Here is a 60948-nt window from a genome sequence, read left to right on the forward strand (position 1 = left end):
AGCGAGCATTTAGGTTGTGAAAAACTTGCCACTATCACTAACAGGCTGTTCTACGCACCCGGAGTCTACCAGGAAGCAAAAAGGCTTTTAGAACACTGCAGTATATGTAAAAGTTTAATATCAAAGGAGAAAAATCAGGACCCCCTGGAGCCCGCCCCTGGGCTTATACTCCCTTTGAAAGACTACAAATAGATTTTGCTGATATGCCTAAAGACAATGGGTACAAAAACCTCCTAGTAATTGTTGACCAACTCACGGGGTGGGTAGAAGCTTTCCCCACCAGAAGAGCTACAGCACAACAAGTAGTAAAAATACTCCTTAATGAAATTATACCCAGGTTTGGTCCTCCACGTATCATTGAAAGCGATCAAGGATCGCATTTTACTGCTGACATAAACAAAACACTGGCCAGCTGCCTAGGAATAGAATGGAAATTCCATACCCCTTGGCACCCAGAAAGCTCAGGACAAGTAGAGAGAATAAATCAGACCCTGAAACAAAAAATTGGAAAGCTATGTGCTGAGAGCGGGTTAAAATGGACTAAGATTCTCCCACTGGCCCTTATGTCCATCAGAACCACCCCCAGGAGAAAACTAAAGCTCAGCCCTTACGAGCTGCTGTTTGGACACCCAGTTCCTCAACATTTCCCCTTGCTACCGGCTCACACTTCTTCTCTTTTAGGCGATGAAGGACTCACCTCTTATATTTTATCTCTACAGTCTCAGTTAAAATCTCTCCATAGGTATGCTGCTTTAAGCCAACCCCTCCCTGCCGATGTCCCAGCACATCGCATCCAGCCTGGAGACTGGATGTATGTAAAAACTTAGAAACAGTCTCCCCTTAAACCTAAGTGGCAAGGACCGTATCAAGTCCTCCTCACCTCCCACACCGCCGTAAAAATAGCAGAGAAGGACAACCGGATTCATTATACTCATACAAAAAAGACAGAAGTTTCACCAGAGCTCAGGATCGGCTCCAACGCGAGCTTCCCTGACCTGGAAAAGGGGAAGCCAGAAGAAGACGACTGCGGACTTTGTGGGAGCACTGCACGCCCACCTGACCGCGACAAGGGTGAGCCAGAAGCAGACGAAAAAATAAAAACAAACACCTCCTGGACCTACAGCCCATTAGATAATATAAAACTCAAACTAACCAAGGTCCACTAATAAACTGTCAACCTTTTGGGGTCCTGCCCAGCCCAGAGAGCACCGAACTCCAAGTACTGCATCCTCTAGACACTTTTGGATCAGCTGAAACCGAGCACTTTGAGACTGTAACATGTCCCAGAAGATCAGTTATTGGAGCTGCAGGGTTGTGCATACTGTTTGTGCTGATTTTTGTTATAATATGGTTTTTATAACTATGTTATTTTTAATCTTTCTCTTTGCTGGAAAAATAAGTCTCTCACAGGGGTCGGCTATAGCTGCCAGTTGCTGCAGATGTGCTAATCCTGGCGCCCGAGGTTTTCCTGTCTGGATAAGCGATTCAATCGAACTCTCTGATATAGACGGGAAGGTCAACATTGCCCGTTGGTATCCTCCCTCACATTGCTGTAGTTCAGCAGAAGTTTGGGTATTTACTTATGGAATAGAATATTGTGTAAAGCCTAGCCACCCAGTTTTCAGACAATTTGCAGAGTCTCCTCAGGCTAAGACTACTCTTAAACCTACTGTTGCCCATATCTCTGATAATAATATGTACCTCCAATACGTTGAGAGAGCCGCTAAAGCAGAAAACCAAAGTGATTGTTGGGTGTGCAGTCATTTTCCTCTCCACACTCAAGGAGGCATTCCCAAGACTCCCATCCCCTTGGGCCACATCAAGTCACTTTTAAACCCCTCTAATACCCAAGCTTGGGACCAAAGTCAGCAGGAGTTCCTTTTAGTAAAGCCTGTTGTTGGAGATTGGTGTTTCTATATAAACTGCTCAGTATCAGACTGCATTAATTTAGGCACAAGCATATGTCACCACTATTTTACTAGTTCAAGTGGAGGAGACTGGCATAATAATAACACAGCAACTCCTACCTATTGCAGCTCTTACAATGATTTCTACAGCAGCAAAAATTTAACCAAGGGCACTAATTCTATCTGCACCCCCATCTCCTCTTTAAATAATACCTTGTGGTATTGTTTGTACACTGATACCTCCCGGGGACAATGCTTCTTCAATGGAACTGGAAATCCTTCCTTTAAATCAAAGGGTGAATGCGGGGTGCTAGGATTAGGAAACGGGGGCCGAATACCTCCTAAATATTCAAACCTCGCTGCTTTAAAAGGACAATACTGGGTCTGTGGCTCCCACGCCTACCATAAAATCCCTGCCAAAGGAAAAGGTATCTGCTATCTGGCAGTGCTAAAACCCTCTACGTCCTTCTCCACGCACCTTTCACGGGGCAGGTGGCGAAACGAGGTATTTGCAAGAAAGCTGTGATATAGTAGACAAATATCAAAAAACTCCACTTACCAAAGGAGTGTTAGTCGGGTGTTCTTTAGCAGGTATACTCCCCGGAGTTGGCACTGCTTGTCTTGAAAGATTTACACTACGCCTGCAAGCTGTGATAAAAATCATGGCTTATAAATTCAGTGAAGGTCACAAGGAACTCTCGAAGGCCGTTGCTGCCTTGGCTAACACCCAAAAAGAACTCCGACAAATGGTAATTCAAAACCATATAGCCCTTGATTTTCTCCTTGCTGCTCAAGGAGGAGCTTGTGCCGTTATCGGACCAGAATGTTGCGTTTGGGTTAACAGTTCTTTTACAATAATACAAACCCACCTCAATGATGCAGCTGTCCATATCCAAAAAGCCGAAGATATAGCTAAAATCCCCAAAGATACATCTCTTAGTTGGCTCACTAATTGGGTGCCTTCCCTTACAGGATGGCTTAGACCTTTTGTATTAAGCTTAATTGGAATTGTTATAACTATAATCTGCCTGTTGTGCTGTTTTCAGTGTTTACGCTCTCTAGGACAACAGTTTATACAAAGGCAAGTAAAAATGTATGGTCAGTTTGTACAAATATCCAGCATCAATCATCAAAACCTAACCCCACAAAAAGTTGAATACCTAAAAGTGTGTTCCAAAATTTCCTCTGGAAAATTGGAACAAAGGGAGGATATGTAGTGCGCAGGTTTGTTATTACCCTGAAATAAAATAGTTTTCTGATAGCATACTGTTAGGTTTACAATAATTTGGATTATTAAGAAGTATTAGCTTTACAGCTGAATACAAGGCATGACCTGTGGCCTAGCAATGCAGCTGACCACAAGGCAGAATGATAGCTAGGCCTTTGCTTGTGTCATGTAATCATTTTAACTGTACCAAGCATTTTCTGAGTTAAAAAGTGGATCTGTGTGTCTGTGCTAAAAAAATCAGCTACAGCAAGAAGTAAGATAAGACAGAGAAACCATTGTTCTGGGTATACTAGTTGCGTCTTTAAAAAGTATCTACTACTGTGTAAGGTTTTGCTAACATATTATAATGTTACTGTTACTTAACTTTTAGCTTTTAATAAGTGCTAGTTCAGCTTAATAAAAATATGCTGTTACAAAGATTGTAAAGCACCGCCCAAGTATTGCTTTTTGTTAACCATATAAGTCTTGCTTTGTTATAAGAAATATAGAAGATCACCTCACCCTTGAGGGGGGGCCATTTTGCCTTTTGCTGGCTTTATGGTCTTTGCTCGAGCAAATAAACAGCTGTCTTTCTTTACCCGCATTGTCTGTCTATCAAATTACAGCTAGACAACAGACCTTAGGGAGGTTTCTCCCACCACAATAGAGACCCTGATAATTGGAATCTGTATTTTAAGGGGTTGGGGGGAGGTAATGAAGAGAGCAGAACAACAAGGTCAATTAGTTATGGTGACTTTCCTCAAATAAGTGGTCTGGTGCATGAGAGATTTTTGTCAGGGTGTGCAGATTCATTCACTCCTAGATATGACTTGTGGTATTCTGACCTAAAGGTTAGAAACATGGATTATACTGGCCAGGTCTAGTCAAGGTCACCCAGAATAATTCAGGCCTACTGAAATGCAACCCAGTTCTCTCTCTGATTACTAGTTGTTCACACATTCTTCAAATCCCTTCCCTTTTTATACCATAATCTTTGAGTCAGTTTTAGACAGGTGCTCTTCTCAGTTAAGCATTGGGAATGGGAGGTGATGCTACTCAGTTATATGCAGTTAACCAGTAGCATACTATTTACAATACTGCCATCTGGTGACCATAATATTTGCAAGGGAAGAAGCTGATATCCAGTTTAGATCAATATGTAACTCCAAAATGAGGAAGTAATGTGGTCAGCCATAAGTTTAATAACATTGTTTAACATTAGAACTGTTGGAAAGTTCTTAACCTGAAGTATTTTTCAGAGGTTTCATTCTTGGTATCAGTAAGTGACAACAGGTTTTCTTATGGGTAATACAACATTTTCAAAGATGATGTAGGACTAATTTCAAAACCTGTAGTGGCAATTTTAATTTTTCCTTTTTATTGGACTTAATACAATGTAGTTATTAATGCCTGCTTTTTGTTACCCAACTCCTTCTACACTGTCGCATACCATTGCTATCTCAAGATGAGAGAGATTTGCATTTACATTTTATATGCTGTAAGTGTTTTCCACATGTACATCATACAAACCAATCTGCCTGATTTTAAGCTCGTTGTCCCCAAACCTTGTCCCCATTTTGAAGATCAGAGTTAAGATGTAAAGTATTGTACTTTCATTATGCTATTAACATCTGTTCACTTGAAGTACAAGTTTGTGAAAATGGTCTTTTAATGAAAGAATCTCTTAATTGTTCAGACGGAATCCCACAACTATTATAGATTATTACCAATCTTTTTAGAGCCCTATAGAATAAAGAGCTGTAAAAAATTAAGATATGCTGCAAGGTATTTATTTCTTATCACCCCTATTTAGTGCCTCTCTTAATCCGAGAATAACACTCATGCAATTGCAACACAAACTTAAACTGAAGAGCTCAGGGACTTGGGGCTGGGCTTGAATTTTCTTCTTTAGTTCACCAGTTAAAATTCAAGTCAGTGTCCAAAGGTGGTCATTTTATGGTAGCTTAAGGGGCATGAATGTGAGCAGGTTTCAGCCAGACTGCTGAGGACAGCCAGCCAAACTATCCATCTTATAACAAGCAAAACCTCCAAAAAGATAATTAAATGGTATCACTACTCTTCCTCATTTGTGATTGAGAAACCAGTGTACAAACTGTCACTAACCATATTCATTTTTGCAGTCTTCACCATGCATTCACCTTTGTCACATTACCTAGCTGTAGCCTCTTTTCAATTTCATGTTGCTATACCCAATGTATGTTTTCCTTTCCCTCCCCATGTACTCTATCCTGTCAAAGTTACTTCTCTGAAATCACATTGTTAATAAACCACAGAGATATAAAACCAGTACTATGCACAAGTCTTAGGCTTCCTTTACATCAGTGAATCTTAAGCAAAGTGTCTTGAGGGTCACAAAGGCTGTGTTTATCAAAGAAAAGGAAAGTGAATCAACTTTAGATGTTCACAACGGTTGTTTTTTGGGAAGAAGGGATTAGTCTAATGGAGGCCAGGAGTTTAAGTGTGATCAAAAGTCCCCACAAGAATGTACTTGTCAGAATTTAAACACAATGCAAACCCTAGCAACTAACCCTGTTAGTTTCTAAAGCCAACCGTACCATTATCTTGTCACATGGATCAGTTCCCTACAGTGCTGAACTGCTTTTAAGATGCATAGTACATACATTTTCTACTACAAAAATAAAGTTCAAACAACATTTAAGAATTTCCTTAAGCCAACAACAGCCAGTTGGCTTTAGTTACAGTTTAAACAATGTCCTAAAGCAGCTAGGGGTCAAACCTTTTTGCCAGGCATGCCACAAATTAGCACTGCACCTTCCTTAAATGCTTCTCTGATCACCTCCCCTGCCCAATCTGCAGCTCTGCTTTCTGCTTCCTGACTTGTGTATCTTCATATGCTGCTCTGCTTTCTGCTCCCTCCCCTATCTGCCACTTGTGCTGCCTGGCCTTTCCCTGATGTGTCATGTGCCCCACACAGCCTGTGTCCTGCAGGTTGAGGGGCCCTGTCTGAAACTTGCATGCTGGGCATCATAACTTTAGGACCTAGGTTCAGCACAGCACTTAAATCCATCCGTGCTGGTCTTACCTATGTGCTTATGTATTGTGGTCAACTGGATTCTTACTTGGTGGCAGTATAACATCTCAAGCCAGGGCTGGTTGGAAATGCTTGGGGTTTTTTGCTTAAATATTTCTCAAAGTCAGCATGTTTTGGCTAAAATGAAACATGTTGGTTTTGATTCAAGTTTTCTTAGGAAAACTCTCTCGGGTCCAGAATAGAATTGGGTTGGACAAAGAGACCGTCGCTCCTCAGCACGGCCGCTAGCCTGAGCGTGAAGAAATCTCTGGCACTTGGAACATCCTGACTCAGGGCCCCGCCGAGAGCAGGGCACTGCCCCAGGCTGCGACCGCCCGGCTGACCCGTGCGGAGCTTGACGGGGCGGGGTTGAGGGTGTCGACCCACCACAGCCCCGCACAGCGTGGGGGGAGGGTCGGAAAGCCAGGCGCCCACCTCGCCGCGGGGGCTCGCCCGAAGCCGGGCAATAAGGCGCACCAGGAGTCAGTGTAACTTGGTTTTCTCCTCTTAAAAGTTCAGCTGCCGTCTACCAGCTGCGGGCTCCTCTCCAGTCACCCTGGGCGCGAAGCCTCGCCCCCGCCTGCGAGCGGGAACAGCGGCCGCCCGGCCCCTCCCAGGCGAGGAGCTGCCCGGAGGGCGCCGCCTTCCCCGCGCTCCCGGGCCCGCGGGGGGGATGCCGGCGGTGCAGGTGTCGCGGGGCGCGCTGGCGCTGCAGCCGGCCGGGTGCCTTCCGCCGCGCCAGCGCCTGTGAGCCGGGGCTGGCCCGCGCCGCGGGTCCGCGGGGCTGGCTGCGCGGCGGGGACGCGGCGCTGCTGCCGCTGCTGCTGGGCGGCCGTCCGCCCACCGGCAACGCCTGCGGGATGCCTGGCAGCGCCGCGCCCGCCCCGCGCCTTCCCGCTCGGGGCACTAGGTGACTGCGCGCGCGCGGGGAAGGAGCAGCCGGGAAGTCCGCTGCGCGCCTGGGGGTAGGGAGCCTTTGCCGGTCGTGCCGGGCTCCACCAGGGCCACCGGCCTCGCTCCCAGTCCCGAGGGGGCCCAGGGCAGCAGGGACGTCCCCTGCGGTTTTTCCGCGCTCAACCCCCCCCGCAAACAAACCAACAAACAAACCAGGCGTGAAAGCGATGAGACCCGTTGCTGCCGCGACCCGCCGGCGCCCGGGCTCCACGGCGTGGCCAGCCCCGGTCCCCGCTCTGTAATGGGCTCAGAAGGGACGTGTGGTCCTGGTAATGGGTCCTCTGGCTTTCATTAAATAGTTGTGGTCGACGTAAAGCGGTACCGGATCCCAGAGAAGCAGGGCTGGAAGGGATGTCCAGAGTTCAGCGAGCGCAACCCCCGGCCTGAGGCAGGATCATCACCATACTGAAACTGCATGCAACTTCCCTCAACCCTGAGGAAACACACACTGAGTGTTCAGGCAGTCTTTAAATACCGCTAACAAGCTTCACCTTCCTGGGCAGTGTTGGGCTGGTAACTGCAGGAAAGCTGCTTCCTTCACTGGAATCGTGTTCACTTCATCCCTTAGTCCTGTTAACAGGCTCTTTGTGCAGGTCCTCAGAAGTAAAGTTATTCAAAGAACTTGTAGGACTGGGGCTTTACGTGGTTCTAGGATGGCTGTATGAAAAAAAGGGTGGGGAGGGGAGTCAGTAATATCCAGATACATGGATATCTGTACTTTAAAAGGGTTGTTTTTGGTTTTCCTTGCCACTGCTTTCTGAAACTTCTTTTTCATGTGGTACTTTTTGAGCTCTGCATGTAGCATGAATGAAGACAGTTAGGTTAAAAGTAAACTGTCACAGTGCTAAAGTTCTACCATTCCAATTTTAAATGGAAATACTGTCACCCAGATCCTGCGGTTGAATCTGTGCACTAGATTTCTTCACCTGCAGAGACACTGAAATAAACTACTTACGCGGTAGCGGAAGGGAAGTTCTTTGACAGTCTTTTAGCCAAAGAAAGAAAGAAAACCAACACAAACTACATTTTCTGAAAAAGGTCAAATCTTGCTAGTAAAATTATACTTAAAATATTAGTTTGAATGATTGAAAGTTACTTTTTTCCCCATTCTTTATAATCCTTTTAGTGTAAACTTTGAGATCAGAACTTCATAAAGTTGTAGATAATTTAATGTCAAATACTTTATTTATAAACAATTTATATTGTAAAACCAGTCCTGAGAACTGGTTTGCCCATTTAAGCCTTCACATAATTTAATTTCTGTATTTTGTTTGCTTCCGTTTTTATTCTATTACGTGCTTTTTGCTATATTTTCCCAGTATTACTATATTAATTAAAAGCAATATGTTCTATGTTTAATGCAGCCAACAGATTTTTCCAGTGAGGACAATGAAATAGTTGCTGTGAAAGGCATATGCAAGGTTTAAATAACAGATCCCTTCCCAGAGCACTTTTTAACATACACAAACCCTTTCAGACTTTCTGGTTAGAATTTTTATGGTTTGTAGGACTGACTAGTGGTGACACTGCTGAAGTGGGTATCAGTAAGCAAAGAAAGAATACAATGGAAATGTTTCCATTAACTTGTTTGGGCAGAGACTTCACCCTGTGCTTCTAAAGAGGGGAAACAATTATTAAGCAAGCTTTCGGGTTCAAAAACCCTTCGTCAGGCCAAGGAAGTTTCAGCAGTTGGTGTGTGCTCTTCCTGGATGGAATGAAAAGTAAAGAAGCCAGAGGCTGGTCTGGTATGCATACAAGACAGGTAGTCAGTGAAAACGTAGATTGAGAAGTCAATGAGAGAGAGGCTGGGGAGGTGGGGAAGAGAGAAGTGGGGATGAATAGTGGAGAGATACTTGGGGAGTCAGATGTCAGGCAGGTTATAATGTGTCATGAATCCAATGTCTACATTTAGTCCAGACAAGGTTCTTTGGGTGAATCTGATATCTTTTATTATACCAACTTAAATAGATGGAAAACAATTTTTAAGCAAGCTTTCGGGTTCAAAAACCCTTCAGCAGGCTAAGGAAGTTTCAGCAGTTGATGTGTGCTCTTCCTGCATGGAATGAAAAGTAAAGAAGCCAGAGGCTTCTCTTCTCCCCACCCCCATCTGTCTCTCACCCATTGACTCCTCAGTCTACATTTTCACTGACTGCCTGTCTTCTTGTCAGCCTCTGGCTTCTTTACTTTTCATTCCATCCAGGAAGAGCACACACCAACTGGTGAAACTTCCTTAGCCTGACGAAGGGTTTTTGAACCCGAAACCTTGCTTAATAATTGTTTTCCAACTATTTAAGTTGGTCTAATAAAAGATATCAGATTCGCCCGAAGAACCTCGTCTGCCTATGTCATTAGACCAACACGGCTACAACCTACACCCTTCTAAAGAGGGGAAGCTTTCCAGAGGCAGAACATTTATTGTATGTATGCAGGGTTGCTTCTGAAAAGCCTTGTGGGCCCTCTTTTAATTGAACCACTGTGGGCACTGTTATTTGTAACGTAAGTGAGGATACTTCAGACTTTGGAAAGATAAAATGCAGAAAACAGATAGAAGACTCCCCCCAGTGCCTTTTATTCAGATGAAAAACTATTATGCTGGAACTGACTGTTGGTTTGTGTGGAAAGAGTGATAGGCAGGTAGCAGGAAGAGGTTTTATTGGAGATGAAGCATTTTCATTACTTGATAAGTGACTTTTGTTCACACAAAGTATTCTGTAAAAGGAGAAGTTTAGGCTGGTGGTTATGAATAGGCTGCACTGGGAGCGTTCTGGGATATGAATATAGTCTCTTGAGAAGTGTTAGGGTAAGTGCCATCATCAAAGAATGTGAATACATGCTAAGTATCGTATGCTGGGATGTGTAGTACTTTGGAGTTAAACCTACTCTGAAAACAAAAGGATCTTGTTAATTGCCAGGGAATAGGGTAGGAAAATATGAACAAATTATGAACCTAATTCCTTTATTTCTCCTTTGAAAATGCAGAAAACTAGGAGAAGCATTGTCTTATAATAGTAAAATGTAAAACAGATGGAAATTCATAAATGTGTTATGTTTTGGTACTATTCATAGTTGCATCTACAATAGCTGGTTACCTGGCTAGGTAGCTTTTTAGAATATTAAATGGTGTCACAGGGATGTAGGGCTGACGAAGGGGGAAGCTTCGTCCAGAGGCAGACCCCAGTTGAAAGTAAAAGAAGAAAAAACCCTACCTGTTGCAGGGCAGGGGTCCAGAGAAACAAGGAAGCGCACCAGAGAAAACCACCCGAGCAGTTTGTCAGTCGCGCCTATCTCCAGCTGAAGCCGGGTGACGTCACAAAGAGGCGTCACCTGGCAAAGTTAAAAAACTGGTTAAAAAAGTTAAAAAACTGGCCCCAGGAGCACAGGTGGGGGCGCGCTGAGTGTAGGAGGAGCAGTGGGGAACCGCCGAGTGGAGTGCGTCTAGCTGCCTCGGCCAGCAGTAGCGGCAGCAGCGGGAACTGCGGAGGATCTCTGTGCCGGGAAGACTGGGAAAGATCAAAGGGGCCGGTAGGTAAGCCGGTGGCGGTGTCAGCTGCAGGTGCTGTCGGGGATCTCTGCACTGGGGAAGACCCGCGGGGATCAGACGAGCCGGAAGGGAGGCTGGCAGTGGCAGCAAGAAGAGCTGGCAAGGGAGCTCTGGTCAGAGGTGGCAGGTGCCGCGACCTTAAGGGAGAGGCGGATCCCAGAGGGGATAGGAGAGACCCCAGCCAGGGTGAAGGCATAGGCCCCAGCCCAGGGGATGCACCAGCTTAGGGGCATTAGGGGCGAAGGGGGCACATGACTCTCCCCATGGTTACCCCTCTTTACTTTGCTTTTCTTTCTTGTCTCTTCCTTCTCGCGTTTCTTGTTGTTATTCTTTTTTTTTTTTTTTTTTTTTTCCACATTGGGTTGTTCCCGTGACGTGGGGCTTCTCCGGTGGTGAGCGTTCAGTTCGTGCTTTTCTTTCTTAGTTAGATCTATTCTGTTCCCTGTCTAGAGCAGGGGAGCCTAGCACACTACACCAGGCTCAGGGAATTGGAGACCCTGTTCGGAGACGGAAGACCACGTGAGAACGCAGCGGGAATCAACAGCATCCATCATGGAACGCGCAGGGCATCAAGAGAGGTAGCCCTGAAGGCAGAGCATCACCAGACCCTCCAGCTCTGGCTAGAGCCCAAGGTGCTGGTCTGTGGAGGAGGACATGTGGGTACCGGGGAAGACATCAGAAGGGGCCAGTCGTAAAAGATCCTGAGGCTCGTCTCATAGGTTGGCATGTGGCTGACGTGTAGGAGAGGCTGGAGCCCCGTAGGCATCTGCCAAGACACGTGACAACTCTGGAGGCATCCTCCGAGGGGACCCCCTCCACTGGAGAACCATCTGAAGTCGTGGCAGGTGAGTTTGGGGGATACCCAGCAGGTCATCAAGAAGCCCTATGGGGTCCACACGAGAGTCCTAGGCTAGTAAGACCAGTTGCCCAGGCAAAGGCAGCGTGGGACCGGATCATTGAGTGGAGACGGGCACAATGGTTATATGTTATCACTAAAGTTACCGTTTTAGTGGGTATTTCCATTTGAATTAAAATTGTATGTTCTCTGTACATCACATCAATGTCTGGCCTACCAGTTAAAAGGGTGGAGTCTCCAACTTTAGGGGTTTTTAAGAGCCAGGTAGACAAAGCCTTGGCTGGGATGATATAGTTGGGAATGGTCCTGCTTCGAGCAAGGCGCTAGACTAGATCACTGGTACTCAACCTTTTTTGTACTAGGACCTATTTGTAAATATCAGTGGTTAGTCCCAACCCAGTGCCCCTCACTCCCGACCCTCTGCTCCCTGCCTCCAGGCCCCAGACCCCCAGTGTGGGGGAGGATATGAGGAGGTCCCAAGCAGCCCCTCACAGGCTGCAACTCTACCAGCCTCCAAGGGAAAAGCCACCAATTCCCGCAGTTTTTTCTCTTAAAGGAGAATCTATTTTTAAAGTTGTTGATCCATTTTTTTAAGTTTGTTCGCAACCGTTTCATATATTCTTGTGACCCATGCACTGAGAAACACTGGACTCGATGACCTCTTGAGGTCCCTTCCAGCCCTAATCTTCTATGATTCTGTGACAAAAATATTGTATTTAACCTGATTGCACTGTAAAAGGGACATGTAGACCTCAGCACTATTTGACTTCTGCAATTAGCTAACATTTGATTGTCAGCTTGCCAACATAAAAGATATTGCCATTACATTATTGGAGTGCTCTCTGTGCAAGACTGTCCTCAAAGACCATTTGGAAATGTTAGCTAATGTGGAATATGGCTGTGGTGGGAGAAAACTCCCTAAAGTTCGTTATCTAGCTGCAATAGGGACCAGACAACGCGGGTAAAGAACTGACAGTCATTTATTTGCTCGAGCAAAGACCATTAAGCCAGCAAAGAGGCAAAATGGCCCCCCTCTCAAGGGTGAGGCGATCTTTTATACTTTTTATAATAAGGCAAGACCACAAGGTTAACAAAAGCAGTACTTGGGCGGTGCTTTATAAATCTTTCTAACAGCATATTTTTATTAAGCTGAGCTAGCATTTTTTAAAAGCTAAAAGTGAAGTAACAGTAATATTATGATACATTAGCAAGAACTTGCAGTGGTAGATACTTCTTAAGGACATGATCACTGTACTTAGAACAATGGCTTCTTTGTCTTATCTTGTTCCTTGCTGTATCTGGTTTACAACACATAGACACAGATTCACTTGCTGCATTTTACTCAGAAAATGCTTAATACAGTTAAAATGATTATTTGACACAAGCAAAGGCTTAGCTATCATTCTGCCTTGTGGTCAGCGGCATTGCTAGGCCACAGGTCATGCCTTGTATTCAGCTGCAAAGCTAATACTTCTTAATAATCCAAATTATTGTTAACCTAACAGTATGCTATCAGAAAACTATTCTATTTCAGGGTAATAACAAACATGCTCACTACAATCCCCACTTTGTTCCAATTTTCCAGAGGAAATTTTGGAACACACTTTTAGGTATTCAACTTTTTGTGGGGTTAGGTTTTGATGATTGATGTTGGATATTTGTATAAACTGACCATACATTTTTACTTGCCTTTGTATAAACTGTTGTCCTAGAGAGCGTAAACACTGAAAACAGCACAACAGGCAGATTATAGTTATAACAATTTCGATTAAGCTTAATACAAAAGGTCTAGGCCATCTTGTAAGGGAAGGCAACTAATTAGTGAGCTAACTAAGAGATGTATCTTTGGGGATTTTAGCTATATATTTGGCTTTTTGGGTATGGACAGCTGTATCATTGAGGTAGGTTTGTACTATGGTAAAAGAGCTGTTAACCCATGCACAACATTCTGGTCCGATAACAGCACAAGCTTCCCCTTGAGCAGCGAGGAGAAAATCAAGGGCTATACAGTTTTGAATTATTATTTGTCGGAGTTCTTTTTGGGTGTTAGCCAAGGCAGCAACGGCCTTTGAGAGGTCTTTGTGACCTTTGCTGAATTTGTGAGCTATGATTTTTATCACAGCTTGGAGGCATAATGTAAATTTTCCAAGACACACAGTGTCTATTCCTGGGAGCATACTTGCAAGGGAACACCTGAGTAATACTCCCTTGGTAAGTTGAGCTTTTTGATATTTGTCTATTATATCACAGCTTTCTTGTAAATCCCTGTTGTTTCGCCACCTGCCCCGTGGAAGGTGCGTGGCGAAGGACGTTGAGGGTTTTAGCAGTGCCAGATAGCAGATACCTTTTTCTTTGGCAGGGATTTTATGATAGGCGTGGGAGCCACAGACCCAGTATTGTTCTTTGAAAGCAGCAAGGTTTGAATACTTAGGAGGTATTTGGCCACTATTTCCTAGTTCTAACACTCCGTGCTCACCCTTTGATTTAAAGGAAGGATTTGCAGTTTTATTGAAGAAGCATTGTCCCCGGGAGGTATCAGTGTATAAACAATACTATAAAGTATTATTTAAAGAGGAGATGGGGGTACAAATAGGATTAGTGCCCTTGGTTAAAATTTTGCTGCTGTATAAATTATTGTAAGAGCTGCAACAGGTAGGAGTTGTTGTATCATTATTACAATTGAACTAGTAAAATAGTGGTGACATATGCTGGTGCCTAAATTGATGCAGTTTGATACTGAGCAGTTTATATAGATACACTAATCTCTAACAACAGGCTTTACTAAAAGGAACTCCTGCTGACTTTGGTCCCAAGCTTGGTTATTAGAGGGGTTTAAAAGTGACTCGATGGGGCCCAAGGGGATGGGAGTCATGGGAATGCCTCCTTGGGTGTGGAGAGGAAAATGAGTGCACACCCAACAGTTACTTTGGTTTTCTGCTTTAGTGGCTCTCTCAACGTATTGGAGGTACATATTGTTATCAGAGATATGGGCAGCAGTAGGTTTAAGAGTAGCCTTAGTCTGAGGAGACTCTGCAAATTGTCTGAAAACTGGGTGGCTAGGCTTTACACAATATTCTGTTCTATAAGTAAATATTCGGACTTTTGCTGAACTACAGCAATGTGAGGGAGGATACTAACGGGCAATGTTGACCTTCCCATCTATTTCAGAGAGTTTGATTGAATTGCTTATTTAGACAGGAAAACCTCGGGCACCAGGATTAGCACATCGGCAGCAACTGGTAGCTATAGCTGACCCCTGTGAGAGACTTATTTTTCCAGCAAAGAGAAAGATTAGAAATAACATAGTTATAAAAGCCATATTATAACAAAATCAGCACAAACAGTATGAAAAACCCTGCAGCTCCAATAACTGATCTTCTGGGGCATGTTACAGTCTTCAAAGTGCTTGGTTTTGGCTGATCTAAAAGTGTCTAAAGGATGCAGTACTTGGAGTTTAGTGTTCTCTGGGCTGGTCAGGACTCCAAAAGGGTGACAGTTTATTAGTGGACTTTGATTAGTTTGAGTTTTATATTATCTAATGGGCTGTAGGTCCAGGAGGTGTTTGTTTTTATTTTTTCGTCTGCTTCTGGCTCACCCTTGTCGCAGTCAGGTGGGTGTGCAGTGCTCCCGCAAAGTCCGCAGTCGTCTTCTGGTTTCCCTTTTTTAGGTCAGGGAAGCTTGCATTGGAGCTACTTTTATGGCGGTGTGGGAGGTGAGGAGGACTTGATACGGTCCTTGCCACTTAGGTTTAAGGGGACACCATTTCTAAGTTTTCACATACACCCAGTCTCCAGGCTGGATGCAATGTGCTGGGACATTGGCAGGTAAAGGTTGGCTTAAAGCAGCATACCTATGGAGAGATTTTAACTGAGACTGTAGAGATAAAATATAAGAGGTGAGTCTTTCATCGCCTAAAAGAGAAGAAGTGTGAGCCGGTAGTAAGGGGAAATGTTGGGGAACAGGGTGTCCAAACAGCAGCTCGTAAGGGCTAAGCTTTAGTTTTTTCGTGGGGGTTGATCCTGATGGACATAAGAGCCAGTGGGAGAGTCTTAGCCCATTTTAACCCACTCTCAGCACATAGCTTTTTAATTTTTTGTTTCAGGGTCTGATTCATTCTTTCTACTTGTCCTGAGCTTTCTGGGTGCCAAGAGTTATGGAATTTCCATTCTATTCCTAGGCAGCTAGTCAGTGTTTTATTTAAGTCAGCAGTAAAATGTGATCCTTGATCGCTTTCAATGATACGTGGTGGACCAAACCTGGGTATAATTTCGTTAAGGAGTATTTTTACTACTTGTTGTGCTGTAGCTCTTCTGGTGGGGAAGGCTTCTACCCACCCCGTGAGTTGGTCAACAATTACTAGGAGATTTCTGTACCCATTGTCTTTAGGCATATCAGCAAAATCTATTTGTAGTCTTTCAAAGGGAGTATAAGCCCAGGGGCGGGCTCCAGGGGGTCCTGATTTTTCTCCTTTGATATTAAACTTTTACATATACTGCAGTGTTCTAAAAGCCTTTTTGCTTCCTGGTAGACTCCGGGTGCGTAGAACAGTCTATTAGTGATAGCAGCAAATTTTTTTGCAACTTAAAAGCTTGCTTTGGTGAAGTTGTTGTAGATAAGGTTTAAGGGCTGCTTTAGGTAGCGCTATTCTTCCGTCCGGCAATCACCATATTCTATCCTTTTTAACTACTTTATTTCACAAAAGATCAGGTACAGAAAGAACCCCCCCCCCCCCCCCCCCCCCAATCTCAGTAAAGAGAAACCATTCCAGGACATTCAGAACTTCACACCGTGACAAACACTTTCGCAGTAATATACATCATGCCTAACATTCCATATAGCTCTTGAGAAACGAGCAGTTCTACTCTTCCCTGTCTCATAGAACACATGTTCTACTCTTCCCTGTTTCATAGAACACATGCAAAAACTTTTGGCATTTCACTCTGAGAAAAAACAAAAGCAGCCTGGTGAGGGACCAGGGCACGGCACAAGTTGGAAGTCACAGTCTGCTACCGTGCCGAACTGCTCAGGCAGTGGTTTAGCTTTAAGTACTTCAAATGGAGTTATTACTGCATAACTCATTTTTCTAACTCCGTTGACTATTTTTGAAGAGCTATTTACATAAAAAATTAAGTCAGGGTTGTCTAAGGGTAAGTCACTGAGATCTGCCCTGGGTTTGTCTGAAAATGCTGCAACTTGAAGGCAATCGTGGGAGTCTGGTTCCCCATCGCTGGGTAGAGGTAATAAAGTAGCTGGATTCAGGGTATTGCATTTCTCTATGACCAGGTTTGTAGCCATTAAAAGTGTGGTTTTCTATTTGTTCATTTGTTCATTCTCTGATGAGAAAAATGTTGAGTATTTTTCTGGAGGAGGAGGGACTCTGTGTGGAGCCTTCAGGATAAGGGGTATCCAAGGATTAATTCCTGGGCTTTTTTTACTATTGTTGCAGCTGCTGCTACTGTGCAAAGGCAATCTACTTCCCCCTTTGCCACTGGATCTAATTGTGCAGAGAAGTAAGCTGCGGGCAGCTTTATGATCTTAAAAGACTGGTTCTTCTGCATCTTTTGTTTTTCTTTTTTCCTTTTTTTTTTCTCTTCCATTAAAAGTTTTAGTAGCAATGGCTAAGATTTTTTTGTCATGGATTTATTCTCAACACCTTCAGTGTCATGTTGGAGCTTCTTTTTAATATCTTCACTAGCCTGACTTACGAACACAAGTCTTAACACAGGCAAAGTGGCAGGTGTCTTGGGGTTCATGTTTTCATACTGGCGTATAGCTTTACAGAGTCTTTTAAAGTAGTCTGAAGGGTGTTCTTCAGGACCCTGAACAGTAGCTGTCACTTTGGATCAGTTTGTAGTTTTATCTTTGAGCCTGGGGGTGTTTTCTTGCCAGTTTTTAAGAGGTCGGTGGTGGAGAACGGAGTGTGTTTTCAGCAACTGATAACTTTTCCACCCGCGCCAGGCACAAGGTATGCTCTTAGGGGAGCCAGAAGGCTAGGGGCAGGTACTCGTTGTCAGGTATGATAAGCTATGGGAGTTGGATCAGTGTTCGGGGAAGTTGAGTCTCGACAGGGATGCTTTGATCTATCTACAGGCTCAGGACTTGGGTGGTCGCCGGGAGGATCCTGCCTTATTGGTCCTGAGGGGACCATCCACTTCCCGAGACTGACCCAAATAGGTGAGCTCACTTGGTGCGTGCTGGGGTGTCAGGGGGTAGAGGTCTCCAAAGGCTCCAAGCTAGACGGGTCCCATCTGGGGTGCCAAATTGTGGTGGGAGAAAACTCCCTAAAGTTCATTATCTAGCTGCAATAGGGACCAGACAACGCGGGTAAAGAACTGACAGTCATTTATTTGCTCGAGCAAAGACCATGAAGCCAGCAAAGAGGCAAAATGGCCCCCCCCCAAGGGTGAGGCGATCTTTTATACTTTTTATAATAAGGCAAGACTACAGGGTTAACAAAAGCAATACTTGGGCGGTGCTTTATAAATCTTTATAACAGCATATTTTTATTAAGCTGAACTAGCATTTTTTAAAAGCTAAAAGTTAATTAACAGTAATATTATGATATGTTAGTGTGGTGGGAGAAACCTCCCTAAGGTTCATTGTTTAGCTGTAATTTGATAGACAGACAACGCAGGTAAAGAAAGACAGCTGTTTATTTGCTCGAGCAAAGACCATAAAGCCAGCAAAAGGCAAAATGGCCCCCCCCCAAGGGTGAGGCGATCTTTTATATTTATTACAACAAGGCAAGACTACATGGTTAACAAAAAAGCAATACTTGGCGGTGCTTTATAAATCTTTGTAACAGCATATTTTTATTAAGCTGAACTAGCACTTATTAAAAGCTAAAAGTTAAGTAACAGTAACATTATAATATGTTAGCAAAACCTTACACAGTAGTAGATACTTCTCAAGGACACAACCACCGCACCCAGAACAATGGCTTCCCTGTCTTATCTTACTTCTTGCTGTAGCTGATTTTTCAGCACACAGACACAGATCCACTTTTTAACTCAGAAAATGCTTAATATAGTTAAAATGATTATTTGACACAAGCAAAGGCTTAGCTATCATTCTGCCTTGTGGTCAGCTGCATTGCTAGGCCACAGGTCATGCCTTGTATTCAGCTGCAAAGCTAATACTTCTTAATAATCCAAATTATTGTAAACCTAACAGTATGCTATCAGAAAACTATTCTATTTCAGGGTAATAACAAACCTGCGCACTACATTAGCAAGAACTTGCAGTGGTAGATGCTTCTTAAGGACATGATCACTGTACTTTGAACAATGGCTTCTTTGTCTTATCTTGTTCCTTGCTATATCTGGTTTACAACACACAGACAGATTCACTTGCTGCATTTTACTCAGAAAATGCTTAACACAGTTAAAATGATTATTTGACACAAGCAAAGGCTTAGCTATCATTCTACCTTGTGGTCAGCGGCATTGCTAGGCCACAGGTCATGCCTTATATTCAGCTGCAAAGCTAATACTTCTTAATAATCCAAATTATTGTTAACCTAACAGTATGCTATCAAAAAACTATTCTATTTCAGGGTAATAACAAGCATGCTCACTACATGGCTTCCTGCTCATTGAGGATTAAGAAAGACCATGCTCCACTTATGCACCAGAGACTGCTGGCTCAGTTTTTCAGGTTTCTTCTAGGTGTTGGTATTAATCAGTAAAGCCCTTTATGGCTTATACCTAGTGCCTTGCAGAGGCTTGCATGTCCTTTGTGCCTAATCTGACATTAGAGAGAATCTGGAAAACTGGAGCTACTAACCCCTACATTTGTATATCTATAGTCTGGAGACAGGACATTCTCAGGGGAGAGCCTTAGCTCCGGAATTTTCTTCACCCTTGGTCCAGTAAAACTAAAGTTTGCTTGACCTACAAAGCATATTACAAGGTCTGTTGCTTCCCTCTTTTCCTTTGTTGGAGGAGGGCATAGCAAAGCACTTTTGCAAGTTGATAAACAGTTTTAGCTGTTTTTGCATGGTAAATTAAGCTCATTTTTGGTTGTGTGCGCCTGTAGATTGTGCCAAATTAGAAAAAAATAATATATGCATTATGTTAGTAAATGCCAGGTAAAATACACTTAGTGTAGTTCTTGCTTTATGGTAATTTATATACTTGGTTAACCTTTTCATCTAATTCATTTGCATTTATTTAACTTATCACTGTGAGCATTCAGATGTTGATAGCATGCATTCAAGAAACTGTTAGTAGAAGAGGTCCTTGTGCCAAAGCAAAGAAGCAGAAGCTGCTAATTTTAATATCACTTGCACTTTAAAATGTTGTTGTTGGTGGTGTTTTTTGGGGTTTGTTTTTTTTTTTTCAAACAGCCTTGATAAACTGCCCTTCGTCCTACTTCCCTTAGTTATGCTATTATTCATTTTAAACATGGGTAAAAGTTGAGGTAGTAGAGAACAATTTCCTTAGATCTAAACTTATGAAGGGAACTAGGTTGACTTCTCTCACAAGGACTGTTTAAAGCAAAGCTGGCTGGAGAAGCATGAGCAACAAGTTCCTTATTAATAGAACTTCAGAAAAGGAAAAATGTAGCTTTGTTACAACTGATTGCAAAATGTTCTTTACTGATGTATGGATTTGAAGAAATCAGGTTCTTATTCTCTTCTTGAGGGCTCCTGTGATGAGGGTGAATTTTGCTTCAGCTTCATAAATTTGGCAGTCCTGATGAATTGTGACTAGGGTGAAAGTTAAAGGTAAAAGTATATAAAAGTGCTAAAAATGGAGAACCTTATTTGGTCTAATTAGCTTGTTTTCTTTTTGAAAACTGTTTTAGATGTCCCTACATACTTTCTTTAAGGTTTTGCAGCATAAAAATATCTAGTTGAGCTCATTCATGTTAAGAGTTCTATGGTCTTATTTCACATCTTATTCCACATATCCAGTATATATTTTGAGTTAAGGCATTTCCCTTAAAATCTTTTTTCCACCCCCCACATCTCTCTTGGGCAGTGACACTGCAAGAGTAAATATTGTTATATTCAAGTTCTTGTTTTGCTAAGCTGTAAAATGTGGGTTTGGTTTTTATATTATCTTTTGTTAAAGTATCCAAATGTGTTTTTCTTTAAGTGCAGCTCTATATAGGGTTTACATGATTACGATGCTGCTTGAGAATGTTTCATTTTCTTAATATGGAAATATGTCAGTTGATTTAAACCAAAAATGTGGAAAATGCTCTATTTCAATTAATATTTCTTTTCAAAAACCTTTTTCTGAAGGTTTGATTTCTTAATATTCTCTTTTGATATAGTCTAAATCCATTTCTAATTTAAAACAATTCTTTAATTTTAAAGCGTAAACTGTTAATAGTAAAAAAAAATCAAAATTGAAAAAAGCTACTTTAATAATCTCAAAATCAAACTTTTCAGTTGGCCCAAACCAATATATTTTAGAGTGGGTTTGCAAAAATGTGACGTCTTTATCCTATTTCTGGACAGAAAAGTTCCCTGGCCAGATCTACATAATAGGATTTTTTACTCGGATATGGGAATGATTATTCCATGCATAGAATATTTTGAATAATAGCTTCAGAGTGGGTGTTTGGCTGTAATAAAGATTTTTCCCTGCTTTTTAAATTACTGATCCAATCTAAAAATATTAATCCCTCTGGATATGTAAGAATTTTTTTTTACTGTACTTCATTTTGTATTGGCAAATGTTTTATGTATTATTAGTTGTTCCTCTCCAAAACGTTTGTGTAAAATAAGGACTGTTTTGAAAAGATGTTTGTCTGTTATCTTGCCACATTTCAACAGGAAAAATCGTTGTCTTCAGATGGTCTTTGTTTTCTGTATTTCAGGCCAGTTTTGTTGAGTAAATTATTTAAGTGTCTATATAGCATGGATTTCTGACACCAAATTTATATTTGGCAAAAATTAACTTCCCCAGAATTTTCCTTTGTGGTCATGGCAGTAAGATCTGAAAAGGTTTCCAACAAGCTAGTTACCCAAGTAGGATTAATTGATCAATCAGTTGGTCTCTTATTATTTTCCCTAATCAAATCTTTTTCAAGATGTTTCTTTTGTAGAGTTTTACAGTTCTTTTGTTTACTTAATTTCTATCCTGTACTGGAGTAACTTTTTTCTGATCATTGCACTGAAACTTCTCTTTTCCTCAGTAATCTGGAAAAGAGGCAGAAGAGAATCGGTGTCTAATTGGTGTAGCCAATTAACTGTTGCTGATTACAGGTTTGATCTTCCTCTTACCTAGTATCACAGGTATGGACAAAGAAACATATGTCCTCCAAGCTGTGAGAATTTTCTCAGAGGGCAAAGTTAGTAGTACAGGCAACCCCCACTTAGCGCTCTTAATTGGTTCCCAAAAAAAACAAGTGGTAAGTGGAATAGCATCAAGCAAAACCAATTTTTTTTGGATGAACCAAGATGGCAACACAAACAAACTGGTGCTAAATTGCACAACGAGGCTGCGCGCCGCCAATGTGCTGTGGTGCTAGTGTAAGCTCTCTGCTGCCAGCTGTATGATTGATGCCTGTGAGGGTAATGAAACTCGCTAAGCGCCAAGTGGAATCGGGCATCAATGTAAAACAAGCGTTATAGCGAAATAGTGCTAAGTGAAACATCATTAAGTGCAGGTTGCCTGTATTTGAATAAGTGTATTAGAGTGCCTGCTTTACTACTTAGGACCACTGCTGTAACACTGATAATTCTTCATAGTCACCCACTTAGATAATAAAAATGCCCTGGAATTCTTATTTTAGAGACTGATCCTGCATTCAGATTAATCTGATGGATCCTTAGTGATGTTAGTGGAACACCCCACAAGGGCATGTTCAGAGGAATGTATTTGCTCAAAAGGGGCCTTAGTTTGATTTGAAATGTGGTGGGGTTAAACAGGCTGAATGCTACTGGTTTTATCAAATAGTCCATAGAATGAATAACACTGCTGAAAGGGGCAATGCCACTGAAAAATTCTACACTTCTGCCTTCAGGGGTGTAGGTTGTAGCTATGTTGGTCTAAGGACATAGGCAGACAAGGTTCTTTGGGTGAATCTGATATCTTTTATTAGACCAACTTTAAATAGTTGGAAAAAAATTATTAAGCAAGCTTTCGGGTTCAAAAACCCTTCGTCAGGCTAAGGAAATTTCAGCAGTTGGTGTGTGATCTTCCTGGATGGAATGAAAAGTAAAGAAGCCAGAGGCTGGTCTGGTATGTATGCAAGACAGGTAATCAGTGAAAATGTAGATTGAGGAGTCAATGGGTGAGAGACAGGCAGGGGGGAGAAAAGGGGCGGCTTAATAACTATTCTCCAACTATTTGGGTTGGTCTAATAAAAGATATCAAATTCACCCAAGGAACCTTGTCTGCCTTCGTCAGGCTAAGGAAGTTTCAGCAGTTGTGTGCTCTTCCTGGATGGAATGAAAAGTAAAGAAGTCAGAGGCTGGTCTGGTATGCATACATGACAGGTAGTCAGTGAAAATGTAGATTGAGGAGTCAATGGGCGAGAGACGGGCTGGGGAGGAGGGGGGGGGGTGGGGAAAGAGAGAGAAGGGGGATGAAAGTGGAGAGATACCTGGGGAGTCAGATGTTTGGCAGGTTATAATGTGTCATAAATTCAATGTCTATATTTAGTCCAGGATTTTTAGTATCTAGGAGGTTGATGAAGTGGAGTTCATAGGCTCGTCTCTGGGAAGTGTTTTGAAAGTTTCCTTTGAGGATCAGGACTGAGAGATTGGAGAGAGAGTGGTTTTCTTGTGAGAAATGTGCCCCCACCGGTAATTGGGTATTTCTGTCTTTGACAGATTTCCGGTGTGCATTCATTCTGGTGCGCAGTTGTTGTTTGGTCTCTCCTACATATTTTCTATCGGGGCATTTGGTGCATTGGATGAGAGATTACATTTCTGGAAGTGCAGCTGTAAGATCTGGGAATGCTGATGGCTCTGTTGTGGGGTGTAGTAATTGTGGGGGTGATGGAGATGTGTTGGCTGGTTTTGCATTTCTCGTCATGGCACAGTCTGGATCCATTTGGTGTGTTCTGGGCCTGAGGAAGTTTGCTTCTTGTGATGAGGTTAGCAAGGTTTGGTGCTTGTTTGAAGGATAGGATGGGTGGCTCTGGGAAGATCTCTTTAAGAATAGGGTCTCTTTCTAGTATGGGTTGCAATTGTTTGAGGATTTTCTGTACGGGTTCAAGGGAGGAGTGATATGTCATAACCAGCGGTGTGCGATTTGTGGGGGGTTTTCTTCTGTACTGCAGCAGTTCTTTATGTGGTATCCGGGTGGCTCTTTCAAATGTGCAATTTATTTCTATGGAGGAGTGTCCTTGTTGGGTGAAAGCCTTTTTCACTTCAGCCTGAAATTTGTTTTTATCTATTATTGCTACAGGAAGTGACTAAAAAGCAGATTAGGAAATGTTTCTGTATCTTTCTTTTTATTTTTGAATCTGACAGCATAATTGGATTTAGCTGTTTCCTCAGTAGCCAATCATTTTGTCATGATTTTGTGGGTTTTGTGAGCAATAGAGGGGAGAGAAACTTCTTAAGCAAACATGAAAATAAGATTATAAATGCACATTGGCTGGAGGATGCAGGAATGCCACTAGTCTCTGCAGGGGTGTATTTGGTAGCCATGTTGATCTGAGTCTAAAAGAAATGCAAAACTCTACAACTCTTGGTTCAGAGATGATACCTTTTATTAGACCAGAGGTGGGCAAAATGTGGCCCAGGGGCCGGATGCGGCCCGCCAGGCCATTCTATCCGGCCTGCAGGGCCCCTAAAAAATTTAGAAAATGAATATTTATCTGCCCCTGGCTGCCTATCGTGTGGCCCTCGATGGCTTGCCAAAACTCAGTAAGTGGCCCTCCGCCCAAAATAATTGCCCGCCCCTGTATTAGACCAACCAAAGAAAGATTTTTTTTTTGTAATTTCTTATTTGGTCTAATAAAGGCTTCATCTTTGAACCAAGATTACTAATCTCTGAAACTACTTTCAATCAAAATTGAATTTGCTTGTATTCCTTTAAAAACAAACCAATCTGATGTTATCTTTAGGGAAAATCAGTCAAATGCAACAGGCTAAATACAAGCTTGAAGACAATAATCAAATCTTAGTTGCATGCATGGAGTCTAATGACCTTCTAAATAGAAATGCTGATATTTTGGAAATTATGTTCAACTACGTAGCACGCTGCTTACAACTCATGCATTGATAGATCTGTGACTTTATTTTTTTTTTTAAGCTGCCTGAACCTAACAGCGCATTGAACTTGCATAGTTACAGCACACCAGCCTCTGTAGCCAGTGCCACACAAAGGAGTTATTTGGTTTTACAGTGTGAATGACCAGTTAACCATCTGGGCTAGGGACAGAAGTTGCACATAAATCGGTTTAAGTGATCAGAAACTCTTTAAATCTGTAACAGAACATAAGTTCAATGCACATAAACCAGTTTGAAAATGGCTGAAACCGGTTTGGGGGAGAGAGGGGAATGTAGTTGGTTGAATGTAGTATCAAACTTAAGTGACTAAGGTCAAACTGGTTTATAGAACTCATGTCCCAGACCCCTTCCTGCTTTAAGTTAATCAGAGTCTTCCAGCATCCCAGCATGCTCTGCAGACCTGGGCTAGGCTGTCTGTTCCAGCCAAGCAGGGTTGCCCCCATCCCTATCCTCTCTACCCAGAGCACTATCACTGCTCTGACTGGCTGACAAAGGGGGTGGGAAACCCTGGTTTGGAGTGCTGCTGGGGCTATGCTGGGCCCTTCTTGGCAGGGGCTGGGCTTGGGGCGGGCAGTGGTGGTGCTGGGAGGGGGGCTATGGAGGGGACTACAGCCACCTCAAATTTTGCTGTAGCCCCTCCCCCCCAATAGCTCTGCTCCCAGTGCCGCCACCGCCTGCCTGGTGCAGCCCTGGCTCAACCCCCACATCCCCCCCACATGCTGGGAAGAGCCAGGGCTGTGCTTGGTGGGCATAGGTGGTGCTGGGAGCAGGGCTATGGGGGTGGGGCTATGGAAAAATTTGGGGCGGCTGCGGCCCCCTCCATAGTCCCCTGCCAGCACCGCTGTTGCCTGCCCCGAGCCCAGCTTCTGGTGAGAAGAGGCCAGCACAGCCCCTTGCCAAGCACCCCCAGCCCTCTACCTCCCTCACTGCCAGAGGCAGGAGAGAGGCCAGACCCTGGTAGCTGTTCTCTAGTGGGTTATGGAATAGAGAAGATCCCACACAACTTACTGATTCATTTGATGCACTGGCTGGGGGAATTTTCAGCTAATTGCACAATTTCACAATGATTACACACTTAATTTATACAAAATTTTATTTAAAAATTCCTTACTAAACATATAACATTGCTTTACTTTAAGAAATACCATGAACATCGAAAACACGATAATTATATATAAAAAGAACAATACTCTAAATGCACTTCCTTAAAACAATTACAACTACAACTAACTATATAATTTGAATCAGAAAAGTTATTACTATATTATACTTACAATCCTAGTGTTCTGAGAAGCCAAACATGATATGGTTTCATTCCTCAGTAGTACAGATCAATGGGTTGGCCTCAGTAGTACAGTTCAATGGGCTGGCCTCAATACTGATAGGACTAAGTCCCCTTCCTTCGGTCCCACTTGGGCGCTCCGCAGCTTCAGCGTGAACTAAGAGATTCGTGTTCATGGAGAGGGTGGTTCAGGTGATCAGTCTAATCCAGCCTACACTTGCAATTCTTCCTTTGGTGTTCTGCAAGTGAAGTTACCTCCAAATTGGGACAGTAGGTTATAGTTTATATAGCGGGTGAGTTGTCATCGTGGGCCCCTCCTTCCCAAATTCGTCACTACTTCCATATTTGGGCTCGGATATTATGTCACGGAAAATTTATTGGCGGGAAGACTTTAGCCACCAAGTGGAATTTTCCTCTGCAGTGAACTCTTAGTGCCCTCAGTTTCTAGGACTTTCCATACTACTGGTGAACCTTTAGGGCCCCCAGTTTCTGATTAGTTGTCTAAAATCTTTTAGGCTTCAATTTCTCGGAATTCTAGTTAATTGTTAATTCTGGCCTAAACTGACTAATGGGCATTTATTACATACCCTATAAACTACATAAACTTATCATTAAGGTGGCAGTAGCCTAAGGGGAAGTGGGGGTTTAATCCCCCTCCATTGCAGGGGGGCCAGTGCAGGCACCCAAGGCCATGCACCTGGGGCTGCAGCAGCCAGATGCTAGCAGTCTGGGGGGGAAGTGGGGATTTAATCCCCCTGTTGCAGGCAGCAGGGGCACCAACATGGCGCCCAGGGCCGTGTCCTTCCAAGGAGCAGCCAGTCGACCACAAGGATGGGGGAGCCACGGCTAGTTATGGAGCCTGACTCGCTGCTAGTTACGGAGCCTGACTCACACAGCCTGGGCTAGATTGGCCCCAAGGGGTGAGGGACAGTGCTGGCCACCTCCTGCCACCAGCCTGCAAGTGAGCGGGGGTGGAGGAGCTTGGGATCCCTGACAGGGGTTGCTTCCCCCATCCCTCAACAAGCAGACCCCAGCTGGGGTCCCTGCAGGCCTGGGTGGGGGCTTAAACCCCATTCCAGTCACACTCAGGCCTGCCTGGGCCTGACCACGGGCCATGCTCCCCTCCCCCCACCCCGCAGCTTTGTTTCCCTCTAGCTAAGGGCTCACTCTAGCACCCCCTGGCTTTTGACCTGTGCCACGGCAGGAAAATGCCTGCATTTCCAAAGTCAAAAGTGAATGTCTGTTCACTTGCAAATTGGTTCAATTTACGCAGGTTAGACTAACCTGCAAAGACTGAATCAATTCAGGCTCCAGCTTTTTGAATGTTTGTCCCTAGCCTCACTGTTTAGTTGAGTGGGAATGCTCTGACACAAATCTGACACACAGCTGCAGCCTGCCTGCCCTGTCATGCACAAATCTAGGGGCACATCCCCCCCCTGCCGCCTTCCTAGGGTGTGCGCAGTGGTGGGAGCTGTAGTTCCCCCTCCCCCCCCAACAAGCTGTGGCTCCATCCCTTGCCCCACCCCAGCTGGGCAGCCCCTGCCCCCTCCTTCCCTCACCACAGGGTGGGGGGGTGGTGTTGATCTGCCTCCCCATGCCCCTTCTCTCTCCTCTCCCTTCCATCATACCAGGCTTACCAGCTGCAAGCAGCTCTCCATTCTGCTGGGCTGGGCTCCTTGCTGCCTGTGTGCTGCGCTGTGGCTGTGCACACGCATGGGCATTTATCGGCCAAATTATCAGCCACTTCATCGGTACCGATCCAATATCAGACTGATTGGTGTGCCTCTACTTACTTGTTCTGCTGCTGTGTTCCTGCATTGATTGAGCTGACAAAAACACCTTTACAGACACTGGCAACTTTTTTACAGAGGTGACTGAGGGTCCAAGCTTTCTCTACCATTTATCTTGTATTATCAGTATTAATATTGAAATTACATTTTCATCTATATAATTTGTGAATTTTGACACAATATGAACTTTTGATATTTTCATTTTTAAACTTAATGACTTTTTATTTGAACAACGATTTAGACATGTTTAATTCAAGTGATGAGTATTGTTTTTCCATGCATAAGCAGTTGGGAAAGAGATTATTTTTCACTGTATCAATAATATATGCAGTCATTAGTATCAATATTACTAACGACATGTAAAACATACAATTAACAAAACTATAGGTGAGGTCAGTGCTGTGTGAGCAGCAAATCAGTGTTTGACACACCTCTGTTATCTGTCTACAAAGGTCATGATACAAGAGTGAGCTTCTAGTTGCTTAATTGCTCCGTAGGATTACATGCAGGACCACACAGACTTAATGAGGATAGCTACTTGGGCAAGAGATTGTGTTTGTAGGTTCCTTTCTTTTGGATTTCCTTTCCTTGCACTTCTTTTATCTCTGTTCTAGAATGTGATCCTTTCTAGTAAACAAAGATACAGGTTTAAAAATCAAAATGGAGTAATTCTATTTTTGAGTGCTGACGGCTTCTGAAAATAATAATGGAATGCAGTCGTGCCTCAGTTAAATTCCAGATAAGTTACTTTTTTTCTCTCTGAATGTGTTGTAGGGAAATGATAGCCTAAATGTATTGCTTGATTTTATGTCAAAGCTAAAAAAAATATAGCCATACCCAAATTTATCAGTTTTTTAGAGCTATTTTCAGTAGCAAATGTTCTTGTTTTAAGATGTGTTGCCTTGATCTTATATTGTCAAGTTGTGCATTCTGTTACAACCATTGAATTCTAATTGCAAACTAATTCTGTAAAACTTCTCTTGGTATTCTTGGTATTTCTATTCTTGTGTTCTTTCTAAGTACAGTATATTGGCCGTGGAAGCCTGTGTTTGATTTTTTTTTTTAGAGGAGGAGGAAAAAAAAGAGAACCAATTCTTCATTGGCTCTGGGAATTTACAATCCTACTTGAAGTTGGTAAGATAAGATATTACTCAGGTATCCAGGCTGTAGCCGTATTGGTCTAGAGGAAAAGGCAATCAGGACTCGTAGTAGAGATTATATCTTTTATAAGATTAGACCAACCAGATTTTTGCAAAAGAAACTCTTTAATTGCAAGCTTTTGGGCACAAACACCCTTCATCAGGCATCAGAGAAAAGTTTGTAAAAGTTCTCCTAGGTAGAAATGAAAGTTCATATTTCATAGGATTTCACAGAGGAGTCAATAGATGGAAAACTCCTCTAAGCAGTCAGTATGGAGCCTCTTGCTTCCTGTGAGGATCTGTGATGATGCACATTACCTTGAAACAAAGGCAGGAGCAGGATCTCAGGTTTCAGATGGTCACAGCTGCTTTCTGCTTGGGGAAATAAAATATTACTCTGCACATCTGAAAATCAGACCCCTAATAAGAAAGCAGTGCTGATGTTGTATTATAAAAGTTTTCCCTTAGCTTAATACATTTTTTTGCCGGTACAAACTATTTTAATAAAGTACAGTTGGGAGCAGAAGAAACATGTTACAGTTGAGGAAAACTAAAACATTTACCATGCTTGGCAAGTTTGAATTACATTAAAGATGGTGTTAATAAACCAGGAAAACAAGGTGTAAAATGCTAGCAGTTTTTAGTACCAGTAAATGCAAGAGAGATGGTATTACCTAAGAACCAAGTGGTTGCTGACAAATACTTGTGACTGACATGTAGGCTCTGTAAATAGATGTATTCAATTTAATTTATCTTGAATTAGGAAGTAAAAGATTTAATTAAAATTTTGGGAATTAAAAAATTAAACTGTCAGCTTTTTCTTCTGAAAATGTTTAGCACTAGCAAATGTTTCCTTTCTTAAAAATTCTTCAGATCTCTTTTCTCTCTCGCTTTTTTCTTTTTCTCTTGGTTTTTTTTTTGTTATTATTCAAAAAGAAAATGCCTATAAGCAAGCAGTGTACTGTCTTGTTTGCAGCCTTTTGAGTTCTTGCGCACTGAACTGTGGATCTCTGAATGCAGACCTTAGCAACATTAACTTCTAATCGTAATGAGAGCTTTGTACTCCAATATATTTGTTACTTACATTCCAGAAAATGAAACAAATAAGACAATATGGATGACAAGATACTAATTTTCAGTAATATATATGTATTATAGACTTGTGTACATAATTAAATTCTACTTAATTATCTTCACACTGTTTTCAAAATTGGAGCACCTTATTTCCACATAGTTTAGTCTTACTATGCATCTATTTCATTGTCTTGGAGGGAGGCTACTGACTTTAATGACTAATGTGAAGAGATGCATTTCAGTTGTGAATGCTGTAGTTATTTTATTTTATTTTATTTTTTTTTGCAGAGGGGAAATTCAAATATTTTTCTCAGATGGGTGGTGTTTTGCATAGCCTCATTGTGTAAATGTCCCCTTTCTTTTTTTTAAATTGGTATATTTCAAGCATACTTCATGGCTAATTCATGTCAGTGGGAGCGGGCTATGCAAAGCAGGATGGTCAAAGCAAGAAATACAATCAAAAGGAAGCGGCAGATGTAACAAAATATAACTAGATCAGTGGATCATTTTAAAAAGGCAGCTTTAACATTGATAAAAATACAGTAATTTATTGCCAGAATTTGATTGAGAACACATAGCATACTCTTAAATCAGATTTGCCAGCATAATGGTATGTATATATCTATTTCAGTTTTAGGCATAAGGTAGGGTAGATTTGTACCTTTACAGATCAACTAAATCCAGAGCCCTGCTTCCTGCAGTGCCTTCTTAGCATCTGGTAAAGAAAGCTGCTGCTTAAGAAAACTTAAGCATCTTAGATTTAGTTAGTGTATACAGTGCAACCTTGCCTTCTGCCTGACTTCTGACTAGCACAACTATCTGTCTCTCTTTCTCTGTTAACCATGTCTTTTAATTTACCTGTAATTACATTTTTTTGAAGAGAAGGACTACAGAAACTGTTTAAGGTTATAATGTAATTTGAATAGAGTTCTCAGTGAGGCTTTAATGCAGGGGTGGGCAAAATACGGCCCGCGGGCCAGATCCAGCCTGCAAAGCTCTTCTATCCAGCCTGCGGGGCCCCAAAAAAAAAAAAAACCTAAAAAATTTAATATTTCTCTGCCCTTGGTTCCTGTCATTTTTGACAGGAACCAAGGGCAGTAGGACCCAGGGGAAGCCCAACGGGCTCCAACAACAGTGGGGCCCGCCTGGCCCTGCCCCCCAGCCAGAAGCCCCTTCTGGGGCTTCTGGGCTGGAAGCATGTGGCTGCCCCAGTGGCATGGGAAGCTCAGGTAAATGGGGGGGAGGACCCCGGGCAAGGAAGGAGCTTGCAGCCCATGTGGGGCTGCCTGTGCCCACTCTGAATAGCCCCATGCGGGCTGTGAGCACCTGCAGCGCAAGGCACCGGGCGGGGGGGAGGGGCCTGCTTTCCCCTCCCTCCCCCCGCACTCAGCACCACCTTGTAACCTGGCCCCACTGCCAAGCTGGCATTGGGGCGGGTTTACACGCTGGTGCTGAGCGTGGGGAAAAGTGGCCCCTTGCCCACCCCATGGCCAGTGCCCTACGCCGCAGTCGCTTGCAGCCTGCCTGGGGCTGCCTGTGCCTGCTCCGGACAGCCCCACATGGGCTGCGAGCACCTGCAGCGCGGGACACTGGCAATGGGGCAGCTGAGGGACCACTTTTTTCCCCGCGCTCAGCACCAGCTTCTTCCCTGCTGGCAAGCAGGGGGTTGGGGCTGTGTGCTGCCCCCCACCTGTACCGCAGGGCTAGGGGGCACTGGGAGTGAGCGGGCGGAGAGCCAGTGGGAGCACAGGGCCCGCACAGGTGTCCCGGGGCCAGTGCTGGTGGGGCCCAGAACGGGAGGCAGGAGTGCAGTCTCCCAGCCAGCAGGGGCTCTGTGGAGCCGGGCCAGCTCCCCCCTTCCTGCTGGTGCAGCCCAGCCCAGATCCATGGACCCCTGCCAGCCTGCGCCCCGGTCTGGGCCCACCAATGCTAGCCCTGGGACATTGGTCTTGAGACATTGGGACATTGGTCCCAAGACAGTGACCAGGGGGTGGGGCACCTGTCAAGGGGCAGGGCTACCCATGCAGCCCTTGACAGCCTGCCAAAACTGGGTAAGCAGCTCTCCGCTCAAAATAATTGCCCGCCCCTGCTTTAATGTCCTCACTCGGGTGCATCTTTGCTTGCTGGGATTACACATGAATGTAAGAAATTCCATATTGGGTCAAACAGCAGCTCTATCTAGGCCAGTTTCTTGCATCTCACAGTGGCGGTGAGTGAACACTAAGAGGAACTGTATTTGTATAGAGCTGCTACAGACTGATCTGTTCTCTGCTTCTCTTCCCTTACAGCAGTGGTGGGCAAGCTTTTTGACACGTGTGCCACAAACTAGCTTTGTATGCTCCCTGAGCGCCACTTCGGTCCTCTTTGCCTGCTCAAACTGCTTCCTGCCATATGCTCCCTGCCCAATGTTCTGCTCTGTTTTCTGCTGCTTGTGCTCTTCCTGGCTTGCCATATACCATGCAACACAGGCTGTCCATGCCACTTCAATCCATGTGCCGCTGGTTGGCTACTCCTGCCTTACAACAAGGGTAGGAAACCTTTTCTGGCTGCAGTGACTGCTGTTGCCACTTGTGTGTGCTGGCCTAGGGCGGGGCGCCTACAGCAAGTCCCCTGCTGACACATGCTGCTGAACGTGTGTGTCCAGAGGCAGATGTAATGGTTCTCTCGGCCAGATCCAGCCTGTGGGCCATAGGTTGCTGGACCCTTGCCTTAAAGTTTCTGGCATTTAATGGCCTGGAAAATCTGAATTTGGAACTTGCACCGAAATATTATATTTAATACCCAATAATGGATTTACCCCATATGAATCGCTCAGATTAATGAGGGCTGGGTTAAAAAAAGAAGAGTTAATAAAATTACAAGTCTATAACATATTGAATCAATCTCTGATTTTAGCAGAACCTAATGGAACCCTGCCTCCTGTGTCACATTTTTTTTCCCCGTGATCATAGTTTACTGGTTCTGAATCACAATTTGGAACAACGTATGGTTTTGGAGACTAAAATGTGTGCAAAGCAAAATTATTTTGCATTTGTCTGAGACAGAAGGATAATAGGGACAAAACAATTCTTCTATGATTTATTTTGTTTTTGTTTTAAAAGAGAGAAAAGACAGTTATCACACTGTAAAGTAGGCTACTACTTAATAGTATAGGTCCAGCTGAAAACGGTTCTTTGGAAGCCAAAAGCAACAACAAAAGTTGGGAAATTGCTTTTCTAGCATACTTATTATGTATTGTTTACTCTTTAGTGTCAGAGAGACTAAATATTTTTTTACAAAGTGCTTTTTTAGAAAGTAGCTGCAATCCTCACAAGTATTTTAATCAGATATTAAATTAATGTGACCGCTAATGAACAAATGTTGAAAGTGTTGGATCTTATCTTTGTAATTCAGATTTGTACATTATAAACGTGTTAAAGTTATTAACAGCTGTTACTCTCTAGAGTTTGAGCTTGATAATATGCAAAGGATTTAAGAATGGTTTCACAGTTAGCCTTAGCTGATAAATTTTTAGTTAAATTGGTTATTTTTAAGAAGCATCAAAGTAGAGAATTTTGCTTGCCAGGGGATTTGAACCTTTTTCAAAATTTAATTTAACTTCCTCCAAAAAAAAAAAAAAAGGAACTAACATTGAAATGGAACAAATGTCTTGACTGGCCTCGTAAATCCCATGTTATGATCAAGACGGAGTACATTTAGAACTAGCTTGTACCAATCTCCCAGCGTGGCTTATGAAACCACCCACAGGGGAGTAAGGCTACAGAGATACCAGTATTGTAGGCAGCTGTATAATGTAGCTGACTTGTGCTTTCTTTTATTTAGACTATTGATAATGGAAGAATAAAGCCCAACAGTTGGGAATCAGCAAATGACCAGTAGAGATGAAAAGTTCAGAAAAACATTTTGGAACAAATGATGATGAATAAAATGGATTTTACTTGTTTTTTATTATGCCTTGTCACGTATTTTGTTACTTGGACTATAGGTCATAATGAACCTACAGAATATAATTGACCTGGAAGTATCACAACTTACATTTCCAACTGAAGCAGGTGGCTAAATGGGGGAAGAGGCAAGGGAAACTAATTGAAGGAACTCACCCCATTTAAAAATAATAAAACCTACAATTTAAACCTGTTTTGCTTCTCAAGGCTTTATTTCATAACCTGATTTTTAACTTGCAACATCTCTAGTCTAGTACCAGACTCTTTCAGATGACTACTTTTGATATATTATGACTTTCTGAGCTAGAAAAACGCATTGAAATTGCATAAAATTACAGAATGCTCTGTTGAGTTATATACTGCATATTTTCCTGGTTATCTATGCTTGATGGTTGCTTATGCATAGATATTTCTAAGAAACCATTTTCTTATGTCTCCGGTACACTGTAGTCACCCCTATAGCTGTAGAACTCAGCCAATTAAGATTTCATCTAGGCTTGTGAGATTTTTTTTCAGACCATGTATCACAAATTCTCATAGACTCTTTCTGTAAAGATACTATTGAGTCCTCTACATACTGGAGAGGTAGTAGTAACACTGTTTCTTGCTCATGGCCTAGTTTCCTCATTGCTTTGTCTTCTTGCACAGACTCCTAATGAAGGAAGAGGTAGCTGTCTTTTCTGGCAGAGGTTAAACCTGAAAAGGGGGAACGTTTTAGGGAAGATGGAAGAAAGGGGCTGTATGAATCCATTTTCACCATAGGGTGCTCAATAAGGTGTGAAGTGATTTCAGGTGAATGAGAACATCCCATGGTGAAGAACACAGGTCTCGCCTACTTTTACTTTTTACAGTAAAGTCCTCCATTCATCCTGGTGGGTGTTCTCACTTTCCCTTCTGGAGCCTGTGTGGCCATTTTTCACTCTTGCTGCTGGTTTCAGCCCTGTGTTTTCTGTGCGCACTCCATTTGTATCTGTTCTCACATCCCCGAGCATAGAGTCAGGGCTTCAGCAGCAGATGCTGACTGGCCTAGGGAATCAGAATTCAGCCCCTGCCCCAGATCTTGGCTCGCATGTGGAGCACAAAGAAGGACTTGGAATTCTCTGCTCCTTTTCATCGCACACAAAGGGGAGCAGACCCCTCCAGAAAAAAACAGGGCCTCCAAAAACCTGGCACTCACATTGAGGAGTTGGGGAGGGCCTCTGGAAGAGTTAAGACTGCACAGAACTTGGTGTGCACACACCAAAGGGGAAAATGCTAGCAAACTCATTGATACTGCTTTCCAGTTCTGAGCCCCCTATCAACCATTCTGCTTGTCCATATTTCCATCCCCTTTCCCCTCACTGCAGGCTCCAAACCACCTCCATCATTATTTCCCTCCATCCTCTAATCCCCTCCCTTCCCCCCACCAAAATTATTTGTGTAATTAATTTTCTTCTGGATGTAGTTTAAAGTATAATGTGAATGATCTGAGATTTGTTTTCTACAAATATATCTGTTCTTGGATAAAAGTGCATTTTTTTCACTATGCCTATATACTATCATACATATCTTCAGTTTTCTACTCAGGAGCATTTAGAGAGCTGTTGCTTGGAAAGTAGGTCAGGTTCAGTGGCCATAGGATGTTATCCCTGAGCTTTGTGCATCTTGTGTTGCAGGGAACACCCTCTGCTCCTTGGTTCCTGCATGCATGCCAAGAATCCATGAGCTGCAGTTGTGTGTTGAAAGTGAACATTGTGTTTGGAATATACTTTTCAATTTTCTTCTCCAAAGGAGTAACAAGTGCTATGCACTAGCTGGGATAAATGTCAAGTGATTGAGACACTTTTGGGCATGTCCACAACCACGGCTTGATCCCCAGATGGACACAGAAATTGATAGACTGTCAACCCTAACTGGTTTTGTTTTGTTTAATTTTATTTTACTTTAATACAAGACATTATTTTGGGTTGTTTTACTCAGAGTATCCCCAGATGTAGATCACTAGTCTTTCTCTAGATGCCAGGGTAGCATGCTAATCATCAAGGCAAATGTGAAATGGGATGTAGATTTGGGAGCATTTGGAACTGATCTAAAAAAAAACCTGAAAGGACTTTTTCACCTGAACTTTATCTGTGATGCTTGCATAATGAATCATTCTTTGTGTCACCTACTGATAAGCACCTAAAAACATCTAGTAGTATTACCTAGTTCAGGGGCTGGCATAATATGGCCTGCAGGCCGGATCCAGCCTGCCGGGCCATTATATCTGGTCCACGGGGCCCCTAAAAAATTTAGAAAATGTAATATTTATCTGTCACAGGAGCCAGGAAAAGTAGGGGGAAGCTGTTGGCAGGACCAAGCTGCTGCAGAAGCAAAGCCAGCTTTGCCCTGTCCCACCTCACCCCACCCTCCCTTATCCCCAGCTGGAAGCCTGTTCCTGGCAGAGGCTTTTCACCTGGGACCTTGGGGCTGTTCCAGCCTTCCTCCTCCAGAGGGAAATTCAGATAAGATGTGGGGGGAAGGAGGCAGGGAAGGACCGCGGGCGATTGCGGCAGTCATCAGGATCAGGCCAGGCTGGCTGCTGTGGTCGCTGGAGCGACTGGCGGGGGTGGAAAGGAGCGGCAGCAGCCTCAGGCAGGAAAGCTAGGAAATGGCTGCAGGCAGGTTGGGGGGGAAGGGGCAACGAGTGGGTGTGCAGAGTGCAGTGGCAGCTGGGCAGGAGCATGTTGTCTGTGCCAGTGCGGAGGGCCCAGGGCAGGGCAGTAGGAGCATGGGGCCTGGGCCGGCTCCCCACTCTCCCTGCTGACACAGTCCGGCCTGGCTTCATAGAATCCCTAGTGGCCTATGCCCTGCGCTCCTGCCACCCTACTCTGGGCCTCACTGGCTCTGGCACAGGCCCTGTGCTCCTGCCTAGCTGTTGCTGTGCTCCACGCACCTGCAGTGGCAGCGCTGGACAAATTGGTGCTCAGCACAGGAGGAAAAGCAGCCCCTCCTCCTCGCCGGCGCTTCCTGATTCAGCTGCCTGGAACCCACAAAGGGCTGCCTTGCATCTCTGTTGCCCCTGGGCTGCCCTATGAGGCAGTGGTGGCAGTGCAGAGCAGCTGTAGGGCAGCCCAGAGGCAGTGGTGGCGGAGCTGTACTGCAGCCTGGCGTGAGCTCCGGGTGGCCACACCAATAACTGCCTCACAGTGGCGAAGAGGACAGCTGCTTTGCCCAAGAGCCAAGCAATGGGTTCAGCCCAGCGATGATGCTGCTGCTGCTTAGCCTAGACAGGCAAGCCCAGAGCCGGTGCAGGATTGGGGCTGCGTGTGCTGATCCACCACTACTGGAGGGCTGGGGGCAGCAGTAGCAGCCCGAAGGAGCTGGCCCAGGGGCAGCAGGATGTGCCATGGCTGGCCGGAGTGTGCACAGGGCACAATGGGGCTGCATGCCGTTGGCAGTGGTAGGGAGGTGTCACAGGGTGTGCAGGCTCTGCACTCTTGCAGGCCAGAGGTGAGTGCTGACCATCTCAGGGGAGTGTGCAGGGGGGCTCCCATGCACACCCCACATACCCTCCCTTGCAAGCCCCACAGCCACACCCTCCCTCACACAATTACACAACCCACAAATACTGTACCCATACACACACTGGCACACCTCTGGGGGAAGCCCTGCTTGCTGCTTCATGCACACACATGCACCCACACACCTCCAGCCACCTTCCCCCTCCACACCCTACAGCCACTGAATTAGAGTAATCCTTCAGTTTCTTATGGCTACTTTGGTGTGGAAGAGCCCTTAGAGAGATACAAACTTCTTAATGAAGATGGGGCTGAGAACAGGATGAAGGTAGAACAGTAGGGATGGAGAATGCCAGTGCAGAAGTATAGTTCCAGTACAGGGCAAATATAGAACATATTCCTGTAATATATTATATGATATTATCTGCAGAAAGTTGGCTAGTGGTGTAAGTGAATATGTGATAGCTTGTTCTCTCATGCACGCTGCTCCTCTCCCTCAGTAGTTTGGTCAGCCGTATCCTTCTGCTTCATCACAAGCTTGAATGGGGAGTTACTTGTAATATGTTGGGTGTATATAAATGAGTTTGTTGTGTGCAGTTAAGCTTCTTAATTGTATTTCTTTTGAACAATTAAGCCTCCAAATGCCCTCAAAGTGGTTAAAAAAATTGTGAAGGTTTTCTTCTCGGCTATTAACAAGGCTGGTTACCTTAAACATCATAAGAGTAAATATCTAATATTTAATATATCTAATATTTTAGCCTATGCTAAAATATGTGAAAAATAATTGCCTTCAAGTGCCTTTTATTTATGGGTGTGTTTTTTTCTGCAGCTGTTAATGAAGTTGGTAGCTGTAGAAGCACAGCATGGTCAGAAATGTTGATGCTGTTTTACTTACGAATGATGAGGCAGGTGTTGTAGGTGGAACACAGAACCCTGAGCACCTGTCATCTTAGCAGGTGAACATTCAGGCAAACATGCTTTGTGTTTTTCCTTTAAAATGCCCTTACCTATCCATATGCTTTATTCAAGACTTAGGCATTTAAAAGCAGTTCTATACTATTTTTCAAGCATTTAAATGAGTTACTCCTTGCTGTATGCAGACTTAAGGAAATGTTCAACACACTGATCTACCTGAAGGTTAGAAATATGTGTTTAAATATAACGCAGTTCCGTTCCACTTTTCTTACTTTGATCATGCTGTATTAAATGATTTGGTATGTAAATCATAATTTTTTTTTAGGGCCCAATCCAAAACTCACTGGAAAGAGTTCCAAAGGTTTTAGTGGACCTTGGATCATGTTAATGCTCTTCTAGGATTTTGCTATGTTTCTGCTATACGTATGCAGTCCAGGTGCTTGTAATCAAACTAAACAGGATTTCATTGCTATTGATCACATATGCACAATCATTAAAGTAAGAATTTTATGGGAACTGGTGGTGTGTTCTAGAAGGTGTACTTTTCTGGCCAGATTTCTCAAATGTTTAACATCTGCAGTTGGAGCTGTCCTTTTGGGAACTGCTGGCAACTGTGGAAAAAATGTAATACTAAAAATACAGCAAACACTAAGTCACTGCTTATTGAATGGTTATGAAAAGATTTAAATGAGAGACTCTTGTTTGGATATGGTGATGATTTGGAAGCATTTGTTTTTCTAATGAACAGAAGATGTTGAAATATGTTTGTTTAATTAAGAACCTTCTGTTTTAGCTTAGATTGACAAGAAGTACATGTGTACAGATACTCAGTCAGCATTGCTAAGATGCTACTTCAACCATGAGTTCACTTAAATTTTTCTATTCTAAAGTAGATAAAACAAAAGGTGTGGCACAAGCTGTTTCTTATTTGTCAGAGAATACTTCTCATATTTATTGAATAAACATTAAACACACTTCACATGATCTCCAGTCTGCCTTTGAAATGCACCTTCTTTTAAATTCATATCACATTTCAGGTATCGGTAATTTTTTATTTACTTAATTTTTTAATGTTTTTATTGTTTAATTTGGCTAATTTTCTAGACTCATTCTTTATCAATATTGTTTTGTGTTTTTCTTTCCCTTTTAAAAAGTTTCCTAATATTCTTATCCATTAAAAATGTTGTGTTGTGAATTTGCAGATGTTTAGCTTATGGAAAGAGAGAAACTTTGCATATGGAGCTGTGCCTTCTTATGCAAAGCCTAAACTGGGCCCCTTGCATGGCAAACAGAGTAAGGCTGTAATTTAGATGTGTGAAACCTGTGGAAAGCTTTGCTTTAGTTTACTGTAATAATCGGATGATTACTTTTGGTTAAATCTAACTGGATGCATCTACATGTGTGTTAATGTGCCTTTTCTAATGTGCATTAAAGTTAGTACCTCCCATGTGAGGTAAATTGGAGGTACTAACTTTATGCTAAATTAATGTGCTGCGCTGTGCCCCACATCCCCTGGGACTCCGCTTGTTCCCACTCACCCCAGCCCCTGCTTCAGCAGCCCCGGGAATGGCCAATGCCAGCTGTGGAGGGAATTGTAAGTCAGTGGGTGCAGAGTGCAGGGTGGGTGGGGGGTTTATACCAAGACTTAAATTCGGACATTAACTTTTTAATAAAAATAAATATTAAAAATGCTGTTCCTGCTAAATAACAAGAAAAGCCAGTAGGTCTCAAGTTACAAAGGTGGGATGGAAAAGAAAATCCTTTTGTAGCAGTAAGGAGTATCTGGAGGCTCTTCTGTTTCTTGAGTTTTTGTTATCTAATCCTTGTATTACAGATGACTTTCCCACATTGTGATTCAATGCATGTTTCAAAAGGGTATTCTCAGGTTTCATGTATCCAGGTAATTAACTGGGTTTGGGTAGCCTGTTTAAACCATTTGAAAGTCAATAATACATGAGCACTAGCAAAATGCCTAGTTCACAGTCTGTAAACAAGCTTTTGTAAAAGTTGCTCCATGGAATATAGAATTTATGCTATATTTAAGCAATCGGCACGATTAGGTGTTTCGTGTATAATATAGAATTATGTAGAAGGTAACCCTTTCTAATCTTGTAAAAGAGCAAATCTGGTATAAACTCTTGATGAGAAAGGGATTAAGTGTGATTCTCTTGAGCTGAATGACAGAGCTACCATGGACGCAAGTTGTGCAAAATTGGGCCCAAAGCATAACACAATCAAAAAATGAAGAAACAACTTTTAACACACACACAAAAAAATTCCATCCTTTATATTTATGTAAATTGGGGATTCCGCATTTAAAATGCATTCTCAGTATCTCTTTGTGTACAGGAAACCCTCACCATTCACGGCTTTGAATATTCACAGTGCGAATATTTGAATGCAAGCTCTCTCCCTGCATGCTCTCGCCATACCCCCCCCCAGCGCCGATGGCGTCTGTGGGAGCTCTGTGCTTGCTGCTTCCGCGCTCCCACCACCACTCATTAATGTATTTGCGGATTTCCCCATTCGCGGGGATCCCTAGAATGTATCTGCCACAAATGGCAAGGGTTTCCTGTACAGGAAATAAATCCAACAATTCTTAATGGGAAATATTTCAACATTTTTGTGCTTCTTTTTTTTTTTTTTTTTTTCCCCATACTTGTTTAAACAATGTTTTCATGAAAGTGTGTGTGTTATTTCAAAGCTAGGACAGCTACATAGTGTATATTTAAATAATATGCATTGTTTGTTATATTGAATTGTGAACTATATTTTATACATATGCCAGATTTCTCATGATTGAAGTGGTTTGCAATTTTTATTCATTTTTTTTCCTTTAAAAATATTAGTCTGAAATAGCTTGTTTGCTGCACAGTTTTAAAGTATGATTTTTGGGGATATATCCTTTCACAGGGTAGGTGTGTTGAGGCAGTGAGGTACGTTATTGAAAGCTAACTGCAGGGTTGGACAGTTTGATCACTGTGTTTAACTATAGGTTTAAGCTACTGTCCTAGTTGTTAATTGAGTTTTGGCCACTGGCTTTTAAAAAAAATATATCGTGTCAGAGGTTGGCCTACTTAGAAAAAAGTGTGTCATTACAAATTCAAACCATATACAGGATATTTTTTAAATGTGTATCCTTTAGGTCTAGGTAGGAACATTTTAAAATCAAAACATGTCAAAAGGAGATAAAGTTGTCTGTGCATGTTAGCCACGATGAAAAAAAAATCAGTTCTGCCTAAAGAATAGCATAAACTAATATATAGGCTTACTAGGCAACTGCCCTGGGTGCTGACTTGGCAGTGGGGAGGTGGCTGAAAAAAAGTGGTTGCTGTTGGTAGTCATGCCTTTGCAATTGTGAATGTGGTGGCAACCGAAGTTGCCACTTCCACTTTGTCCCAGGTGCTGCCTGGGAGCATCCTTGTATTGCTGTCTGTACTTCACCTACGTGTATTGTGCATAAAGCAGCTAGTTGGAGTCGCACAGTCATTTGATGTAGAATTGATAAACCTTGCATGTTTTCAGAACTTTGGCATATATTAGAAGTAGCCACTCATGTTTATATGTGCAGTTGTGGCATGCTTGTTCAGAAACTGGCCAAGAGCAACTCCTATTCGTTGTAGTTGCTGAACCTGAGGCATTGCCTCTTGGTACAGCTGTATATTATTGATCATTTTGACTAAGTCAGGGGGTTTCAAAAATCTAGCCTGCAGGTTGCATCTGGCCCTCTGGGCCACTGGCAGGCCACCAGAAGTTGGCACAGAATTTGGGGCCCTTGGCCCTGCTGGCCATGGCTACTGGTGACAAGCTTGGCCTTGCTGCTGTTGCCACCCTTGGACGCTTCCCCCAAACCCACTGGTGTCACCTACCCCTTGCCCCTGGATCGCTCACCATTGATTAACCTGCTTCTGTGAGGGCCACAGTGACTACCCCTATGGCTCAAGTTGAATCTGGCCTGAGAGGAGCCCTGCAGTCGAGATTTGGCTCAGGGACCAAGTAAATTTGACACCCCTGGAATATTTAAATTTTCGTGAAAATTTTTTTTTCAGAAAAGATTAAAAAGATATCAGTTGTCTGTTCCACCTGGCTTTTCTTGACAGTTGGGGCATAACAGACCCTTGCAGTTGTTAAGGCTGACCTCTTGCTACATGGTGCTTTTGAAAATATTTCTGAACCTCTTGACTAACAGTCAGCTTCGCAGAGTTAGATCTATGTCAGTCCCTAGAACATTCATGAAATGAGGCACAACTGTATCATCTAAAAAAAAGTTGTGATGTTTTGCTGCTGCTTGGTTATTGCAGAGTTCTTCATCCATAACTTTAATTTTGTTAGACAGTACTCTGATTTCTTATGATTACTGTTGTAACAGGGACTCTAGCAGGAGCCCTGTTACTTGAGCTAACTAACATAGGGAGGAATGACCTTCGCGTGCACCCAGTCAGGTGGAAATGATTACACACCTGAAGAGCGGGTGAAGGATTAGCCTGTGAAAACAGGGGATAAAACCGGCAGTGGGATACTTACAAGGTGCCTTCGGGCACCAGAGGAGGAACCAGGGGCTAACTGAGACCCGAGAGAGAGAGAGGCAAATGTGGAAAGGACCTTGGGAACACGGGACTGCCTGGACATCCAACAGGTCAGAGTCCCGACGAATGGTGAGAGGACGACGAGCGCTGTTGTGGCATGTCGGGAGGGATACAGAGGCGGCGGGAACAAGCTCGGCAGAAGAGCCAGAACAAGAAGGAGAGCTTTGGGGACAATATACGGGGAAATAGTGCCCAGATAAGCTCCGACCTCATGGGGACAATGACTGGTTAAGAAATAAGCAGAAGAATCGGGTGGCAGCTGCAGGGAGCCGCTCCCGACACAAACCACGGGCGGAGACTGAAAGACGTGGGGATGGCGTAAAGCTAATAAGGCAATTAGCGGTCTTGATTAGTTTAAACAAAGTTTTATTAAAAGTTTCAGCTTGAGGATTTTTTTTCTATTGTAAATCAACTGCCTTCGCCAGTGGAGTATTCGGCAAGGCTACTGTTACCAAACCTTTTACTTTAGAGAAAAGAAATGTTTAATTTGAACGTGTAACACCTAGGTGGTATTCATTGATCACAGGCTTTAACAATTTACCGATATCCTTCCTTTTCTTATTACATCCAGGTTGTGGCAGGCGAGTGCAGGAAGAACAAGTAAATTGCCCAACAACATTCACAACTGTTATAGAAGTTTATGGAATATTGGCTTGAAGAAAACCAGTCTCAGCGAGTTAAAACCAGTTTTGACCATAGTCTTGGTCAAAATGAGTAAAAGTAATGGGTAATTGCCACATTTGACACCTCGTTTTATTGCCCCCTCCCTCTTTTTTCTTGCATGAGCTCTGTCTTTCATAGAGGAGCTATTGTAAAATTGGCAAACGCAACCCAGAACACACCCACAAAAGTAAGTTGCAAGAAGAATTCTGAATCCCAATGGCTTACCTACGGTGAGAACCTGAAATGGCCAGCTATTCACAAAGGTGTATACTGAAGTCTTATTCTTCTCTCCCACACAAAGGAAGCTTGCAACGATTTATAAATCTGCAGCTAGTATCTTAGCAACATCATTGAGGAAACAGTACTCGGGAACCTTTCTAAATAGCTTTCACTGAACATAACTGTGGCTAGTTGTAAGAGAAATGTTAAAGGCAATTAAGTTCTTCAAAGTGCAACTGATTATTCTGTTTACTTAGGAGAAATACTGTGTTTGGTTGGGGTGTTTTGCCCACAGTATGATAAAGGTCAGATTTACATGGTCACCCATGTAATGGTGTGATGATAATGATGATACATGGTCTATCTAGTTACAATTAAGTTGAACCTGAATTATTGCTTAACCCAGTCTATGCAAAACTTTGTATGTAAAGTAGTAATTTGCTTCCAGAGAAGGAAATACAATGCTGGTGCTAGAATCAGCTCTGTGCCTCAAAAGGCACCCAAGGAGGCTCTGCTGTTGCTTTGTCAGGGCAGTTTATGATGCTCAGGGGATTTGTTTTATTATTGTTTAGTTCTGTACACTGCACACCAGGAGACAACAGGAATAATTTGTCTAATTGGAAACATACTTTTTAATTTTGAGAAATAACGTGTGGTTCATAACCTAACTCCAAACCAACACCATAGCTGCTTATCGAATGGGGAAAGTATATGGGGATCAATATGTAGGGAGTATATTAATATATGAGCATTTCTATGGGCAGACAAGGTTCCTTGGGTGAATCTGGTATCTTTTATTAGACCAACCCAAATAGTTGGAGAATAGTTATTAAGCAAGCTTTCGGGTTCAAAAACCCTTCGTCAGGCTAAGGAAGTTTCTGCAGTTGGTGTGTGCTCTTCCTGGATGGAATGAAAAGAAGTCAGAGGCTTCTTAAAAAGATCTTCCCAGAGCCATTCATCCTAGCCTTCAGACAAGCACTAACCTCATCACCAGAAGCAAACTTCCTCAAGCCCAGAACACACCAAAAGGATCCAGACTGTGCCATGACAAGAAATGCAAAACCAGCCAACACATCTCCACCACCCCCACTATTACTACACCCTACCACATAGCCATCAGCATTCCCAGATCTTACAGCTGCACTTCCAGAAATATAATATACCTCATCCAATGCACCAAATGCTCTGATAGAAAATATGTAGGAGAGACCAAACAACAACTGCGCACCAGAATGAACGCACACCGGAAATCTGTCAAAGACAGAAATACCCAATTACCGGTGGGGGCACATTTCTCATGAGAAAACCACTCTCTCTCCAATCTCTCAGTCCTGATTCTCAAAGGAAACTTACACAACACTTCCCAGAGATGAGCCTATGAACTCCACTACATCAACCTCCTGGATACTAAAAATCATGTACTAAATATAGACATTGGATTTTTGATACATTATCTGCCTGACAACTGACTCCCTGCTGGCTTCTTTACTTTTAATTCCATCCAGGAAGAGCGCACACCAACTGCTGAAACTTCCTTAGCCTGATGAAGGGTTTTTGAACCTGAAAGCTTGCTTATTAATTGTTTTCCAACTATTTAAGTTGGTCTAATAAAAGATATCAGATTCACCCAAGGAATCTTGTCTGCCTATGTCCTTAGACCAACACGGCTAAAACCTACACCCCTGAGCATTTCTATAGCATTCATCACTACAAAATTAGAAAGATATTTAAGGTCTTTGGCCTTATCCCTGGAGGATAGAGGGGACCAAAGGGGAATTTTGTGGACCACAATTTACAGATGGGGGAGTTGAGGCTAAGGACTTAAGAAACGGGGGGCTGTATTGGCTAATTTGCAGCTTAGTAAGTATTTCAGTACAAGACTCACCTTTCTCATCAAGGCTGCAATCCTGTAAATGTTCATTCAGGTGCTTAACAGTTGGTACCCAAGTAATGCTACTGTGTGAACCAAAACACACAATATGCATTCATGATTGCAAAGTGAGGTCTAAACCTTCATGTAAGTTTTTAGTACAACTTAGTAGTGTAAGTGACAGCTCTTGTGACTTTTTATGCCATTTTGCTGAAAGATGTGACACAGTCAGACTTCTTAACAGAATTGTGGAACTGTGGAAGATTTTCAGGCTGTCATCACTACAACAAACATTGTTTGGATAATGTTGGACAATCTTGTAAAGGGCTAAGAAATCTGATTTTGTATAAATGTTTTGTCATGTCTGTTGAAAGAGTGTATGTATGTATGTATTCTTTCTGTACTCTAAGAGCATAGTAACTAGGGTCTGAATACACAAATCAGGAATTCCAAAGTTGTGTTCTTCATCTGCTGCTGATTGGCCTGAAAAATTAATAATACTTAACAAATCTGAGTTGTGGCTATTTAAATCTACACTGGTAAAAATGAGAGTGAAGTTGTATAATGATAATACAACTCCTGTTGCATATTCTGTTAATAAACTTTGAAGCCCTTTGCAGATAGAGAAACGACTTGCCCAGAAATAGCAGAGCAGTGAAGAGAGCTCAAGTGTCCCAAGTCTTCCTCAGGTATTCTTGTCTATTAGGTCCAGTCATGGGAAACGTTTCTGAAAATGTAACTAGTTGAAAGTTAGCAGCCTTTAAAATTAACTTAAGTTAAAAGTTAAATATTTCCACTTTCAACTAGTTAAAGGTAAGTTGAAAAGAGAGTAACTAGTTAAAAGTTAAGTTGATGTGTGAGAAATGCATGAAACACAGTGAATTGCCTCTTAGCATCATTTCTAATTTTCAAATGCAATGAGTGGGTTTCTTTTCCATAAGCCCACAGAAGCACACTATTTACTCAGAATTCACCCTGCTTTACCTGAAAACAATGTTATACTTGTCATGCAGTTTTCAGAATAACAATTTATCAATACCTATGTAATGTTAGATCCTTCTCACCCTCTCCATGTGAAGTACTTTGTAAAAGTCAATGCATCATATAGGCATACCGAATAACAGAAAGGAGGTATTCATAGCCAGGTGACAAATGAAAGCTGTTTGCAATTTTTATTGCTCAAAAGGAAACAAAAAGGTATGAAATACATCTGGATTAGAAATAATTAAAGTGTCTGAAAATCAAAATTAGACTTAAATGGGAGAGAATGTTCAGTTGCATAGCAGAAACGGTTTAAACATGCTTATTGAACTTCAGCAAAAGCTGAATTTCAAAATTTACATCTGACAATTTTCCTCTTCTGTATTGCAAAACTAAGCCCCCACTACTGAACAATTGCTTTACATGGGCAGATGAGGGGATGCTTGTGTTATAACAGATTAATAGTTTTTTCATAGTAGGTGGCATCTCAGATAAGTTTTCTCACAGATGAGAAGGAATGCTCAGCTTCTTGGTCCCTGGGCTGCTGGTTCTGATCTTCATTAAAATTAAAGTCGTCATCTACTTCACCCTCACTACTTGTTCCCACTTCTACTGGGATAAATGTCTCTGCCTGCTTGGGCTTGTTCCTTCTCCTGCTGCCAACTGGCTGCCCTGTTGACTTCTGCAAATGCACAGAAAATGCCAGCATGAACTAAGGAACTCTGGGACTTGTAGTTCTTAAGAGACTATCTCATAGGAGGGTGCACTACTCTCTGTCTCTCAAACAAGAACTTCTAGAGTTTCAATAAAGAAATATCATTCCATGTAAGTCGCAGAGAGTGGCTATATCTGGAAAAACTCTGGGAAAGCCAGATTTCAATTTTAATTTTAACTTATACTTAATCTTTTTTTTTTTTTTAAACGTTAACTAGTTTTACAAAAAAGTTAAAGTTAAAAATTAGCCATTTCTTTAACTTTTTAACTAGTTAATTCCCATGACTGATTAGGTCACACTGCTTCCCAAGTGTAAGTGACTAGCAAGTTGTTGTCCAAATTGCTAAATACTTGCTGCTTATGAATTGTACAATTTACATAGAAAAAAAGTATTCTGGTATGTCTTATTTTTCCCGTTCAAATTGCTTTAATAAATACATTGCAAAATTCTAGTCTTTGGGTTCCTGTCTGCTTGCCCTCTGTCTCCCGGCCAGGAAACTAAGTAGTAATGTCCTATTCTAAAAATACAGAGGGAAATGAAACCGAAACGTTAAACAACTGGCTTGGAGGAGCATAATGATCCACTGAAAAGGAGTGGGAAGAGGCAAAGGCTGGGAAGTGTGGGTGGTGCAGCTGTGCATGGCAAACTCAAAACACAGCACCCACATACCCCCTGCCCGTGTCTCATATACCCCCAGGTGTATGTATACCATGGGTTGAGAAACACTGATATGGAAGACGCAGTGGAACAGGTAATCAGGAAGGAAGTTACATATACAAATACAGGCAATCTCTTTGTAAATCTACAATATGGCAAATGTTACTTTCTTTGTAGCCTGTTTAAAATCTCTCCTATGAAGTCTCACAAATCAGCTTGCAAACGTATACTGTAAAACACTATGGTAGGGGTGGGCAGGTTGGAGAAAATACGCATTTCTTTTAGCAAATTGCCCAAAATATATACAACTTCTCCACTAAGGTGAAAGAGTGAAGTTAGAAACTGAATGAAGTATTCAGAGAAGCCCAAACGTGTATAAATACGTTGGGGTCCTAATTGAAGAGTGAAAAGCTTACAGTCATCCCCTCAGAAAGATCAAAACATTATATTTGAACTATTATGGGTATGGTATGGTAAAGAATCTGTATTCATGGTCTTCAGTCACAGATAAGAACGGGTTGAAGTCCAGGTTTAATGGTCAAAATCTTCTTCCTTAAAAGGAGATTCTAGAACTACTCATTCTGAATCATTTTGCTCTTTGCACTTTAATATTGCACTTCTGATGGGGGGCGTACACCAATTTCCCCTGAAATCCCATGGGTATGAGCATTTCATTAAGAGAACAATCTCTAAAGTTCTATTCTAGGATTCCAGAGTGGACAGTTGCTTGGTTTTTGCTTTTGACCCTGAGTGCTCCTCTGTCTGTTAAGCAGATCTTCATCTTGTTTCTGGTAATAAAAAAATGAAAGGTTGATGCCACAAATTGGGCTAGAATCTGGCATAATCTTAAAATGTGTCCTGAGAACTCCAGTAGAACCTTAGCTCAGATGGAAATGGCACTCTAAATCAATGGCTGTGCACCTCGATAGACGCAAGGCACCCCTCCAAAACTTTTCAAAATTCAGTGGTACACTATATAAAAAAGAGTATAAATATATTATGAATGTTATAAATGTTATGATTATATTACTAATTAGAATGTTATTAATTGAATAGATAAATATATTCAGCCCATTGCTACCCTGGCTGGAACTATTTCACTTGCTATCCTCAGAGCCAGGTCAGGAAGTGGCTATGGCAGGAGTACGCGCTCTTGCTGCACAATCCCTCCTGGTCCCTGCACAGTATCTCCCAGAAACAGAGGCATACAGGGCAGATGGAACTGTCCCATGTGCCTCTTTTCAGAAGCTGTTGGGAGCTAAATACCTCTCCCTGAAGATAAATGCTGCTGTCCTGTGTGCTTCTGTTTTCAGGAGGCATATCAGAGCTGAACTGAAAAGAGCCACAGCAAAGACAGCATGCCTGCCCACATAATGTAACTCAGACAAGTACAGCTTTTCCTACATCAGCTTCTCAGTTTGGCTCCCAGGCACCTCCTGAAAAGAGACGCGCAGAGCAGTTCCCCCACTGTGACGACGATGAAATTGCAGCACCTCTAGCAAGTTCTTATGGCACCCCAGGATGCCCCAGCACCCTAGTTGAGAACTACTGTTCTAAATGCTGGTAGTAAAATGGTGCTAACTAGAACTTTCTTTCTCACAAAGTAGAACTGCAGAGATATGAAGATTGTGAAAACTGGCAATCGGTCTAGTTTTCATTAGCATATCAGAGACACCAGCCCATGATTTAAGAAGTTTTGATAGAAATAGATTGCAGCAAGCTAACTCCCTGTAGCAATTGTAACCAGGGTTTTCCTGCTTTGACAAACCAGTATCAGATGTTTCAGAGGAAGATGTAAATATTGCTGTTATGAACCATTGTAGCATAGCCTGCCCAAAATGAACGGCACCTGCCAATGGTTATTGGTTGGCTCATACCATGAGCAAAGGAGGTCTTTCTTGTGTGATTATTTATGTGTGTTATAAAAACTTATCATGTCTAGTACAATTGAAACATCCTCAGTTGCCTGTGTAAAAAGTTAATCCATTAAAGATGGAACAAACAAGAACAAAACACCAAGCTATCTGCAAGTTGTACCGGTCTTCCAGGACTATAGGTAGAGGGGCCATCCATTCCTGTTCGTAACATGCTAAAACTTCCCTATTTTCAGCATGTTGCTATAGTGTTTAGTTGGTTTTGTTCAATATTTAATAGAACACTATAGCAACATGCTGAAAATAGGGAAGTTTTAGCATGTTACGAACAGGAATGGATGGCCCCTTTACCTATGGTCCTGGAAGACAGGTATTATTTATTCAACCTGCAGATGGCTTGGTGCTTTTGTGTTTGTTTATTCCATCTTTAATGGATTAACATTTTAACACAGGCAACTGAACAAAGTGTGGTAGACCCTTTTCTTTCTCCCTTTGATGTATTATTCCCCCATTAGGTTGCTGAAGATGAATTCTTGTCTAGCCTTTGTGTTACTCATTGATGATTTCCAAGGTATGGGGTTAGTGCATCTTTGCCATTGTCCCCTATTTTATAGAATTTGTGATTGCTGCCCTCTACTGGACTGCCCACAGAACCAGCTTTCAAGACTAACTAGTGAAAGTGTCTTGTGATGGTCCAGAAACTATACAAGAAACAAAGCTTTTATGGGGGTATCTTTTTATTGGACCAGCTGTATAATTGGGAGAGCAGTTAGACAAGCTTTCAGGCACAAAGAGCCTAATCAATGAAAGGAAATTTTGGATAATTCTGTATTTGGAGCAGGAGATATACTGACTTCTGTTAAGAATTCTTCATCTTTGAAGTTTTGCTTATAGCTGTGATCCCTGTGTTGCGTATATGGTCACAGGGTTTTATTGTGGGTTAATTTTTCTGGTAACAGATTATACTGAGTTGTGGTTTTGGTTTATGAAGCTAAAAAGAGTGACTTTGTGTCTTCAAAGATTTGACAGCTCTTTACATGATGTTAAATGTTTGAACTCAGTTTGTGTTAGAACTAAGTTTGTGCTACTAAAATTTCTAGTGTCAGAGTGGTCTTAGAAGCCATTTTAAAGCATTCAGTGTAATCCATATGGTATTTGCATGCCTCAGTCACTTCCAGATTTGTTATATAGTAGATTGGTGCCCTGGTGCAATGTTGCTTCTAAGCAGCTATTGTTGTTTTAGGGAATGTTGTCTGAATGCAGTGCTAGGGAAAATGTTGCTGATAAGCAGCTGATACTCTTACTAATTATTTCTGCAAATTGACTTCTGCTATATAATTGTAAATGATTGTTTTGCATCTAATTTTCATTGATTCATACATGCATATGTAACATTTCTGCTAAAGAATATAAATATTTCATTTTTTATTGATGTAGGCATAGCCATTCCCTCACAAGAAATTCTATATAATACTCCTGGAATGTTAATTAAGGAAAGGAAGATCTATCAAACTGGAGAGGGATACTTCATAGTGACACCCCACACTTACTTTGTCACTGATAATGCCATAAGGCATGAGAAAAAGGTCCTGTCAGAGGATAACTGCTCTTCTCTGCCACCTGTCACATACCTTGTAAGCACAGACAGCTGTGCTGACCTAACAAAAGAAAATGTTCCTACCATGACCCACTGTAGATCCTGTCATTGTTTCCCTGATCAGACTACATTCAGTGAACAAAGAGATCAGCAACTAATGAACCATGAACCTAAGGGAAGAGGTCAAAAAGGCTTTGAAATTAAACTTCCACTTTGGAGTCAATCTGTCTCTACATCAGCTGATATTCATTCCTGTGACACAATCAAGTCCTTAACTTCAGTGAAAGAAAAAGTTAAATGTAAAAAGTTTGGCCTTGGTCTTTTTAGGCGTAGCACTTCTTAAAAAGAGAAACCTAAAAAGGAGTACTCCCACTTTTTCAGCCCAGTTTCCACCTAAAGAATGGCCAGTTAGGGATGAAGATAGTTTAGACAATATTTCACGTGATATTGAACATGAAATCATCAAGCATGTTAATCCTCTGCTGATGGTTGATAATTTAATTAAACACACCGTATTAATGCAAAAATTTGAGGAACCGGAAAAAAAAATACATTAGTAAACACCTCAACTGAAAAGTTGCCAGTCAGACAAAAGCACATTTCAAAAGTATGTGCTCACATGAAGCAAAATAAAACAGCAAAGCATCACAGTAGAATTAACTCGAGCAAAGGAAATTAAAGTAGCAAAACCCGGAGAGTCTCTCAAATCAGTGAGCTTGCATCAGAAAATGAGAAGGTGGAAAAATGTGTGGAACATCTGTCATCCTATGTTGCAAATGAGGAGGCACCAAACAAATCCTGTTTTTATATATAAAAAAAAACAAATTTCTAATCCTTTTCCAGGTCTGGCATGTAGAGAGAACCTTTATACGAAGTGGCATAAAAGTCAGAAAAACAGTCAGTTAAAGTCCCGGACTCGAAAGCAAGAACAGAATTTTCAAATGCCGAGGCCTCGGGATCCCCCAAGAAGTTCTGACCCTGAAGCCAAACAACCAGTAGCTGAAAAGCACGATAACCAAGCCAAGCAAAACAAATTATTCCACATTAACAATACTTCTCTCTATCTGAACAAAAATCATTTAAATGAATACCCAAGCTATCCACAATGCAGTACATTACAAATAGACGATGAATGTAAGGGCTGTAGAGCAAATATTTTTCCCTCAATTTCCCAATATAATGTCTATACAGAGGCAAACAGAAATAGTGATGTTCAAAAATCCCTTCCTTTTTACAATGAAGATATGGTTGTGTTTAAGGAAGCAATAAAGTATCCACTATGCTTGAAAGATACTCATCACTGTGACAAAGTTGATCTTGTCTGTGAGTTACTAGATCAAATGTCAGAAGTTTCACAACTTCAGACTTTTTAATGATCCACCTGATGCTAACCAGTTTAAACAGCCTGAAAATGGTGTGAATTGCAGGAAAAAAAACTGAAAAAGAATGAGTTCATGTTTAAAAATAACAGTACTAAATGGTCAGAATCTGTTAAGCCAGAAAATGAAGCATTTACTTGACACCAAACTCTATATCAGAATGCAGATTATGACAACCCTTTTAGTTCACTATATCATGATAATTATTTTGATGAGAACACCAACCCTTGTCAGCTGCAACAAAGCCAGGTGGCTTCAGATGGAGGAGAAAGGAATAAGATACTGCAAAAAATGGGAACTGAAGCATCTTTGGAAAACTGGAGTGTTAATACTGATCCAACTGAGTATGATACCGATGTCAATAAATCTGATTCTTGCGAGCATGACACAAACAAATGCCACAGTCTTGCTGGGTCACTGGATAGCTCAGAAGAGTGCCAGAAAAAGAATTTCATAAGACAAAATTGTTTCTACAGCCAGATGCCTCAGTTTGCTTACAAAAAAACAGAAGAGCAAGTGGACCTCATGGAGCCTATAGGGGCTTCAGATATTGTTGATGTCAGTATGTTTGACGTCAGTAACACTACTGACCTTGACTCAGATGCTGAAACTTTGAAGAACTCTAGCAATGAAATGGGAGAAAAATCAGCATGCCGGACACTGGGCCTGCAAACCAAAGAAATTTAAAAAAATTGAAATAAAAGAACAGATTTTTAGTAGTATGCATACTACAGTTTTAGGACAGTGCGTCTGACAAGAAACAAGTAACTTAGAAGGAACAGAAAATCATAGCATTACAGGAGACAGTGGAATTGACTCTCCAAGGTAAGAACTCAAAACATCAGTGATGTGCTCGTTTCATTACTGTGTTGCATACCCATTTAGGGACCTGCTTTTGAAATTTTTTCACAAATTCACCTAAAGCAAAAAATTATGTGAAACAAGTTTGCTACTCACATGATCACTTGTGGGGATGAAAATCAGTCAAAGGATTTCATAGAGATGTGAAATTTCCAGAAGCATGAATAATTAAACTAAAATTTTGCCAATTTATTTCCATTCTTTGCAGAGAAACATCACCCATCTCTTAGTAACATCAGAGTCCTGTAATGATTCCTAATCTTTGCCAGGAAAGGGCACTTAAAGAAAACTCTTCTTTTCATAATAGATATCCATTGCCATTTTGAAAAGCTAGTTATGCAGAGAACCAAATCCTACTTTTCAGTCCAGCAAAAGTCCTGTTCTATTTAAGTAAGATATTAGGAAAAACGTTCTCACTAGGAGGATAGTAAAACACTGGAATGGGTTACCCAGAGAGGTTGTGGAATCTCCATCCTTGGAGGTTCTTAAGATCCGACTAGACAAAGCCTTGTCTGAGATGACCTAGTTGGGGAAGGTCTTGCTTTCAGCAGGGGTTTGGACTAGATGATCTTCTGAGATCCCTTCCAACCCTAATTTTCTATTATTCTATTCAAGTCAGTGAGCATTTTGCTTTATCAGGGACAGATTTGTGGTGCATTAATCAAATGTGGATAGTTTGTGTCATGACCCAAAGGTCTGATTTTTTGTGTGTGCTTTGGCACTAAGAATTATCCCCGTGGGTTTACAGCTTCATTGCACGGTGGAGTTCTGCTGCACAGAGAACCCGCGTGCAAGGGAGAGTGTTCCCGCCACTTTGCAGCTGTCTTTGCAGGGTGCATTTTCTTTGCAACACAGAAATGCACAGTGCAAAGAGTTCCCACTCGTCGTATGCAAATTTGTGCCCTGCAATTGGCTAGTGCTAAATTATTCACACGTGGCGGCTAGTGATTGGCCTGCTAGCCGTATAAGACGCTTGAGCGGTTTCCGCCCAGGCCGAAGAGGACTCCGCAACCATCTCGTGGGGACTCTGGGTGTGCGCGGCAGGGTAATAGAAACCCTGTGTGTTGCTCAGAGGAGTTTGGCGGCCTGATCCACCGCCCACCTCTTCCCGTCTTCGAACGGAATCTTCTATAAGACATATCGACGAGTTTTATGCGCGCTTGTCCTGGACATCCGGAGTTCTGTCTGCGTGGAGCCTAGCAAACTCCACATGATTGTTCGTGTTTTCTGTTTGTAACCACAACTCAAACAAGTTCTCAGCCTGCACCGTGACCATCTCGGTGTAAGTAAACAATCTTAAAATCAACCGTTACGTGTCTGTGCCTAATTCTAGCTCGGTGCCTGCCCTCTCCGACCCGGCCTGCCTGGGCTGCTGGCCACAGCCCGCGTGCAGAGCGACGAAAGGGCCCGGGGCCTGACCCAGCCCACACATGGCGACGAGGATGGGATCAGGAGAGGGCTCGCTAGAGTTAGAATTAGTTGAGAACTGCCCTTGGAGAAGTGGGAGACGCAGCGTAGCAAGCGTCGCAGAACTGGAGGCGCACATCGCGTACCACCAGGCGGGTGGAACGGGCAGGAGATGTGTCCGGGGACACCTTTCGCTAAAGGGAGAAGAAGGAGCTTCCGAAGTCGGAGCCCTAGAAGGGAAAGAAATATATCTTCACCCCGCGGCGTTCGGGTGTATCATGGGTGATGAGCGGGTCCTGTATAGGCCCCTCGATGCTGTAACCCTCGCTGAAGTCAACCCGGCGAGCGCAGTAAGCCCGACCCCCACCCAGGAGTGTGTCCGTTGTTCACGGTGTGCCCAGGAGATGGGAGAGCCGATGCTGATCGGCTGGTTCTCCCCTTGCATGGTGGTGCCTAGACTGAGGAGTCGCGATCATCCGTCTGAGCGCCGCGAAAACCCGGAGACGGAGGACCGCGCCGTAGATGAGAGAGTGGTCCTACAGAGTGACAAGGGGGGAGAATTAAATGCAACTTTTCAAACGATGACAGACCTAATGAATAAAACTTGAAAACCCAGCTGCGTATGGCCGTTCGGGCGGTCAGAGAAGCGGCTGAGAGAGGGGATCTTAAACTGCCCCGACAAGATGGCGCCGAGCAGAGGGAAGACCGCGTGGAGGAGCCGGAAGAGAGGGATGGAGCTTCGGAAGAGCCCGCGAGGGTTCGGCCGGTAACTCCGCCCAGCGACGCAGCGTCGATTCTGCCGACCATGCCCCTCTGCCGACGGGAGGGGGAGTCAAGCGGAGGAGTGCATCCGCCCCTCCTGCCTGAAACAACAACAACCCCCACTGTAACAATGACTACAGCTCCGACAGAAACAGCAACAGCAATGACAACTCGCAAAAAAATTAATCAGCCTGCAATATCAAGCAGCCCAGTCATCGGTCTGCAGGGTGCAGTTCATGCTACTACCTATTACGCTCGTTCCAGAGCTGAACCGCAGAATTTGTGTAGAGAATCCAGGATCCGATCCGAAGAAACTCTGGGTGTGTGGTTGGGACGTCTGGTCATGGAACTTGGGTCCGACCTCCTGGACCAGGAAGAAACAAGCTTCTTGGTGAGACAAGCTTCATGGAGTAGGGGATATGTCACCGACATCGACATGGTGGCGTTTAGCGTCCACTGGCCTATTCCAATTCCAGCGCTTGTGGCAGGAGTGATCGAACAGAAGGCCCACGCATGGCATGACGGATGACCAGAGCACACCGGTGCAGAACAGCTTGTACTGGCTGTTATCGGAGTTTCGTATTGCGCCTGGAACCCAAGAGAATGCACGTTGGGACTAACACCACTCCAACGAATGCGACCATGGCCTCATCGTCACCTGCGAGACCCTGGAACCGTTCTGGTGACTCTCGACAGCATAGACAGTTGTCTTAAAGTCTACGGGCAAAGAAACATCGTGGTTTTGCGAATTGTGCTTAACCCAATGGTTGATCATCCAGTGAGTAGTCTCCTTCATCAGTTGTCAAGACTGCGCATCCTCATGGAGCCAAGACTGTCCAGTGATCGGGAATGTCAACGCCCGACTGAGGCTCAGAACATGAAACACCGTGAATCCAAACGTCCAGTATTACGCCAGAGAACGCAAGAGGAGTGATACATGTTTGGATTCCTCCTGCAGCGTTCTGGACTTAATAAGCGACAGCTTCGGATTTTGGGAGACGTGGGACAATGGCAGCTAGCCTACGAGTTAGGTTTTCACTATCTAGAAGAAGGCGATGACAACTCCTCGACGATTTCGTCGAGTTGCTGAGCGTGAAAAGAGAGAGAGCTGTCCAGTATAGAATCGTGTTTACATATCTGTATTTAATAGTGATGATGTTTAATCGACTGCATTATCGTGCGGTCCTGTGTGATTTTGTAAATAGTAGTGAATAACCATTTTAAGAGAGTTCTTTTACAGATCAGGGATTCGGAGTGCGTGGTGGAGAGAGGCCCCGAGAGGGACAACATCACTGAAAGGAACGAAGGCCTGACGCGCGATTCCACCATGACGCTTACTGAAATCATGATCGTCCAGTTTTTTGTTATGAATATGATTTTATGTATATGTGTGTGTGCCGGCTGCTATTTGATTCGATCCCTTGAGGACGAACTTTTATTGTTAACTGATTTTGTTTTTGCTCGTTTAGTTTCACGAACCATTGACAGAGCTGTTAATAACCCGGATGATAGGTTTGAAGTATAATTCTATTGTGCCTTCAGCAAGGGGGGATGTCATGACCCAAAGGTCTGATTTTTTGTGTGCGCTTCGGCACTAAGAATTATCCCCGTGGGTTTACAACTTCACTGCACGGAGGAGTTCTGCTGCACAGAGAACCCGCGTGCAAGGGAGAGTGTTCCCGCCACTTTGCAGCTGTCTTTGCAGCGTGCATTTTCTTTGCAACACAGAAATGCACAGTGCAAAGAGTTCCCGCTCGTCGTATGCAAATTTGTGCCCTGCAATTGGCTAGTGCTAAATTATTCACACGTGGCGGCTAGTGATTGGCCTGCTAGCCGTATAAGACGCTTGAGCGGTTTCTGCCCAGGCCGAAGAGGACTCCGCAACCATCTCGTGGGGACTCTGGGTGTGCGCGGCAGGGTAATAGAAACCCTGTGTGTTGCTCAGAGGGGTTTGGCGGCCTGATCCACCGCCCACCTCTTCCTGTCTTCGAACGGAACCTTCTATAAGACGTATCGACAAGTTTTATGCGCGCTTGTCCTGGACATCCGGAGTTCTGTCTGCGTGGAGCCTAGCAAACTCCACATGATTGTTCGTGTTTTCTGTTTGTAACCGCAACTCAAGCAAGTTCTCAGCCTGCACTGCGACCATCTCGGTGTAAGTAAACAATCTTAAAATCAACCGTTACGTGTCTGTGCCTAATTCTAGCTCGGCGCCCGCCCTCTCCGACCCAGTCTGCCTGGGCTGCCGGCCACAGCCCGCGTGCAGAGCGACGAAAGGGCCTGGGGCCTGACCTGGCCCGCACAGTTTGAAATCTCAGTAGACTACGTTAATTTAGTTATCACTGTTCAATTAGAAATAATTCATTTTGATTTCTATTAATATGGTACCATATGGCATTACTTTATGGTACTAGAAACTAAGTACACTGTGTTATTTTTAGAATGCAAAGTCTTGTATCTAAAAATTTGGCTATTTTGAATGGATTGAATAAACTATGACATTACCTGGAAAACACTGAAGGCATAAAAAAAAAATGCAGGGACTGAAACGATGCTCATGCAAAATTCCTTGCTGCAGTTGACTCCAGTCATGAATGTTCAATTTTCTTTTCTTGTACAGTTTTGTTCCATATTTATTTTGTAAAAATATAAAATTACTGTAAATGTTTAAAGTGACTACAAAAATGCCTTTAAATTAATGTCTTTAAAACTTGTATTGTTGGCTAATTAGTGTCCAATTAAAAAAAAATGGGGGGGGTAGAGGAGTCTACTCCCACTGAACATGGACCTGCAGCCTGGCCCCACTCAGTGCTAAATAATTAATTGGCAATAAACACACATAACAATGAGAAGGGTTAATCAACAATATATTGGACAACAACAACCAACAGGTAAATGACAAATGAGATCCAATAATAAAAGGAACATTATAAACCCCAATACAATATGAAAGACCAACAACAGTACCAATGCTCAGGCTAGGTGTTGGTAAAGAGCAATAAGGGGTCTCTCACTGGTGGTCTTGCTCACGCTGGGAACCACGCCATTCACACAAAATCACTCTCTCAACACTGGCTAATCCTTCATATACAAGGGATATTGGCCTCCTAGGCCCTCACCCAAAACACAAGCACAAGCACAAGATTCAAACTCACTGAGTCATTTGAGTCTCATTCGAGCCTGCAACAACTGGTAATTCAAATCCAATGCTCAGATTAGGTCTTGACTAGGGCTGTGCTTGGGGTGGGTGGTGTTGGGATGGGGGCTACAATGAATTTTGGGGGGTTTCAGTAGCTGATTCAATTTGGAGGAGATTCAGCCTGATTCAGGGGCTGAATCTGAATCAAATCGAGAGACTAAGTAAAAGCTCCAAATTGATTTGAAGCATCTGAATCAATTCAGAAAAGGTTTAGAAAAGTTTTGGCCAAATTTGGAGATTTGACCATATACTAAACAGGCAGCTGACAGCTGCCTCCAGCTGTTAAGTCTGTTGGGGCTGGAGGAGCGGGGAGGGATGAGGCATGGGGGAGAGAGGGATTGGGGCTGGGACAAGCTGCCTGGCCAGGTTAGGGAGGCATTTTACTCTGGGAGGGGGCGGAGGGATGTGGGCACAGCAGCACTAGAAGCAGGGGCTATGCTGTGTTGCCGCCCGGAGCGAGCTGTGCCTGCGTTGTGCCCCCCCCACCCCCCCATGCCAGCTGGGCAAGTGGCAGCAGGGCAGAGCCCCAACAGCTCCCCCACCCTGCCGGGGCAGAGGCAGGCACAGCTGGGGGAGCCATGGGAGAAGCCCCCACGGCTGCCCTGCCCAGCCCCATCCCTTGCCTGGCCCAGCCTAGTCCCGGCACTTAAAAAAGTCCTGCACTCACTGGCTGCAGCAGCCTCTGAGGGCTCATGGCAGAGCACCCCCCCCCCCCCAAATGCAGCACAGGGCACATGGCAGATCACCCCCCCCCCCCACCTGGAACCCACACAGCAGCTGCCCCATGGCGCAGGTGTAGCATGGCTTGGCAGGTCGCTGCGTGCTGCCTGGGAGCTGGAGCCCCTGGGGCTGAGCACTGCTGACTCCAGGTGACACATGGAGCTGCCCCTGCCATGGGGCAGCTGTTGCGTGGGTGTGGTGATCCCCACTGCCCCACACTGTGCGGGGAGCATCTGCCACGAGCCCCCAATCCCCACTGCCAGAGCTGGTGAGTGCAGGGTTTTGTTTTTTTTAATTGCTGGGGCTGGGCGAGGGGAGATCAGGGAGTGGGGTCGGGGGGGGGGGAGGGTTCAGCCACGTGTCCCCCAGAGCCCTCATCGCTGCTGCTACTGCCAGTGAGTGCGAGGTTTTTTTGCGTTTGTTTTTTAAATTACTGGGAAGCTGGGGCTGGGTGTTGGGGGGGAGCCGTTGGGGCGGGATCTGGCAGGGGGTGGCGATCGGGGAGTGGAGGCTGCATGGAGGGGCTCTGCCAGGAGGTCCCAGAGCCCTATAGCCAATGCGTGGGGCTTTTTTTTTTTTTTTTTTTTTGAAGTGCCAGGACTGGGCTGGGCAGGGCAGCCATGGGGGCTTCTCCTGCGGCTCCCTCTGCCTGAAGAGAGGGAGACACAGCTGGAGGAGCTGCCTGGCCGTGCCTGCCTCTCCCTAGCCAATCTGAATCACCAGATTGGTGCCGAATCTTCGGAAGCCGATTCATCCGAATCGATTCAGGACAGTGATCCAAATCTCCAAATCGAATCACTGTTCTCTGAACAGGCCAAATCTGAATCTGAATCAAATACTTCCCTAGTCGCACAGGGCTAGTCTTGACCACCATGGTCCTCACCTGTTCTGTCCCATGCACATGGTTGCGCCTCTCCTCATGTACAATCTTCTTTAATTTAATCTGCCATTCAGTATCCTTCACCAGTCAGCACTCACCTCGTCTCATGGGGTGATTACATTTTTCATGCCCCCTCAGCTGTTGCTAGGCGTACTCATCCCTAAGTAGGTCATCTTTTAACATGAAGTGAAAAGTTCACCTCATAACTTTACTATGCTGACCAGCCTGAGGGACACC

At 43.3% G+C, this 60948-nt stretch overlaps 1 long non-coding RNA gene across 2 annotated transcripts; it reads left to right on the forward strand.

Moving 5' to 3' along the window:
• The first annotated feature begins 10517 nt into the window (after positions 1-10517).
• Positions 10518-45344, forward strand: LOC132251172 (uncharacterized). 2 transcript variants are annotated; one of them, XR_009463047.1, is made up of 3 exons: positions 10518-10642; positions 11112-11506; positions 33826-34118. It is a non-coding gene; the product is annotated as an uncharacterized LOC132251172 (long non-coding RNA). The 2 variants fall into 2 exon arrangements; XR_009463046.1 differs by lacking the exon at positions 33826-34118 and adding an exon at positions 43499-45344 and having other exon boundaries at positions 10520-10642.
• Positions 45345-60948: the final 15604 nt, after the last annotated feature.

This window comes from Alligator mississippiensis, chromosome 6 (genome assembly GCF_030867095.1).
Source record: "Alligator mississippiensis isolate rAllMis1 chromosome 6, rAllMis1, whole genome shotgun sequence".
In the NCBI taxonomy this organism is placed as follows: Eukaryota; Metazoa; Chordata; order Crocodylia; family Alligatoridae; genus Alligator; species Alligator mississippiensis.